Source organism: Gossypium hirsutum, chromosome A09, assembly GCF_007990345.1.
Source record: "Gossypium hirsutum isolate 1008001.06 chromosome A09, Gossypium_hirsutum_v2.1, whole genome shotgun sequence".
Lineage (NCBI taxonomy): Eukaryota > Viridiplantae > Streptophyta > Magnoliopsida > Malvales > Malvaceae > Gossypium > Gossypium hirsutum.
The window spans coordinates 78349099-78421187 of NC_053432.1; the positions used below are offsets into that span (position 1 = coordinate 78349099).

Below are 72089 nucleotides of genomic sequence, written 5' to 3' on the forward strand. Positions count from 1 at the left end.
AGCAGGTCACATTGTGTTTATTTATAGTATGACTTATTTTAGGTTTAATATATGAGAGAAGAAAGCACTTAACTTGCTCATTTAGGAACTGGTTTTTAGTATATATTTATGTAAGTAAATTGAACTATTCATTAGTTTACAACTAAACTTTTAGAGGGAAAGACTTAGTGAGAGAGCGATCTAGATCAAAGTATTAGAGTGAGGTTGCAACTTGATAAGTAAATTGAACTTAATCACAACTTTTACTTGTTCGTTTATAGTGAATTACTTGTTGAGCAATGCTATACAAACGTAGGAAGTTTTTGAATTACATAACCAGACTATTGTGTCCATCACTATTTTATAACTTGTAGTAACTTCGTCTAGTTGCAACAGAATGAAAATATAGTAAGAAAATTTAACAAATTTACAAAAACAAACTTTCAATGATATCGAAACTCGTATTCGCATCATGCCTAAGGCCACATATGATTACTTAGGCATCCATCATGCTTGGGTCCATCTGGCTTATTAGTCGTGACATTTATCCCCCTAAGACCAACCCATCACTATTGCACTCCACGTGCCAATGCCTCTAATTCTACCAAGATCATCAAGTGCATCATTAGGTGTAGCCTAGAGCACAATTCTTGGTCTTAGAGGAAAAAGTGGATTCCAAAATATTCATAAAATATAGTTTGGGGACTATTTGGGAACTAAATAGAATAATTCATAAAATTCTAGGTAAAACTATAAAATAGGGTCACATGATTGTGCGGTTAGGCCGTGTAAGAAGCTATAGGTCATGTGGAAGGGTTACATGGCTATGTGTGGTTCACGATTCAAAAGCACATGGTCGTGTGGTCGACCTAGGGGTGAGCAAAACTAGATTCGACTCGAAAAATCGAAAAAAATTCAAATTTCGAGTTAAACGAATCAAGTTATTCGAGTTAATAGAGTTATTTGAGTCAACTCAAAATTTTTTCAAATTTCGAGTTCGAATCGAGTTGAGCTTTCGAATTTGAATAACTCGAATAATTCGAATATCAAAATATAATATTTTACATTTTTACCCCAAACTTCGAAACTTTATTACTTTTCCCTCAAAACTTTTACTCCTTCCCATTTTCTCCTCAAAACTTTTACTCCTCTTCCATCCCAAACCCCCAATCTACCCAAAATCCATTTCCCACCAAAATTTTACTATCCCATTTACTTTTTCTCAAAATTTTACTCCCAAAAACCCTCAAAACTTTTTATTTTCCCCCAAAATTTTTACTCCCTCCCACTTTCCCCCTAAAATTTTTACTTCCTTCCCATCCCACCTCCCATCTACCCAAACCCATCCCCCTCCCCCCCCCAATTTTTTTTTAATATTTTCCGTCCAAAATTTTACTCCCCCCTATTTATTTACTTTCCCTCAAACTTTTAATCCCCAAAACTTTTTATTTTCCCCCTAAACTTTTACTTATTACTCTTTACTCTCAAATAAAAAAATTAAAATTATCCAAAAAAATCACTAAACATAAATAGTAATAATTTTATTTATATCTACTATTTATATTATTAAATTAAATTTCACATTTTATATTATTTATATTATTGAATTGTTTAGTCATATTGAATTTTATATTAAAATTGAATTATTAATTATGCCATTAAATATTCATGTTAAAGTTTTATATTGGTATCAATTTCACATTTTATCTTTAAAATAACTTTTATTAAAAAATCACATTTTTAAATTTAATATATTTTTTAATTCCAAAATACATGTGACAAGAATCTGAAGATAATTGAAACAACTAAGCAAGCAAAGAAGCTAACCCGTATATAAAAGTTTAATAAATAAATTATGAGGTGATGAAAGTTAATAAAAATTTTAATTAAGGTGGACAAATTTTATTACGATGGGTGACAATGGTTACAAGGACTCAAAATAATTTTTGAAAATTTAACTTGAACAAATATATTTGATTCGATTCGATTCGATTCAATTCGAATTTCATCTCACTCGACTCGATTTGAGAAAATTTCAAATCAAATTAGGATGATAAAATATGATTCGTCAACTCGATTAACTTAAAATTTTTCATTTGATTCGATTCTATTCGATCAAAAGCTCACCCCTAGGTCCACCTGTGTGTTCCACATGCTTGTGTGGGAGACTATGTGTCCATAATCCTACACATGGTTTGCCCTAATTCACTTGTAAAAAAATACACACCTTTCATAAAGGGACTGATCGACATTCCTCGCGATCAAATCTGATCCGATTCACCTAAATCAGGTCCTTCAAACGGCATTTACACATGAATTAATGGTTGATTTCAAGATTTGACAAGATTTTCGAAAGTTTTGGCAAGAACCGTAAAAGATTGATTAGATCACATGAAAGATTAGCATCGGATAATCAAGTTACGGGAATACAAAATCTAATCCTTAGAAAATGGTTGCTATTGGCAGAAATTATAAAACCGGTAGAAAAATGATTGAATCGAGAATGATTTAATCTGAGATAGCAATATAATCAACAACAAAAAGATGAAAAATATGATGCAAAAAAGAGGAAAGAAAAGAAAAAAGAGAAGAAATAGAGAGAAGAAGGTAAAATTCTAAAAGAAATTGAAAAGAAAATAAGATGCAAGTCTAATTGAAAAAGGATGGGCTAAATACCTAAGGTTTGGGAACCCTAGAGGGTGGCATAGCAATTTTTCCATTGCCGCTGAAAAATAAAATGAATGCCTTGAGGGAGGAGTGGCTCAAACCTAGAAACACAAGGGGAAAGACTTAACTCTTAACCATTAAGCTTGAAACCTATTTCTTACTTCGTTTTTAATCTTGATAGTATATATTTTTGTATGGCTTTTATTCTAAGTTACTAACAATAAAAGGAAAAGAAATAGGAGGAAGAGAATTCAAACTTGAGTCACTAGGGAAGACAATAAACACTTAATTGTTTGACCTTAATCATTTTCTTATCTATCCATTACGATTAACCCCTGTATTTTAGTATGTGAAAATGGAAATAAATTGATTAACTTTTCATTACTTCAAATTTCATTTTATTTTTTATTAAGATTTTTTATTTTTCATCGACCCAAAATTTATTTTATATCACGAAGCAACCATTAATGGAAATATATAAAAAAACATTTCGAAAAGTCAATTTTTGTAAAGCAAGCAATCTCTTAAAATCTCTACAAGAGCCCCATCAGACATCACCAATAGATTGAGTTGACTAATTAGCAATAATTCTGAAATGGAACTTTGCTTATTTTGAGTAATTTCCTAAATCCAAGCACTAAACAAAAAATTGAAACCCTATCTTGTCATAAAGTGGAGAGCAAAATGTGGCAATTATAGGTGTTTTGGACTATATATGATGGTGGTGGATTTTACACAATGTGAATGTCATTCGCAAACACTCCCAAGGCAATATATAAGTAAATTAAATTTGCCCAAAATTCGCTTCTAATTTTGAAAAAAAAAAAACAACTATTCGAAGACACAAATTTAGAGTAGTTGGAGTATAGAGCTATGTGCCCCTGTTAGAGGAAAATACAACTTGGAAACTCTCTGTATATCTAATAAAGGTTGGTGGGTTCACCAATAAATAATTTAGCGTAAAAATTAAATCTATTACACTTTTAAAATGAGAATATATATTCAAAATTTAAAAACAATATCATTGAAAGAAATAATTACAAATTTTAAATATGAATCATAAAATAAATATAAAATACCAAAAAGTTAATAACTCCAAAATAAAAATATACTATAATTTTTATTTAAGAAAATGAGCTCACACATGTACAATCCCATTTGATATGCTTCCAGAATTTAGGGTAAAAATAGATTAGGGTGGCCTTCAACTTTCAATCGCTTAAAGTTCGTCTAAACCCACTATGTTTGTTTAATTTTCGTTTTTTACCTAAAATTTTAGAATTTAATAAAGATGTAGGCAAGACGCATAATCATGTCTATATATAACAGAGGCGAGAAACTTTTTTCACAGTGAATCGTCTAGCATTTATTTGTTTGTTTCTTGCCTTGTCTCTCACTTACCCTTTTTTACCGTTTATTCTAAAATGAAAAATCAATTGACACCGAAAGTCATTTCTATACCTCAAAAATATGATTTTAAATCCTTTTCTAGTTAAAGTTTCAGAATACATAAACTAAAATAATTGATTTGGAATTTGAAATTTGAGTCAGTAGAATCCAAATTTTGTAACTAAAAACTAAAATCATAACCCTAAACCCTAAACTCGTGAACTTAATTAGGGATAAGAGTGTTGATACTGGTTGATAATCAAGGGGGAGATTGGAAGGAGATAGATGGTGATAAGTAGACTGATTTACTTGTGTTAGGTGGATAGTCAAAGTAGGTAAGGAGGACGAGGGAGGAGAAAGGAGATAAGAAGAAGGAGACGGTGTGCAAGAATATATTACTTAAGGTTGTTGAAAGGGAGAAGATCCCTTTTATATCGTGCCTAGGGGTATATATAGAGGGAGGTTCTCCTTGCCTGGTAGCACCTTGTCATTGTCAACATGGGTGGTCGGTCAGGTGATAGGTTCGTTATATGTTAGTTGCTGTCAATTTTAGTACTATGTGAGACTATTTTGACATTTCATTTGTTGAAATAATATGAGGCTTGTTGTAGGCCAATTTTAACCCATTTACATCAAAACTCAATTTAACCTTATCTAACCCACCAAAATTAAACCCAAAATCTAAAATCTTAACTACCTAAAGCCCAATTTATATCAAAACCCCAATAGCCCAAACCCTAAGCCCAAATCAAAATAAAAAAACCCTAGCCCACAACCTAAACTTTTCTCAACTAAATCCTAGCCTTTGCCACCACCAACTCCACTAGCCACACTTGCTCCCCCAACAACTCCACTAGCCACACTTGCTCCACTACCTACTCCACTAGCCACACTTGCTCCACCACCTACTCCATTAACCACACTTGCTCCACCATCACTTGCCTTTAAGCAACACGGACCATACGAGTACCCTACACACAAACACCTCCTACAATACACTATTCGTGAGGCACAATTGAATTGCAGGCAATGTCTTTACATCAAACTCTTCATATTCTGACTGATCTAGATTATCAGGCTTTTTTTAGGTAACGACCCTTTTCAGACCGTTCTAAACTAGAATTGACATCATTTGAACCTCCCACAAGTTGAAATTTGTGATGCCATCAAACTTCTCAATGTCGAATCTTGTTGCTACCATCTTTGAACAGGTTAAATGCGAAAATTGAGTCAAGCTCTAATACCAATTTGCTGGGGATAGACCTATGTAAGCAACGAACAAAAAAATAATAAAGAAATTGAAAAGATCAAACACACAAATATTTATGTGGAAAAATCCCTCTGAATAGGGTAAAAAACCACTAGTAAAGATAATTTCACTAAATTAACAAAGTTGAAGGCTACAAAGATAGAGATAAAAACTAAACCTCGAAACCCAAAAATAATAACCCCCAAAACTTAAACACAAAATTCCCTAAAAACTTGTAAAAGCTAATACTTAAATGTGTTATGGGGTAATCTTTCTAGGGTAGAAAATGACCAATTTATAGGCTAAATTCTTAGATCAAATAATCTTAAAATAATCTACACTAATCAGAGTTTGATTGGGACAAATAATCAAATTTTGACTAGAAGAAAATAGAGAAAATTGCATGGCACGTCGCCATGTCCCCTATCATGTCATCGCGACGTTGTTTCTGCTTCTCCCTTGTTTCGTTGTCGCATGACTCCTCAGCACGACGTCCTTCTCTGTTTGTGTCTTAATTTGACCGAAATGCGAGGCATACTCCACAAAACCAAAGTTTTCTTAATTGAATTAGTGGTTGAACTGATTAGATCACTAATTTTTTTTTAAGAGATTTGTCCAGTTCAATTGAATAAATTATTCAGAAAAACATAAAATTTTAAAAATATATTAAAAATAATATTGACCGATTCAACTGATTTTTTAGTTCGGTTCAATCGATCTAACCTTTATTCTGGACTAATACCCAAATCCATTTTCAATCCAACCGGTGTAGCCGATCAATTCAATCTGATTCTAAAAACAATAATGTAAACTATAATTTTATCCTACTTTATCTCTAAAAATAGTAAAACATCGAATAAAAATGTGCTACATTGTTTTTGGCTGGTGCTGTTTTTTAGTATTTCATGGCAAAATTAATAATTTAAGCGATATTTTTTAAAAAAAAACTTCAAATACCAACTGAAATTTGATAGAGAATTGATGGACGAGTTTATTAATAAAGCATTTAAAAATAATGGAAAACAAATTTGATATCAACTTGGTTGACTTTAAAATGATCTCCAAAGAACTAGTTTGTCCTCTCCCTCTTTGATAGGCATCGAAACCACCAAAAATAATTCCTACTAAAATAACTCTAAATAGTAGTAAGAGTGGTAGTAAGGTCGAGTCCACAGGGATTGGATGTCGTAATCAACTTTCGTGTTCACTTATAAACAGAATATTCGTCGTGTCAAGGGTCATGGCAAGAGTCGTGTCCACGAATCTAAACGTACCTGTAACAAAAATAAACAAGTAAATTGAGGGGAGTTTGAGAATGCTTAAGAAAGTAAAATAATCTAATCAGCTTAAATAAACAATTGAATACTATTGAAAATAAATGTAAACTGAAAATAAATTCAGATTTGTGTAAACAGATAAGATAAGCCTTAGCCTTAGACTCGGTAAATTTCGTATCAAGAATCGATCCTCGAAAATTAATCTTCTCCTCCAATTGATAAGCTAGTTATAGTAGTTAAGAATGTCCTAACCACCAATTCTTCCTCTAGTAGCTGGTTCCAGTACGACCTACAAACCAACCCTTACCGATTATCTAACAGAGATACACGTGTTCCTAATTCAAGATTCCGGCAGCCTTGCGTTCTGAAGAACCCAACTCGAATTAACAGCCTCAACCACGTGGGTCATTTAAACCCGATCACTTCTTCCTTGATTTATTCTTGGAAATCCGAATACAACACTGCCGACTCGAATCTCCAACTGTAAGCAAACATGACTCCAATCCAACGTGCACTTTAACTTGAAATCGAATTTAACTTTAAGGGATGATTGGTCTATCCGGATACTTAGGAAAAAAAAATGAATACCGATGGGACGGATTTTTAACACGAATTCATATCTCACGATTCCCGACCAGAAAGAACACTGGCCTAAAGCTAAGATAAAAATTAGTGAAGCATGAAATTATTCATGCTTGAAAGTTGTGAAAGATGATGGGATTTGTATAAAAGGTGATGAAAATTGGGAAGGAAAAGTACTTGGAAGGAAATTAGCCCAATTTTATAAAAGAAGCAAAAATTTGAAATAAAGCTACAGAATGTTAACATCTAAGTGAAAGAAAAAGAAAAGTAATTCTATTCCAAATTGGAGTAGAAATATAAAATAAAGGGATGATTTTCAAAGAACAAAATACTGCTATTTATATACATGGAGTTTATTAAAAATAGCCTAACTAATTTAATAAATTAAAATAAAATAAATAAAAATAAAATAATATCTTCCTATTTTTGACTTTTTAGAAAGTCAACAAAATTTGATAACTCTTTGGCTTTCTCCATCTTTTTGATTTGGCCCCAATTTAATTATTGTCTTTCAATTTGGCTCTTTTTAACTTATTTTCGACCGATTGCATCCCTGTCAAACTTAGATCATAAAAACACTTAATTAGCATGATGCAATTTAACAATAAACTAAATTAAACACAAAAAAATACAAATTAACATGTTTATCACTCTTTGTTTGTTTTCTTATATTAGTTTAATGATAGCATTATTTAGATTTGTCTTTTCTAATCTCCAACCTTTCCTGCTTAATATTTTACCATAACAACAATAATAATAATAATAAGTTGATGCTTGATGGCTCAAAGATGACGTCTTCTCAAGAGCTTACTCTTTTTATTTTCACTTTTAATTGTGTTTTTCTGGTTTAAATTTGTATTTTTCTTCAGTTTAGGTTTGGTTTCAGTGCTAATGTTGTTTATTCTCTACTGACCTTTTACTTAATTCTCTCATTAGGGACTTTAAGAAAAAATATATTTTGACTAAGAAAAAGAAAGTGCTTATCATAATAGAGGAAACTAATCTATAAAATAATAAAAATGTGAGTTTATGCATATTTTCCATTTAATATTTAAAGTGTTTAACATTATTATGAAAAATAAAATATTCATTTTAAGCATAATGTTGTAAAATAAATAATATAAATTATTTGTAAAATTTAATTTGAATACATAAATTATATTCTAGAGTTAAAATCATATACAAACACAACTCTTATAAAATAATAAAATTAGTTACTGCATGTAATTTTATAAGTTTATTTTTTAAATTCATTAATTATATGTAAAGTAGTATTCTTCTAATTGTTGAACATAATTAAAAAAAATAAGTATTTTGATAATTAAAATATTACAACAATAAAAGATTTCAAACCATAAAACTATGATTGAAAATAATAATGAAATTCTAACATTTGTAGAGATTTTTAGCTATTAATTAAATAAATGTTGAACGTTAATGTATTCTTAAGTCTTAGTTTTATTTTACTAAAATGTTTAAATAGTATAACTTTATATTTAATAAAATATTTTAAATATGTTTGATGTTAGCAATAAAATAAAATATTATTTTAATACCAATGCAATAATATAATAAGTAATCTAATATATTTTAATCGGTCGGAAAGTTTTTTCTAAACTCATTTTTTTTATGTTACTATTTTTTTTCTTTTTTGGGTATAAAGTAATTATATATAATTTAACATTTTTATTTATTATTATATAAATTCATTTTAGCAATAAAATGAGAATTTTTATTTATAAGTATGATAAATTTTCGTTAAGTAAACTAAATATATTAGTAAAAGTTAAAAAATTTATTCATGCATATGGTAAAATCTTATAAATAAATAAAAAAATTAAAATAACAAAATTAGTTATATAATGAACAACAAATGTTATACTAGTCAATTCAAAAGTTTCTCTAAACTCATAATTTTATATTTGCACGTAATTTACTCGTTTATTTTTTAATTATTTTTAAAAATAATTTATTTTAATTACTGTAATTAGTGGAAAGTAATGTTCATTATTTGAACTACTAAACATAATTAAAATATATTAATTTATTTAACTCTTTAAATAACATAATAATAAATTTTCTAATCATAATTAAAACATGTTTATCATATTCATTGTATAATATAGTTTTTCTTCATGTAATTAATGCAAAGAAACATTAATAATAAATAATAAAATAATTAACATATATAAACAATTTGATATTTTAAACATTTGAGAATAAATATTTTCTAATTATTATTAAACCATTTATACAAACTATTAGAAATGATATTTTGTAAATTAAGCTATTCATTGTAAAAAAAAATTTCTTAATAGTCAATAAATTCACTTTAATAGTTTATAGATAATATCTAATTAATAAATGTAATATATGAGATTAGATTATAAAAAATTGTTGTTTATAAAACTTTATATATGAATTATAAAGCTATTGTATAAATAATTAAAAAATCATTTAAAATTAAAATAATTTTTTTCTTTTTAATAAAATCAAAATTCTTATTTATAAATGTAACAAATTTTACAAATAATAAAAAATTTAAAATAACAAATTCACAAATATGATGAACAATAAACGATATATTCGTCAATTCAAAAGTTTCTCTAAACTCATTATATTATTGTTGTTGTTATGTCATATTCATATTATATTAGTATTAACAAATATTCAATTTAGAATAAAAAAAATTATGGTAAATTATTGTTATGATACTATGATTTATTAAATATAAATTTTAAATAATTTGAAACAATTAAAATAAAATATTTATAAAATTTAATTTGAACAGTTATAATAATACGATTTTTATTTATCAAGTATAATAATTTTAAAAAATATTTGTAATCCCCTTATTTAGAAGTATTAGTGGCAAAGGATATAGTGGAATACAACTATTCTCCTAAAGCAAGTGAAAAGTAAAAACCAAAGAGATCCTTGTATGGTACGAATGTGGGTGGTTCCACTTCTACTTGTTGAATGATTAATGGAAACCATAATGAAGTGATGACCCCTTCACATGAAACAATCTCCGCTTCGCTGCCTTTATAAGGATAGCCTTTGACTTCTCTTTTGTTTTTCTTTCCTCATAAAACTTCTTCACCCCTGCCTTCCTGTAATCGGATACTATGGGGCATGGCCGCAAAACACCTTTTATACCCAAATCAATTTTTAAATGAATTGACACAAATGATATTCATTATCCTAATTCTTAGATGATTACGCTCCACTGTCATGTTCATCTGCTTCAGGAATCAAGTTTGGATGCTTCATATCACCAAGAACCCCTCATGTGATTCAATTTTATCTATATCATAAAAAATCTTCAACTTGCCCCAACACAAACAGGTCCAAGCAAACGGCTGTTTGATCTTACTTTTATATAGAGTGGTGTCCCGAAATCCCAAACCAGAAAAACTAGAAGATAGAGGATAGGCAGGGAAGGAAGGTTCAGGTCTAAGGCAAGTAACATGAAGGTGGACTGGAGTTGTCACAATGTCAACGGAGGTGGGGGCAACATTTAGTTTTCTCTCTAAGGCCAAAAGCAAATCCCATAATGATAGACCCAGCAAGGTTGGATGTATAATATGCACAAACTATGGTTAAAAAAGAGGTGCATTTGATAGGGCCAGATATTATATTGTCCATGAAGAAAATATACAAACCCTTGGCGAAGTTCAAAGATTCGTCGTATTATGTTATTTACCGCTGTCAGCAATTCATTGAATTTGAAACTTGATGTCTTCAGAAAAATACAATTTTTTTGTAAGGATTTCTGAACCTTTAATGATGATGCAACCACCACCACGTACGAAAATCCTTTAAAGAGTTCGCTAAATTCAGAGTATGTTGTTAAAATATTTAAATTTAAAATCATATACTTATCGATAGCATGTTAAATACTTCAATATTTACAATAATGACACAATTCCATCCCCTGAAAATGTTACTTGCTTTTTCCCTTTGTCTCAACCATGATTTGTGTTGGTGGGTCTGGTGGTGGAATTCTAAATCACATTACAAAAATGGGGGGCAAACACAATCCAAATTGATTTTGGTTTTGGATTTTAGAAGAAAAAGATGGGGCTCAATGGCAATGATATTAAAAGTTGGTGTTTTCATGCCCATGATCCACAAGAAACAAAAATTATAAGCAAAATAATGAAGAGATAAAATATTTGTGTTTTTTTTTTTTTGTACAATGAGTATTTATGGAGACTACACCTCATGACTCAACAATTCTATTCCTAACAGTCTCCATACTTCTTTTCTAGAGCTTACTCAACAAAAAACTAATTGGTATATAGTTAACCAATAGCGTACCATCCAACACATTTTCTCTTACAAAATGCAACTCTAGATCAACATGCTTTGTGTGAGCATGACAAATTGAGTTGGCAGACATAGCAATTGTACTCGTCTTATCCCGCCAAATTTTTGGACTATCAACCAATTCAACTAAGGACCTGACAACAACACTCAACCAACTCTGCAATACTCCTCTACCTTAATGGTAGAATAAGAGATTGTTCCTTCCTTCTTAGGGCTCCAGAATATAAGACTATTATCATGATATTCTTAAAATATATATAGTGGTCCGACAGTTATAAATGAAAAGTTATTAGTAATTAAAACTTTATGTTTTTTGGTTATTAACCAAGAGTTATCACTATTAATAGTGATGAATTATGTCTCTTAAATTCAAAAGTTATGTCACTTGATTATTAACAAATAGTCATGATTATTCAAGTAAGCATCTATTAAATAATTATGTTTATTGTTAAAAGATATAATTATTCATTTAAATAGTTGTGCTTCTATGAACTGAGGGAGTATTTGATGTGATGCAATACATAATTTTCATACATTGTAAGTAAACAACAACATGATATTTCATCACTGATAAAATAAAAAATAGAAACCTGAAACTCAGGTATCGTTTGGTATGATGGGAAATAGTCACTTTTCTTGTATGTTAAAATTTACTTACTTTGCTTAGAATCTAACTCTCTTTAGAGTTAATTTCTCATGAATATGGTAATGTGATTTTCATGATAAAGTATGGGAAAGTTACTTGCCCATGTAGATTGAAAAGTTAATATATATATATATATTAAGACAAAATTAACCCTATTTTATATTGGTTTAGAGTGTTAGTCTATTAATAAACGTAAAAAAGAAGAAGCTATTGCTTTCTTCATTTGTCCTACTAATTAATTTTCTATATTATTTCAACGGATTTTTTACAAGTATTTTATATTCATCATTTTTAAATTAATTTTCTGTATTATTTCAACAGATTCTTCTCAAGTATTATATATACATAATTTTTAAAATTTATTCAAAAACAAGTTTTATATATACATTATTTTATATGTGCATTATTATATTTACAAAATATATGAAGGACAATTTTGAAACAATTTTGCTCACAATTATCATTATAAATAAAAAAAAATCTAAAAATCAATTAAAATTTATTATTAAATATTTAATCCAAATTGTTAATGTTAATTGATTATTATCATGTTTTAGCGTTTAGCCTAACTGTAACATCCCTTTTAATTAACTTTCTCAGCAATCATATTTTATTAGAATCATAACATGTGAAAGCATTAAATTTTACCTTAATTAAACCCTAAATCATAAACTCAACCTTTAAACTAGAAATCTGATATAAACCCTAAACATAAAACCTAATAATAATATAATAATCATAAGTATTATTAATTATGTTTACCTAAAGTCATTAGTATTTGTTTATACGTTCTCTACTATTTTTTGTTTTACTTAATTATGAGGTGTTGTGCTATTATTCGCTCATGGCATATTAAACTCATGCTTTAAGGATGCATCAAATATTATAACAAATAAGTTTTTAGTGTAATGATAAGACACATTACACTTCTAAAAAGAGAACATAAGTTCAAACATTAGGGACTACATTGTTTGGAAGGATAGCTACCATAAAAGCAAACAAAATTATACAGAGGAGGCCCCAGAAAATTGTTGGACTGGAATTGGGCTAGGGTTTGGGTTAGGATAATTGTTGGAAATGGATTGGGTTTAGTTTTGAGTAATTGTTGGTTAATGTTGGTTTGCCCATCCCAACTTGGGCTGCCGGGCAGATTGTACGTGCAGATTAAGGATTGCAAAAAGAAAAAGTGAAAAAAAAAACTCGGAAATGGATGGGTTTTGAGTCTATCTGACTTGATAGGATTGTATTTTTTTCTTGAAATCAAGTTTTGAAGTGGATCGGGTTAATTTTAGAGAATTAATTAATTTAAAAATTTCTTAAAACTTTATCATTATCAACCTCATTTTACTACCATTTTTTCTCATTTTACACTAGTTTCTTTCCTCCTTTTAATTTATTTTTTCAAGCCTACCTCTCATTTTCATTCCTTACTTTTTTTTCTTCCATAATGTAATATATATTTTCTCAAGCGGTCTTTTTAAAAAATATATAGATTTTTTAATTTATTAATCATAATTTAAAAAAAAATGAACTCGAATCAAGTTAGATTGGGGTCGACTATATAATTAATTTTTGGACTGGAGTTCGGGTGGGTCAAAATTTCTTTTAGAGTCGGATTGGGGTCAAAATATTACGGTAAAGTATCGGGTTGAGAAAAAATGGGTCCTGCGCCGTTGGAATGAAGGAAGAGTTAGGCAGAAAAGGTATAAACACCATTTTCAATAAAAAAAATTTTTTTGATTAATTAGTTTTGGTGGTTCATGGACTCAGTTTGTGTGGCTTGATGATTTGACTAGTTTTGGCATATTTCTACTGCAAATGAAAAACGGAAACTATCTCTTATTTATGAGGCTTATGAATTTTGAAGATGATAAGTCTGAGGTTTAGTCTCAAATGCGCATTTAACTTGTTTGGATATGATCCCCATCTTTGTTGTGGAATTTTCACCCCAAATTATATTAATTTCTTTTGTAGTTACTACTTAAAAAGATGATCGCAAATATTCAGCCACAATGTTTTCCATGTTTTGTAAAAAATTACTTACCTCTCTCTGCAGATATATCGTTAATTAACTGGCGGAGTGGAAAATCTTGTGTCTCCAAAATATTAGGAGTGTTTTTCTTTAACTAGGTGTCATGATTATGATCTTGAACCTCATATTGGCTTATAAAAAAAAATATGCCAAGGGTTGGTAAATGGAGGTATTGGGATTTAAAGAGTACAATATTTTATTTTATTTTAATATAAGTTTCAATTATTCATTCCTATCCTTTTGTATTAATTTAATAATTGAATTTTAGTCATAGCTATACAGTGTATATATTTTTATAAAAATAAAACATGGAATTCAATAAACTAAAATAAATAGAGTAATTTATAAAAATAGTTATTTTTGTTTGTCTCAAGTTACATTTTAGTCATTTATGTTTAAAATGTTACGTTTTAGTCACTTATGTTATTATTTTGTTACGAAGTGATCACTCTACTGTTAAATTCCGTTATCTCTCTAATTGTAATCCTAAGTGGAAGTCCAACTAGATTTTAGGTGCCAACTTGGATTTCTAAATGGGATGGAAATAAATTTTTAATTAAAAATTTTAATTAATTAATATTTTCAAACCTAAACCTTAACTAAAAAACCTATTCATCTATTTTTTTTAATTTTTTTCTGTCTCTTATTTTTTTCAATGGTTTTTTTTTCATTTGACTGAAAAAACTATTATTAAGATCAAAATAGTTGAAATTAGCAATAAGAAAGAATAATCTAGAATACCCACAAAGAGATTGTGAACATACAAGTTGATTCAGATCAGAAAAAATTTGATTGAAAAATCAATTATTCAAAAACTGTAAAAGAACTAGAAAACATAATAATTAGGAACAAGAACAGTGAAAGTAATAGCCTTTTTTCCGAAAATTTTAAAATTAGCTTGAATGAAACATGTTCATGAAAACATGTTTCTTGTTGCATTTTATGGGATGTCTACTGACGCAAAATAAAATACATGTTTACAAACAATTTCAAAAAGTAGAAGAAAATATCAAGAATTTTAATTTAGGGTTTTCATTAAACAATAAAAAATCTAATCTTTTGTTTTTTAGTATTGAATAAAAGAGATAGAGGAATACAAAGAAGACATACATGAACCCTCCATTGAATCCATCTTTATGAAGCAGTCAATTTGATTTTAACTATTTTGATCTTAATAATAATTTTTCCAATCAAATGAGAAAAAAAACCCATTGAAAAAAAGAAATGATGGAAGAAAAATTAAAAAGATGATATAAATAGTTTTTTTTAGTTAAGTTTTAGGTTTAAAAATTTTAATTAATTAAATTTTTAATTAAAAATCTATTTTCATCCCATTTAGAAATCCAAGTTGGCACTTAAAATCAAGTTGGACTGCCACGTAGGATTACCGTTAGAGAAATAACGGAACTTAATGGTAGAGTGATCACTTCGTAACAAAATAATAACATAAGTGGCTAAAATGTAATATTTTAAACATAAGTGACTAAAATGTAATCCAAGGCAAACAAAAGTGACTATTTTTGTAGATTACCCAAACAAATAATATATTTTCTCTTATTACAATTTAACCCATGTACTTTAATAAATCTTTCAATGTAATACTTGACTTTCAAAATGTTGATTTTGGTATTTAAACTTTAATTTCATTTATCAATTGATATTTTTCTCTAATAGTGTTAAATATTGATATCATTTGACACGAAATCCAATCATTGACTGTCATTAGGAAAAAAGTCAACCCTCGAAAGTAAAAAGAGACTTCAAAACAGTTATACCAAATTTTATATTAAAGTGAAAAAGGATTTTTTTTAAAAAAATTAATAATAAAAAATGAATCTGTTAACTCCATCCCCACCTTCTCTAAACCACCACTGGGATTTAAATTAGAAGCAGAAAAAAGAAGATAAAGATAAAGAAGACAAAGCATTTTAAATATTGTGAGGCAAATTAAATTCTTTTTGAAATATACAAACCCTACTGCTACAATGACTGGTCCCAGTATGTGATGGGCAAATAACCATTTGTGGGTTTTGACTTTTTAGCTTCAGCCCCTGTTTGTCAAATTTAGGTCTAAGCTTACATATTTTGGATATTAATAAAGCTAAACTAACTTTGGTCTAAGCCAGAATCGAGCTTTCATAAAACTGATTTTTGTAAAGTGATTTCAACATTTAAACTCTTAATGTTATATAAAATATAATAACAGTAAACCAAATTCATTTTTTACCTTATTATTAGCTATTTTATTATTTATTTTACATTAAATAAGTGGTCAACTATTTAAAAAAGCAACAAAATATTCAAAATGTTAATACTATGTTTGGATTAACAAGAAAGGAAATAAAAGGTTATGTATTATCTTGCTTGGGTTAAGTAGCTAGTACTACATTCTGGACGTATTATTTTTTTACCATCTATGTAATTTCACATTATGTCCAGTTGTTAGTACATATTGTTCCCACTGATGCAATCGTAATTGGATGAAATGAGTCAGTATGTTTGGTATAGATTGAAATTTTAGTTGGTGTTAAAAAAATTAGTCTATTTTATCCATCTAACCTAAAAAAATTTAATATTTATAAAAATGATCACATTGGTTCAAAAATATTTACTCAAATTACTTGAAATGAACAGTAAAATTGAGTTATGGGAACTAGATAGCCGGCACCACTATTTTTTCTATTTAAAAAAATAATTTTTGGGGTTTTGGACACTAAATGCCGGTACCCATATATTTAAAAAAAAAATTTTGGTGCTGGCACACTGATGGCCGATACCCCTTTATCTGATAAAAAAAATATTTTTAAGGGGTGTGTGGTGTCGGCCAACAAATGGCCAAAGTCACCCAACAAAAGGGATGGGCATATTGCAACATTAACCCCTCCTTATTTTCTCAATTTTTTATTTTTCAAGTTTAATTACATATTTTATATTTTAAAATAATATTGAACTACTTATCATGTTTTTTAATTATTATTACATCACTCGCATTATTATTACATTTAAAAATTAATTTAAATTTAATATGTATAATTAAATTAATTTTTTTGATAAAATTAGAACCTACTTTAATGATTTCCATCTTTTATAATAATTCAAATAAACATTGCTAAATTATTGTTTCTTTTATTTTAAAAAATAACTAGTAATATATTTATAAAGTTAGAAACATTTAAATGGTATCTAAAAAAATTAATTTTAAATAGACTTAAAAATTTTAAATTTAAAAACATGTAATATATTTATAAAAAAAATTACCTTATAGATTAAATTAATTTATAAAATTAAAATTTAAAATATAAAAATAACGTGTAGAAATTACGTCTATAAATTAAATTTATAAATATACTACTCGTTATTTACCTTATAGATTAAATTAATTTATAAAATTAAATTTTAAAATATAAAAATAATGTGTAGAAATAACATTTATAAATTAAATTTATAAATAATTTTTTTGGGTCAAATGGGTAAAATAGCTGAAAGTTTAATGTTCCAATTTACTATTGGAATAGGCCATATTAACTAATACGACTAGAAATGATGTGAAATTGATTACATTAAATTAAATAATTAAAATTAGCAAAAAATAAAGTAAACTTAACCAATTTTATTTAAATAAATAATGAAAAAGATTGATTATTATGATCTTAACTTTTTAATATAAATTAATTATGTAAAAAATAGGAGGAAAATAAAACATTTTACATTTTAAAATTGTATTTACTCTTGGCTTTCTCTTAATTTAAGTAAATAAAAAATTAAACATTTTGAGAGAAAATAAAAAGAACTAAGAATCTATGGAATTCAAAATAAACAATAATTAAACCTGGAATCCTTGTTTTTCAAAACTACCGGTATGCATCGTTTTCGTCCCATGATGTGACACTGCCCAACAATTCTTACCTAATATTCTTTCCTGTCTCTGCACCGAAAGAGATTATATCATAAAATTCACATCTACATTCTTCCTTTTTAGTTGGTATGATGCTTTTAAAGCTTGAAGTAGAAAAGGCTTGGGCACATACCTTTAGGAAATTTCTAAGACAAAGAATCGTCATTCCATTAAATTGAAATATTACTAAAGACACATATATTATAAAATTTAAAAACTTAAAACTCTCCAAATATAAATATAAATTCAACACACAAACTAGAAAAGCAATTTTCATTAAAATATTTTATTGTAATAAGTTAATCTCTTAATATTTTATTCTTTACTCAATCTAAGATCTTAAGGTATAAAGCAGTCACTCATACCTAAAATGTGCTAAGCTTTCCTATCACTCCTTTTTACCCGACATTAGATTTTACTTTATAATATATATTTTTTTTAATTTAACTAACTAAATTCAAATTAATTAACTAATTATCTTACGCATAACATTTTGAGAGAGTGAGAGTCAACCATGAACACTTAAGTCCCCAATCTTCAGTTTTTGTCAACCTAACTAAGAATTCATTAGCAATATTTAAATTCTTAAGTAAATGAAATTAGAGTTAAAATTGAACCAATATGTTAGATGAATTAGGACACAACCTGCACAACATTAAAACATTAAAACACAAAACAAAAGTAACATGTATACATATGAACATCTTAAAATCTATATTGAATGAATTACGTGGAAACAAGTAAAATAAAATTTAAGGATAAAAGCCACATTTATGTAACACCCATAAATATATAAGGTTAGATGAAATAAATAACTAAGAAATGACTTAGTCTTGATGATTATGTAGTTAGTGCACTCTTTAGAGGTCTTAGGTTTTTATTACCCTCAACAATCAAATGTATTATTACCATGTCAGGGTTTTGCCTGAACCTCTATAGGCGTGTCTCAGTTGATAGAGATATAACCTATAAGAGCTCAAGAAAAAAACATTAGAATCGTGTACAATAATAATCATGAAGAATGAGTTGATAGAAATACAACATATAAGAACATATATAGCATTTACCTTATAATCATACTTTCAAAGACTTCTCTCATAAAAGTTGATGTTATTTTACAACATTAAAGCTATAATGATTTTTGGGCAAGCTAAATTAGTTGACATTGTAATTGTAATTATCCTTAAATAGATTGAGTTATAATTAAGTGTTATACTAAAAAATTATTTTATTAGTAATACGTGTCTTATGAATTAAATGGTAATAACAATTTCTTTCAAATAATTCTTATATTTTCTCCAAAATATAGCATTTGTTTTCAATAATTAAGTACGGTTAAGACTATCAATCATTGGAGAATGATTCGTTGCAATAATTCCAATTAATTCACATCCAGTGGTTGAACTTAAGTCGCTTTCAACTGAAATTGTTGCCACGTAGGACACAACAATTCTTATTTTTTATGTTATTTTTTTTAGTGTTATCACAACACGACAATTTGTAAATTCTAAAAATAAATTAATCTCAACATAAATATAATCCTTGAATTTCTTCCATACCATTATGTAATTAGTTTCATTTGCGTAATTTAAAAAAAAACCCTTTGAAATAGCAAGATTATCCAAATTGTAAATAAGATAGTGTCGTTTTTTGAATCCAAAACAAAAACATGAATAAGATAAATGAAATTGAAATAATTGCTGTAAAAAAAAAACATATAAAACACAGATGACCAAAGTGTAACACTTGTCAACTTTTATATTAGCGAAGAATCCTTCAAGATTAGCCACCAACGTCCTCTCTTTACACTTCTTTCTTATTCTTAGGACCAGAAATACCCGATGCCGCATTCTTTATCTGCTGAAAACACCGGGATTTTGGCCATTCCATTGCTTTCTTTCTGATTCAATCTTCCTTAAGTTTCCAATATGGCTGGGAAATTAACTACAGGTTCCGCTCTTTTTCATGATTCAATATGTTCTTCTTTCAATGCTCTGCCATTTTCTTACTTTGGGTTTTAAGTTGGTTTTATGCATCCAAGATTATTTGTGTGAATCCCTTCACCTGTGATTGTTTGTTTTGTTGCTGTTGACGATTTTTGAAATCATACTTCTTTTTTCTTTCATCCCCCAAAACTTTTTGCTTTCTTTTGTTATCAAGTACTTCTTTTTTTGTATTTGGTACAACACATCTTTAACGAGTAATCTTAAAAATTCTTGCTTTTGAGGTTAGGTTTCTTTCAATTATAAAGATATATATTTCATCATGGTATTTTGATTACTGTCTAAAGTTTGTGATTTCAATCAAAATTACCCGAAATTTTCGTTTCTTGTTGCTTACATGTTGGCCAAATCACATGCTTTGTATGGTATACTGTGTACCGCAAGATCTTACACTAAAAGACATTACTTTTTCAATAAAGATGACGTGGGAAATGGATTTTATTTTTCCTTGTTAATCCCAGTGGCATGTTTTTAATTAGCTGTTTAGAGAAATCATTGATTGAATTTGTTACTCAAAATGGATTGGGTAATTTAGTGCTTTCAAGGTGAACAAATTGGCCTAGGCCTAGGCCTAGGAGTGGTTAGAGAGAGTTAACTCTTTTTTAAGTTTTTTATTTTTGGTTTAAACAATGTCAGGAAATATCACTGGTATTGAGAAACTGCATATTGTTGGTGGAGCTGAAGATCGTACTGCTATTACAAACGGCAACGCTGCAAAGAATAAACCTCTAGTTGTTTGCTTCGGTGAATTGTTGATCGACTTTGTACCGACGGTTGGAGGGGTTTCTCTGGCTGAAGCACCTGCTTTCAAGAAGGCTCCTGGTGGTGCTCCTGCAAATGTGGCTGTTGGGGTATCACGATTAGGAGGATCATCCGCTTTCGTAGGAAAGGTAAATTCAAACATCACTGCAATAATTCTATGAAATATACTTCATTTAAGAACTTTGGCTGAAGGATACATTCTCACAAATGATATTGTGATCATTGTGTACCTCTAATCCTTCTTTCTTCTTGTTGCAAATTTGCTTTTTTACTTTTGATACACTTCAAGTTCCAAACACTATTTCAATTCCATATCAGGTAGGCGATGATGAATTTGGCTACATGTTAGCTGACATTTTAAAACAAAACAATGTTGACAACTCTGGCATGCGATTTGATCGAACTGCAAGAACTGCGCTTGCATTTGTTACTCTCAAAGCTGATGGTGAACGTGAGTTCATGTTTTTCCGTCATCCAAGTGCTGATATGCGTCTTCATGAGTCGGAACTCAATACAAACCTCATTAAGCAGGTTTTCTTTCTGGCTTATTCTTCTTTGTTTCAAATAGTCGATGTGAAGGGGATTGGTTTTAGTAGGATTTGGAAATTTCTGACCTCCAAACAATATTGACTGTGTAGGCAAACATCTTTCACTATGGTTCTATTAGTTTGATCGAGGAACCATGCAAGTCAGCTCACTTGGCAGCAATGAACATTGCCAGGAAGTCTGGAAGCATGCTCTCTTATGATCCAAATTTAAGATTGCCACTATGGCCATCACCAGAGGCTGCTCGAAAAGGAATAATGAGTATATGGGATCAATCGGACATTATTAAGGTTCTTTTTATCATGAGACTCATTTATGAAATGTCGTGCTACTGCATTCATTTGCTGCTAACCTAAGAAAATGCAGGTAAGCGAGGATGAAATTACATTCTTAACCGGAGGTGATGACCCTTATGATGATAACGTGGTTATGAAGAAGCTTTTTCATCCTAATCTTAAGCTTTTGGTTGTAACCGAGGGATCAGAGGGTTGTAGATATTACACCAAGGTATGATTACCTCTTCTTTGCTTTTCCTTGAAAAAAGATTGGATGTTATGAATTTCACTAATATTTCTCACAATCCAAGTGGACTTTTTGTGGACCTATAAAATCCTTTATAGAGCCTAGGGGTGTTCAATCGGTTAACCAACCAGAACTATCATTAATCGAATTAACCGATCCTTTTAAACCCTTAATCGTTAATCGAATCGAAATTTTTTCAAAAAATTTAATCGAACCGAACTTTTTCGGTTAATCCGGTCGATTAACAGAATTAATTGAAAGTTATATATTTTTTTTTATTTTTGGTTAAAACAAATATAAAACATATAAAAAATTAACCGACTTAACCGACCGATTAATTTATATTTCCAAAAAATTTACCGAACTGACCGAATACTTATATATTATAGTATTATTTATTAGATTTGGTTAATTCGGTTAACTGACCAATTTTGAACCGAATTAACCGTTAATCGAACTTCTAAGATATTATTAACCGATCCCCGATTGAATTAATTCGGTTAACCGACCGATTAACCGAATTCGATCAGTTAACTAAATTAATTTAGTTTCACCCGAAATTTGCACATCCCTAATGGAGCCAATGCCCTCAACTAAAGATTATCCGAGTTCTAATGATGCACTGATTAAATAAGTGATATCAACCTATATATCCTCTGCAGGCATTTAAGGGCAGGGTTCCTGGCATTAAAGTTAAACCTGTAGACACGACAGGGGCTGGCGATGCGTTTGTCAGTGGCTTATTGAATAGCCTAGCTTCTGATTCAAAGTTATTTCAGGTAGTTTCAGTTGTTACATTGGTTAAGATACATCATTTACAGTATCTTCTTTCCTAATGGTTACTGATAAATTCCATATAACTAAACTTACCCCTGGAACATTGTTAGTGCAATTTAAATGAACATGAAGAGTCGAAGTTCAGACTGTGAATTTGCATTTTTAACAGGACGAGAAGCGGTTAAGAGATGCCTTACTTTTTGCAAATGTCTGTGGAGCTCTCACAGTAATGGAGAGAGGTGCAATGCCGTCGCTGCCAACAAAAACAGCCGTGCTTGATGCTTTGAACAAACATTCTGCATCAAAGAAATGAAAGAGATCCTCCTAACAGGTATACTTTTGTTTTATTATAGCTTCCTTGCTGAGTTTCAGAGCATTACTTGCTCCTCGTACAACTACATAAAAGTTCCCCTTACACTGGTTGAGCCGGTTTCAGTGGTTTAAGCGTCATAGAGTTTCGATATATGAATAAAACAAGCGATCCCATGTTAATCTCTAGAAAAGAAAACGCGCTGCGGGATGTTCTTGTATGAGATAAACATATGAAATTAGCTGAAAGCTGAGGTTTTAAAGTGGAATACACAAATTAACTTCTACCCTACTGTAAAATTTTGGCTTTTTCGTTTGGGTTTCAACATTACAGTATATATTATATTCGCAATTTCCATAAATACAGCACAATCGATTATGTATTCATAATTTGGAGATTAAATTAAAAAGCAGAGACTGGCATCTAATGGAAAATTGAACCGAATGACTTGATTGAAACTATATTCATAATTTGAGGAGTAAATTAAAATGTTTAAAAGGTTAAGGACGAATTTAGGATTTAACTTTTTGATGTGTCCTTAACCTGTAAATCAGGTAAACATAGAAAACATGGTAATACCCGTAATTAATCCGTTTTTGTTCACAAACCATCATCATCTGTTCAAGATGATGCATTTCAACATCCTTGAGATGAAGTGACTATAGGGAGATCAATAAGAGAAAGGAAAGACAATTTTAGATGACTACGCCATTTATCTAACATGAATTTGATATAGGAATAGAAGATAATTCATTCTCTTTTAATTAAGTTAAATCAATTCGTAAGATAAATAGATTGAAGTCATTAAACAGTCATATTATATAGGCTGAAATCGATTGACTGTAAATTGATTTTCAAAACTAAACGAAATTCAAATGATAACACTAAAAGATATAAAATATATTGTCAAGGGATTCACTCAAAATGAGGACATCGACTTTAAAGAATTTTTTTCACCAATTTTGACAAAAGACTCGTTTAGAATCATTATAACATGTATGACGCATTGTGAGTTAGAGCTACATCGAATTATACATAGTCTTTTAAATTCAAGCAATCTTCTCAATTTTAAAATAGAAGTAAAGGAAAAACTATCTCGAGGGAGAGACAAGAAAAGAAGTATTCCTCCCTCGATTCTGAATCAAGATTAATAATTGTTTTTTTATTAAATCAAGTTCACATAATGTAGATGTAATTTCAAGACTAGCTCATTTGTTGCACTTCAAAACTTGTGTACGTGATCAAGTCTCGAGGGACATTTGTAGACGAAGAAAATTTACAAGCCAATTATAAAATGACACTTGTCAAACTAAAATTACTGTGGGTCAAAGTTACCACAATGAAAATGATAACATCATATTTGTGTCATAATTATTTTTATTAAGGGATAAATAATAAATTTTTATATTATCACTAATTGAAAATAAAATAATTAAGTGATAATATTAAATAATTATTTTATCTTTAATTAATTATATTATAATAGATAAATGATAAATAAAAGAGATTAAACTCTTGTAGAACAATCAAATGGAACAGTTAAAATTCTACAATAACTCTCTTTTATTTAAGTAATTGACATTATAAAAAGGGTAATCCCAAGTTATTCTATAAGAACACAAGTTCAAGAAACTCAAAAGATCTTTTCAAAATTCTCTAAAGAAGCCGAATAACTTGAATGCCGCATTAGTTCAATAGAAAAGCCGCCTTCCAATCCAATTCAATTGTGGAGAAAAAGTTAAAAGTTGTTTCTAAAAAAAGTCCGTCTTTTGATTCAAATCATTTAAAGGATGGAGGTTCAAACCCAGTCTCAAGAGCAAGTCGTCAGTAGACTTAAAGCAATCCACATCCATCTAATATCAAGCCAAACGACCCTTGAAGAAGAATCAAATTATACTTTTTTTTATATTCAAAAAATTTCTAGAAATTTTAACTTTCTTAAAAATTCATCAATAAATTTTAACTCAAAATTTACAATTCAAACCTTAGACTTCAATTTTGTGTTTACTAACAAGTAAAAGTTAAAATATCTCTTTCACTGTGTATTGATTTATTAAAGATATGGGTTTATTGTTTGTTAAATTTATATGGTTAAAACTCCATGAAAGGAGTTTATCCATCACGTTCTAACATTTTTCAGCAAAACAGATAAAAGCCTTAAACAAATTCCACTTTTCAGTAGTATAATAATAGGGGTGGCGACGCTTTCATCTTACAGATGTGGTGACCTTTATTACTTTGATTAATAAGGTATGACGGTAGGAGCTTTGGAGAAGCAAAATTTGGAAGTCCTGTTTAGATTCAAATATTTAGTGGTCTAGGTTCATGTAAGTTGGTGATAACACTAAAAACATGTTGTGGAATACTAGTGGTCATCTTTTATGAAACCAATTTCTGTGAAATGCAGAAGGTTGCGTCTTCACTGTAAGTTGTGGTTTGAGTATAGAGGGATGACATTAACTGATATGTTGGGTTGATTTATATGCCGGGCAGGGAGTGTCTCTTCCTCCCAAGGCGCCTTGCTGCACTGCATATAATAATTTGGTACAGTTCTTGGAAGATAATAAAAGTACTTCACAATAACTTAGAAAGGGAAAAGGTTGCTCAAAACTTAAAAAAAAGAAGATATATTTAAGTGTGCAAAAATTTTAATAATAGGGATCAGATCAGACATCTGAACCACATTAATAAGGTTGTTGAATGCATTTATGTAATGAAAGAGGGTTTAGACTTGGTTATTTGAAAGACTAGCGTCAGACAGACTAAGCACTGTTTGAATGTTGATGCCATACGAAAGGTTCAATAAATATACAAGGGTAAGATAGGGTTGCCCTTATTGAAAAGACTCTTGAGATGAGATGGAGAGGAAGAGTGAGATGATGACGGTGGCGCAAGGGAAGCAGAAATGTTTTGTAATTTTTAGGCAAGCAAGGGATGAACAAGCCATTGATGGACTATCATTTTTTGCTATTTATGGCCATTTATTACCTTTTGGCAGCGTCTTCCATGCGGCCATTATAAGGAATTCCCAACAATTTCACGAGAACTGCCACTGTAGCTTTAAATGTTATGGTGCTAACTTTTCTTTCTTATACGTTACAAACTATGGTGATTATTATTTAATTGAATTTAAGAAATAATCAACTTGTAAATTTTATTCTGAAATCAAATTTAATTTTAAATTTTATCGACTAAGAGTTAGAGTAAATTTTATTTTATTTGAAATGAGTGAGTAATTTATTCAAGTTAAAATAAATATTTAAATCTAATGAACTTTATATCATATGGTAGTTTACTTAAAAATCACAAATCATTTATAACATGCTACTCTTAGTTTTAAGAGAAAATTTGTTTAATAAAAGGTAAAAAAAAAACACATTATTTGAGAGTTAAATGTTCAGAGTTGAGTTGTGAAAAAAATTTAATCTAATTGATAATTATTATTTTATTAATTAAAATTAATTTGAATTGTTACTAAATTTTGTCGGATAAATCTATTCCATTAAAAATAAATATTCATTTGTATTTAAACCAGGTAAAATAAATCTTATAAAATTTTACGAGATTTAAGTTGTCTTAGCAATAACTAATTACAGGACAATTTTTTTTTAAAACATAATACACAACCTTAAGCGGAATGCCATTTAATAGAAGGACAAAAACCACGGACTTGAGAGTCAACTTAAAAGATTATCTTGAGCAATATCACCTTTATTTTAGCTATCATAATAAGTAGATTGCTCTTAGCTATCAACAATTGACTTAAAAAGAAGATATAATGAACTTTTTGATCCTCTAACTTTACAAGAAAAATTATTTGTTATTTATTTAATTTTTTGTGTCTTTTATTTTTTGTCAAATCACCATAAATTGAATGAAAAAGTTAATATTTATTAACTTTGTTGACATGGTATATAAGTAGATTCCTATATGGATGATATATCAATATTTAATTAATCCAAAAAATATTAAAAATACTTTATATAATTTTTAATAGTTTTAATTATTTTTAACTTTTAAAAATAAATTTTAAATTTTTTTAAAAATTAATTAAATGCTAATGTGTCATACACATGAGAATCCATATATATGTCACATGGACAAATTTAAAAACATTGATGTTTCTTTTTATTTTGGAATGGCTTAACAAAAGAAAGAGAGTAAATTTAAAAGCTAAATGAAGAATGAAAATGATTCTTTTATAAAACTAAAGGTTAAAAAAATTCATTACGGTGAAAAGTTTAAATGGCTGACTCGAAAATCAATATCTATTCATTATTAAAAATCTGCTTGACCAAATTTCAGATGAATTGTTCCTTATTAACTTCATCAAAACTTAAAAAAGAGAAAACCAAAGTTGAATTAAAATTAATTATTCATTTTATATAAAAAGAATATCCAATTTGGGGGTGAGATAGATGAAGCTTATGGTCAAATGGGTGGCAGTGAAGATAAGCAAAACATAGATTAATCCCGTCCCATTGTCATTCTTAGCTACGAATAGTAGAGTGGGAAGGCCTTTGGATTGAGCCCCAAAAAGGAATAGGACCACCACTACCACCACCTCCTCCACCTGAGCTAATATTAAAAAAATAACAGCTTTCCCTCGGCGCGGTGGTCCCTGAGCGTTGAGAAAGACTTGAAAGGTGCATGGGAATCAACAAACAGGCCTCAATCTCAGTCCCAAGTGGGATTTTATTATCAGTTTAAAGGAGGCTCCCGACACAGTTCAAACTTGTATTAATGGCCTACCTTTGTCGGAATTCCTGCACACTCTGCTACTCCACCACACCTTCCATCACATGCCGCGCATCCTGCCATGGCTTTGGGGTCCCCTCCCCTCCCTTTCCTATAAACGATACATAATATTAATGTTGCTTCCTCCATTAATCCCCACTCCCATTTTCTTTTGCCTTTTTCTTCCCATCCTTAACAACACAACAAAACGACTATATGATGGATTAGATGCGAGGAATGGTCCTTCCCGATTCGCCCATTTTGTTGCCACCTAAACTGATATACTTACATTTCTATTTCTTTGTGTTCGAATTTTGAATTAAATCTATCTCCTTCTACTACTCTATGTATCAAATCTTAGAAATTTAATGAAATGGAAGAATGAGGTTAAAAAAGCACAACCCCAAGCATTTAATATCCTTAATTCAATTTTTTCTTTTGTCTTTTTTAATAAAAAAAAGTAATTGGCTTTTTAGAGTAGAAATTTCAATGCAACAAACATCTAAATAAAATCTCTCCTATGTTCTTTAAACATTTGTTCTATTACTTGCTTTGAAAAATGTCTATAAATTTAAAAACCTTAATTCGTAGCATCTTAATCAATATTTTGTAATTTTGCTTTTGAGGGTATGAATGCTTTCACAGGGTGGAAAGTAAAGGTGGAAAATGGATTGTGATTCTTTTTTCCTTTTTTGGTACATGGTTTATGAAATTTTGATTTTAAGTCAATATTTTTCGTTTTTAAGATAGAAAAAAAAAGTAAAAATACTTCTCCAATTCTTCTTAATTTAAAATTGACTAAATTAGTTCCTCTTAAAAAAATTAGAGTAATTTAATTATTTTTAATTTTAAAAATGAGCAATTAAAAATAATTAATTTCGGTGTTAATATTTTTCATAATTGTACATAATTTTAATTGGTATAATAACAAACTTTTAAAAACTCTAAATCAAAAAGTTCTTATTAAGAGATGAAAAAAAAATATAATTATGTTTAAATAAAATTTTAAGTATTTATTAAAATTCTCTCTAACTTTTTTTATTATGCTCATTAAAAATGTGGCCAAATATGATACAATCCATTTTAAATAAAACAAAAAAACAAGAAACTAAATAATGGTAGAGGAAGAGGAAAAAGAAAGTGTAATAAATTATATTTTTAAAAAAATATTTTAAAAGTGTATATATATTTTCTGATGAGAGTAATAAATTGTAATGACAGAAAAAGAGATGACATAATAATGAAATTCCAGTTTTAAAATGAAAAAGAGTGGGGAAGGTAGTACTATCTATTGTTGCTAGAAGGGGTGAGGGAGGACGATGGTACTGATAGATGCGAGTGGGCCGCTGCTTAACACATTTCCGGGAAAGTAAAGATCAAAGGATAAAAAGTGTTGGTATCTGGCTGACATTGCTGATGGAAGAATCACATTGTACATCGAGCTTCCCTGTGGGAGATTGTTTATCTCCGCAATGCGCGTATTCAGATGGTCGTATATCCTCCTCATCACTTTCCAATATTATAGTAATATATGCTAGTTTAGTTTAGTAGTAGTACCACAACAGCCTTCTAACCAATTCCATCTGAAAACTCTTGTTTCATGCAAACCCGAATATGTGTCTCATTTATGTCCCATGCTTCACTTTTCATGCTTTTCTCCACTAATCTTTATTCTCAGCTTTTCGTCCTCAAACATCGTCCTTGTTTTCATTACTAGGAATCCCCTCGTCCTTTTTCTTATTGGGGTTCCGGAGATGGGAAGGGATTGGTATTGGAGTAGTGGGGGGCCAATGGCTAAACCTTCCTCCACCTCCAACAGAACAACATCAGAGAGAGACTCTGCTCAAACTACTCTCTCTGGTTGCATCACTGCCGTCTTTCACTTGTTTGGTTCCCATCGTTTCCGTTGCCATTTAAAACACCACAACAGTCGTAGCAAGCTTCCCTCTCTTCTCTCTCGAGACTCCACCATTAAAGGTTCCTTCTTTCACTCACTCACTCACTCTCTTCTTTTTTCTTTTTCTTTTTCCTTTTTCTAGTTTCGAAATTATAGGAGGAGTAACGTGTCCCGATGCAATGCAGGTACAGACACAGAGGAGGAAGCCTCAACGTTAACTTCAGCTTCATTCACATCGACCACTAAAGAAGAAGAATTTTTAAATATCCCTGTAACTTTTCTCCTTGGCTTCCTGCCTTTATTTATTATCATTTTCAAAAGTATCACAATTTTATTCTTGGAAAGTGAGTGATTAATGCCCCTTTTTTTCAATGAAAATGCAGACGGGAATTCAAATCAAAACACGTTTAGACATAAGGTCAAAAGCTGGTGCCCCAAATAATGAGACCCCAGGGACCAGGACTCCTACTTTGGTTGCTCGACTGATGGGTCTTGATCTTCTTCCTGAAAGCCACTCGCCATCGTTTCAAGCTAAGTCACGTTTAAGCCACCATATTCAATCCTCAAAGTCTGGTCACAAAAGTTCATTGCATGGTGATATGAGGGGCGGCACTCGCTCATTGCCGGAAACTCCAAGACCATCGTCTGCAAGGAGGTCAGATGTGGATTATCATCATCATCGCCTTTCGCTTCAAATCAACAAAGAAAACATGAGCGCTTGTGAAGAGTTGGTTATGTCTCGTCTCTCATCACTGAAAATGAAAAAGCTCAAAAATGAATATGAAATAGTGGAGCAGGTTAAAGAGAGGCTTAAAAGGAAAGTTGGTATGAATATAACCAACGCAGTTCGCAACAGACAGCGAGACAGAGAAGAGCTTGTTAGCAAATTTAAGTTCAAGAGAATTTCCAGAGCTTTAACCAAAGTTGCTGATGATTCAAGCATTGTCAACCACTCGAAACATTCCAGTTCAATAGAGTTTAGATTCTTGGAATCCAAAGGCAAACCAGACAAAAATTCATCCACTAATTATCATAATCTTCAACCACCAAAATTATCATTTTCATCATCTCCTGATATTGATATCCAGCTTCAGCCCATCAGAGTGTTACCAAAGCCCAAGTTGCAGGCTGTTGAAGAGGAACAAGAAGAGCAACTCAAGCTGCAGCAGCAGCAGCCAAGAGCCGTTAGCAAATGCAAGAAAGGGCCCAATCAAAAGTTCATTTCACGACTGAAAAAACCTCAACAAGCATCGGAAATCATCCGAAACAAGAAAGAAGAGCCTTTCGTTCGTCCTTCCAGACTTGACATTCCCGACAAGAAATGCAGGAAAACCCATCTCCTCAACACCACGGTCCCCACCCTTCTTCCGGCTCCGGCCGCAAAAATCCCACAAAAAAAGGTACCGTACTAGCAAAAACGATGTCAACATGTATATTTTCCTATTAATATTGCAAAGGAAATGTGCCTTTTTTGTTATCAGCTTATAGTTTGGATGCGTTTCAGGTCTTAGATGCTCAAAGACCGAAATATAGCTCACAGTTATCTAGTTCGACCCAAACGTATGTCAAACAAGAACCGAGGCAGGCACAGGTTTCCACCATCTCCACCGCTAGCAATGAAGCTGAATATGAGTACATCGCAAGAATACTAAGACGTAGTGGCATAGACAAAGATACCCCAGTGTCCTTCTCATCCTGGTTCTCTCCTTCCCATCCTCTTGATCCGTCCATTTTTAACTATGTCGAACGTTTCACTACTTGTTCTGCTAATGATAATGGTAAATTGAGTCAGCGGTGCAATAGAAAGCTACTGTTTCATCTGGTGGATGAACTGTTGAGTGGAATTTTGAAGCCTTATTTTAATATGAAGCCTTGGGTCATTAGGGTCGGCCCTGGTTTTAGTTACATGGATGGGTCTCAACTAATAGACACCTTGTGCTCGAAAATCAGAAGGTTTCCTCAATCTGATTGTCGAGTTCTTGAAGACATTGATGCCTTAATTGATAAAGATTTGCCAGACATTAAACTCCAGAGTGCAATGGCGTACGAGGAAGAAGGGGAAGCGATTGTGGCGGAGTTAGAGAAGGGCATCTTAGAGGCGCTGCTACATGAAATGGCAGTTGAGTTTGGTGTACGGCTTTGAACTTGCCATGGCGGTTTCCAAAACTGATACGGCAGCATTTAGTTTGTGTGAGAGAGAGGGGAATGGGCGCGATTCATGTTATGACTTATGAGATGCTATTTCGTGGAGGTCCATACGGAAATGAAAAGATTGTAAAATTCTTTTATTGACAAGTACAAAATTGTAATTCAGTAACTATCATCAATGTATTTTTTATTTTAGTATGTATAACAAAGTGTTTACAGTATTGTAAACTTAAAATGATTTCATACCAATTATTTATTTATAGTTGCAATTTATATATATATATATATTAGTAATAAAATCTTTGATTCTATTATTTAACAAAATTTTGATCCAAAAACATTCGTCTATTTTGAAAAGGGTAATTGATAATTATTTCTAAAAAATTTCACCCTTAATAAATTTTGTTTCAAATATAAGTTATTTAAAATTGACTTGCTGCTTAACGCGTTTGAACTCCTTACATCATAATAACAAATTTGAATATATTTTTGCAGGTTTCAAGTTTTTACACACTAATTTTGTATCAATTCTGTTGTTCTGCACTTAACGCCTAGCTTCGGGGAGTTTTGGAGTAACTTCAAATTACTTGGTGTCTTAGCCTTCAATAGGTTGTGCTCGACATGAATAATATGACTACAATTCAATTGATTCAAGATGAGTCAGTTGAGTTCTACCATTCAGTCGTGTTATGAGCTATTAAAAAAAATTATTCAACATTCTTAAATAATTAGGGTGACATATGTGTTTAAAAAGGATAACCGAATCGCTGATGGATTAACAGTAATACCATTTTCAAGGCTTTTGGCTATATGCAACCCCTAGATGAAAATTTTTAAAATCTAATTAAAATAACTTGACCCCATCTAGTCTAATTATAATTTTATCTTTCTTCGTGTACCAAAAAGAAATTCATATCAAAATTTTTTTTATTCAATTTTCAAGCTTTGGAAATTGATTGGAGTTTTTGTTAAATATGTTGATAATAAAGACTTAAAATTTATAAAATTTTATCCTTTTCCTCAAACTGTATCAATAAAAAGATTGAATCAAAAATTAAAAATTTAAGTGAATGTAAGGAACGGAGAATAGCCGGCAATAATGAGTTGAGTTGGATTTTATTTGTGATTGAATTATGGAAATTGTTGGGTTGATTAGATTGGGCCAAGTAGATCTAGGATTTTAACTTGGTCCATTATCGTAATGGGATTCTAACCAATATACAATACAAATCATCATCTTGTTCTTGAATTGAATTGAATTGAATGAAGAAGGGCAGGGGCAGCGACAAAGAATTGCAAAATGGGGGAGAGAAGAGCAGCTTATAACAAGAAAGCACCACCAAAGGCGAAATGGCCTGTTCTTCAACCCAAATTGAACCTTCAGATTACACGCCTTAAGGACAACGATCTCTTCACCGTACGTTTCTCTTCAATTTGTCCGTTCTCTAAAAAAAAATTCCCATTTTAATCTTAAATTTCACTCTTCTTTAATGAAATCATGAGATTATGCTTTTGTATATAGTTTAACTGTAGTTTATTTAATACGTTTTAGTTTTTATCAAAAGAAAATTTACTGATTGCAATTGTGGCCCCCCTTCATTTTTGTTCAAATCATAGTGTAATCATCTGTTAAAAGGTTCATATTTTCAAGCTTTTTGGATTCAAATCTGGGTTGTTAAAAGGGTTGAAGTTAGTTTGAAAAGTGAATAGAAATGACCCTGGTTTAGATGTTTTAGCAGCTTGTTCATTGTTCTAATGAAAAACAAAAGCATTTTTGTTTTCTAAATTCTAAAATTGAGATTGGATGTGGATCGAGTTTAAGATGAATTTGGTTATTACCTGTATTTGTAATTGAATCTTTATTTTGGAATTCCTTTGTGCGGACTTTTCTTTAAATTGGATAGGATTTGACTTTGGCATATTCAGTTACAAGGCTCAAGACTTCAACTTTTTCAGTATAAAATGTAGAAATCACACAATGGTTTGTGTCTATATCAGCAATAAGGTTTCACTCCCAAATTCTGGTGCATATAAGTTTTGGTGTGAAATTGCTTTTGTGGTGGAATATGATCTGAAATCCTTGGATGTTAATGATGATTCTATTGTTTTCAACATATGCAGGTGCAGAATTTCTTCACGCCTGCTGAATCGAAGGCATTTATTAAAGCTGCCGAGTCTGCTGGTTTTGAACACCAAGGAAGTCTTGGTCCAGCAAAAGGTGAAGCCTACCGAGACAATGACCGAATAGCTGTTAATGATCCTGCTCTTGCAGATATGGTATGGCAGTCTGGACTTAGCAAACTACTCTCTGATATTAAAATTAGGGGGAAAGTTGCTGTTGGCTTGAATCCGAATATTAGGTTTTACAGGTATGTTTGATTTCTTCCCATAAACTCATACTTACTTTTACTTTGAATAACTTGCATAACTTTTTGCCAATTGATACTAGATTATCTCGCTCTGAAATGCTTCTCGAAAATTAAAGAACAATTTGGCCATGCCTATTGCCTAGCTGACTTAGAAACCACATATGCAACTTTATGAATTAAGTATACCTGAGTTGGATTACATTTATGAATTAAGTATACCTGAGTTGGATTACAAAATGTTATGATGTATGCCGGCGGTTTTTCAATCATTTAACTGTTTAATTTGCTTCTCTAGTCAATTATGATGCTCGGTTTTAGTATTTACCATGCAATCAATATTATACTTCTAGATACAAGGTTGGTCAGCACTTTGGACGGCATATTGATGAAAGTGTTGATCTTGGAGAGGGAAAGCACACTGTTTATACTTTGTTAGTATATTTAAGTGGTGCTGCCAAAACCAAAGACAAAAGTGATTCAAGCAACACGAAGGATTCTGCATCAGAGCCAATAGTTGGAGGGGAGACCGTCTTCTATGGTTCAAGGAATCGTGTTGTAGCAGAGGCAAGTTCTCTTTACGTCTTTTTTATATTATTTTAGTGGCACCCCTCCCCAAACAACAATTTCCTTTTTCACTTTGTTTTAACTTTTTCAAATTCATATTCAGTTATCTGTATGTATGGCTTACTTTGGATATCCTTTAGTGATGTAATAGTAACTATGCAGGTAGCTCCTGCCGAGGGAATGGCTCTCCTGCACATTCATGGTGACAAATGTATGCTACATGAAGCTCGAAACGTCTCCAAGGGTATCAAGTATGTTTTCCGATCAGATGTGGTTTTTGCTTGAGGAGGAGCCATAGTTTTTTGACTTCAGAGGGCTTGGTAAGTTTTTCAACACAAAAGAACCAATACATGTAAGATGTAGTATATGGATGTATTATTCTAGACCCCTTTAGTAATTGCAGCTATACTATAATCCTTTTCAAGTTGCATTTTTTTTCCTTGGTTTATCCCTTTCCCATAATATACACTTACTGGAATAGTTTCTGGTTCTTTCGGAATCATATTAAATTTTTATGTGCATCTTTTTCTAATTGTAATGCATCCTGGTCAGGTTGAATGGCAGGCATTTTTCAGAACATACAACTCAACAAGCAAAGTGGACATCGTCCATAAATACTTCATCTTATATTAGAAACTTACTGTCACCATTAGAGGCGAGCAGTTGCTTTATCTACTAAGAATCTAAACATTCAACTTCAGTTTTGAGAGCTTCGTCGACATCAGGTAACTATCATTGTTGCCTCCTTGGAGAAATTAGAAACTGTCTTATTAGTGAGTCCTGTTTGTATGTGACTTGCATGAATATTCCAATGCATCTCTTTATCAGATATTTGTTAATGCAGAAACCAAGCCTGAAACATTCATTTAGAGGATACTTGTATACTTGTATGACCCTTTTGTTCCGCTCTTTTTGTTTTCTATACTATTAATTGAGATGAATATGAGTATTCTAATACTTACTCATCTCTTCATTTATTTTTCAATTAGCATTATTATTATTTTAATTTAAACTTGGAGTTTGAGCAGAAATAATCGAGTTTGAAGTTGAGCATAAGAATCAAATTCATTTTTATGAAGTAATCAATTCGACTTCTATTTTAAATATAAAAATCGATTGAACTCGAACCTTCAGGTTGAACTATGCACAACTTGACTCAAATAGATCAGCTTCCTGTTGATTTCGAAGTAGTGTCTGATCCTCCAGAATTCTGACTCAAGGCCCTTTTGTGTTGTGAAAGATAAATGGTGTTGATTTTGACAATATCCATTCTAAATTGTTTTTGAGTGGGTGTCTATATACGTGCCCGATAATTAATATAAAAATATTTTAATACACAATTAACAAAGATTTTTTTTAGAGTACAAGAAATACCAAATATAGGTGATAAGGTGATCAATCAAAATTAAGACACGTGTTTAGTATTAGCAGGCACGAAACAGACACTGTCAGCAGGGGCCCAATCTGGTCTGCCTAAATAAAATTAGGGTTTGAGGAAGGGAATCAAACCCTAATCCAACCCAATCCCATAAAGATCGGCACTAGAGATTTTTGTGGTTCGGTTGGATCCGCACCCCTAAGTACACGTGTCTCCGCACGTGCCCTACATTGAGCCGCTCGACCTGATCCGCGGGTCTCCCCCACGCGTCCCCAAAAGATGTGATCCCACTTTCCACGTGGGTATCCAAATGAACGTGACCCCACCATCAGTCGGACCAGAAAGATTTAACAGAGAAAAAAAAAAAAGAAAAAGAAAGAAAAAAAAAGAAGCTTTCTTCCCATAAACATTTCCAAGGAGAATAGCAATGGAAATGGAACCGGAAGATGATGATGATAGATAAGGAAAATAAATAATAAAGTGGCCAAAAAATTCTCTTTTGATAAACTTTTTTTGTTAGGAACTTTTTTCCCAATTTTTTTTACTACAAATATATATATAAAAAAAGAGAAAATTCCTGAGCCTAACAACTCTACTCCGTATCATCGAAATCAAAGAAACTTAACCTAGTGTTTGTGATCAGGCTTCGAACATGGGGCTTGCTGGTTTGCAGGACGACCCAAGAATTGAAGCTCTCTCTTATCGAGAATCTCCAAAGAAAATTCCCTAAGCATCTGCGTAGTACTATGGTTTGAACTATTATTACCGTTACTAACACTAGTAGCACCTGAACTAGAAGTGGGCAAAACACTTGAGCCCATCGACCCAACACTGGAATCCTGCACCTCTGGTTGCATAGCAGACACAAAGCTAGATATTGGTCGACCTGTGACGTTAAAAAACGGCGGTGCAGTTGCTGGAATCGCCCACAACTGTGCCTGGTTTGAACCAGGTGCAGCAGGGAGTACGCCAAAAGTACCCATAGGCCATATAGGAACCAACCCTTGTGAATTCAAATTGAAACTGTTACAGGTCATGGGAGCAATGGGTGCCAATCCTGAAGACACCGAACTTTGATGCTCATTAACGTCAATGAACTCACTGTTGGAAGGTCTTCTCCTACGTTTTTTTGGCAACTCGCCTTCTTGTTTCCCTGAAGAAGTTGGTATCTTGAGAGTTCCATTAACGGAAACAGCAATAGCAGGGACCGTACCAGTGCCTGTAGCTTCAATAATAGCTGGTTCGGCATGCTCTAATAACCACCTAATCGTTTCGCCATCGGACTTGTGACCCAGTTCTCTAGTGAGCTGAAAAATCCTGGCAGCACAAGCGGCGGGCATGCGGATCCTACGGCCACGGCCTTCGACTTTTGTGTGACGGTCTTTTGATGGGCGTTTGGGGGCCAAAGACTGTTGGGTTCGAGCAGCAGGCACGACTTGAACCAGGGTTGGGTTAGCCAATTCTTGCGGCTCCGTATCTGTTAAATCCTCTTCTTTCATGGGTTGGTTGGGGTCCATTAAGGTGGCGTCAGAAGCTGAGAAAGTGGGTGTTGTATTGTTGGATTGATGGCGTTCTTCATTGATGATGACGGCGGTGTTGTTGTTGATGCTTTCGTCGATTTCCTCGATCGTTTGATTTCGATTGCACTCCATCTTTTACACAACAAACAAGATATGTTTAACCTATCAAAACAAGCCACAAAAACATAAATATTAACAGGATTAGCTTAAAAAGATAAGAGATTTTATGGAAAAGTTGTGTTAAAAAAAAGAGCCATAATATCTTATAGTTAAGAGAAGTAGTTGACTGGGTGGGATTTGAAATTTAGCCTTTGATTTGATGATCTTAGAAAAGGGTGGGACATGGAACAGAGATGGTATTAAAAGGAAAAGGGGAAAGTGGGGGGGAATAGAGAAGAGAAAGGCACAAACCCTAAGGAAGCAGCCAGGCAGCCCCACCTTCTTGAGAAACGGAGGGACCCAAAAGGAGGCGTATTTCTCTTCTCTCTAAGGACCCCAGATGGTGACACCTGGTGGGCTTCTTTTTTTTTTAATATGATTCTCTCTCTCTTTTCTATTTTGTATAAATAAATGTTATCATTCGATTTTTACTTTCTTAAAAGTTAATTATATAAAAGGAAATGTATTAATCCTCCAAATCTTGATTTTATGCTTTCCATTCAGTCACCCCAACTGATTTTGATTTCTGTGGCTGGGGAGGACTCGGCCCAACTTAAAATGGGTTTGGATAAATATTTTCACACCAATATCTCTTCACATAAGCCCTTAAAATAAAAATTGATTAAATTATCACAAAAATAAAATTTAAACATATGAATATATCATATTAAAAATATTAAACAAATACAATTATTTATCATGGTGCAGTCATTGAACTTAAGTTAATATCGAATTAATTTGTGATACCATCTCAATCAAAAATATTATTTTACATATATAGTTCATGGGTGTAATAAAATGTATAAAAAATTAAAATAAAGTTTAGTTTAGTGATAAATTTAATGTTTTACGCATTGGCGCTGGTTCAAATCCCACAATAAATATAAGTATTTTTTTCTAAAAATAAAAGTACTAAAGTACCGTCAAATGATATAACTTATTTTAAATGCAAAAGGATAATTTTGTGATCTCCTTAATCGAGTTGTGCCCAATTGACTCGTAACGCTAACTCAGTCAAGTGCTTAAATAATAGTAGAGATATACAATTTATGCAAATATTAAATTGTGCATATTAAAATAAAGCTTGATTTAGTAGTAAATTTAAGGTTTGACCAATTTAATTGACATGAGTTTTAATTTCACCATGTTTTCATTTGTTTTTGTTAAAATAAGAAGACTAAAGTACCCTCAAATAATATAACTTAATTTAATTAAGAAAGAACATTTCTATAATTTCTTTAATCGAAATAATATTTAGTTGACTCGTGACACCAACTCAATTAGTGGCTTAAATAATAATATAGATTTGAAACAAATATTATCATTATCAATAGTTTTTATTTATTCAAATAATATTAGATATAAAAATAATTTAATATTTTATAATTATTAAATTTAAAATATGAAATATTGTTAAAAAATTTATTATATACCAATTTTAAATAATATCTTTAATGTTCATTATCTCATTATTTCATCTTACTCCTACTTCTACAATGAAATTTAATTAAACATATGTTCCATCACTAATTTCATCAATCTCATCGCTACATAAATTAGTGTCACTGAAAATCAATTTTACCATTGACCCAAATGAATGAACTCTTCTATTAATGAGTTAAATTGATGTAAATATTCAAAATTCATTGTATACAAGGAAATAAAAGGAAGAGAGTGAGAAGTATAAGGGAGATGGTGGGATAATAGATAACATTCGAGTTTAATTAGCAAAATAATGAACTTTTCAATAAGCATCGTTTTACCCCATATATATGTCATGTGTGTGCATGGAATTTGGATAAGAGAGAAGTAGAGAGGATCCACCATCCCCACCAATTTACCAACTGGGGCTTTGATAAGCGACGAATGGCTACCTCTAGAGTTTCCCAGCAGTAGAAGGGATGATCTTGATAACAAGGCCGGGGAAAACGTCGTCAGGATCATGGATGTGAGGGTTGCGCTCCACGATAAAAGGATCGTCGCACTTGTCGCTGATGGTGTGAAGTGTCTCCCCTTCTCCTACCACATAGATTTCATCACAGGGTGGCTTCAGAAGCTGCTTCCCTCTCGCGGCTTCATCTGATGATACGGAACTTGTCTTGATGCAACCCATCAGTATTAAGGTCAATAAGGCAAGGGCACAGTACCAAGAGGCTGAATCAACTATCTCCATGGATTTCTTCATGGTTTTGCTCCATGATTTACAAGAAAAAGAGAAGATGGGGATTTTGAGTGTTTGGAGAAATAAATTTAGTGCTTTATATAAAAACTAGTAATTTGGTAGAAAGTTTGGTTGTTAGAGAGTAGGAGAAGGGGTATTTTCAATATTTTTACTGTTTTTTAAGACATGAATCACCTTCCTAATTTCTACTCACCAAATTGCCGAAATGGATTTGGTGTTAAATAAGTGTAATCTTTAATTTCTAATGTTAAATAATTTATGGTTTGAACTTATGCATTCTTTAGTATTATATTGAGATGATGACTGGAAGCGAAATCTTTGACGTGTTGAAATCGGTAACCCAGGAAGAAGTAACTTCTTTTGAGTAAACCACATCATCATGTTTTCGTAATTTGTGTATCATATTTTTCTGTCAATTTTATGAATTACAATTACTTCATGCCACTTGGGTAAAATGTATATTTACTCAAATTTTATGTAAGAGAAAAATCCAGAAATGATAGCATAAAAATTTTAAATATGAAGTTGTTGATTTTGGTTTGATTATTTGTATTTTGAAACTATTTCTTTTTTTATAAATTTTTATTGGTTTTATATAAAAATATGAATATAATTGATTTTTTAATATATATATAGTTTATAAAAAATTATGAGTTTTAATAATATCTAAATAATAATATAAATTTTTAATAATATAATTCGGTCGATATAGATAATATCAATTCAATTAAATATTTAAATAATATAACAAAATATTTAATAATCATATATGGTTTGAACCTTTGACCTCAAGACAACTGATTAAGCAATAAAAATATGATGCAATTGATTTACAAACAATTTCAAACCGAGATCATATGCAAACGTTTATCTATGAAAAGCCCAGCTATATAATGTGAAAATTAGTCGCCATTTATGAAGTTTTAAGTCTCCAAAACAGCTCTTCCGATTAACACCATGTCGGGGAAGTAGGAAAGAATCCAATTAATTGATTGCAATCTATTTCAATATTGTTTTAATGACCTTATGAGTTATTGTATAACTATCGTCCATATTATTCACTATGATATTGTAATTAATCGATCCAATTTATCAAATTCTTCTTGTCCAAAGTTATTTTTCGGTATATAAGTTACTCATACAGCAATTATTATTTGCTTTTTTTTAAAGTTGTGCATAAATATAAGATGAGATTATAAAATAGTAAAGAATTTGATATTAAATCTTTAGTTGATACATTTCTAAATTTAATTGCTGGATAATTTTTATCTCTTTTATATATATATACACCCACTTTTGTTACTTTTGTTATACTCTTTTATCACAGTACCCGCATGTCTTATGGATAGAGCTCACACCATTATAAATTTTTGAAACGTATTTTTACAAGTTATTTAAGATAATTGTCACATCAATTCTTAATAAATTTACATTTATCTCTTATTTTACAATGAAATAATCATGATATAAAGATTCACTCTAACCCTTTCTTTATCTATAAAGACCTCTTCCTCTAAAAAGAAAGACATAAGCAAGAATTAAGTACCGAAACTTTACTCTAGTATTTCCTCAATCTTCTCTGACAATCAAACCTAACGACTCTTCGCACCATTCACTATGAAAATCACTCTTATTCTAATGGCTTTTCACACCCTATCATATGATTTGTTCTTAATGTATTATTCAAAATCTTATGTTCATTTTATTTGTTACTTCAACGAAAAGAGCACATATAGGAGATTATGTGTAAGAAATAAATATTTTTCTTCCTCTTTAATATTTATTTCTACAAACCGTTACAAAGGCTTTTACCCTGGGAAGGGTAGTAACATAGAGCAATCACTCGAATTCATGAAAACTGGAAAAATATGTATATATAGTTGGTATATGTTTTATTTCATTTTAATTTTCTTTTCATTGGTATTTTGTACAACTAATGATTAAGAAAATAAATAATAAATAATTGATATAATGATAGGACATATTACATTTTTAATAAAAAAATTTGTATTCAAATTTTAGAAATAATATTATTCGATGGGACAATCACAGATTTAAAAAAAAATCATCTATATAAACCTTAAATTAGACATAAAAATATCTTAATTTCAAAATTAAAATAAAAAGGAGTTTTTTTGTACATATATCAATGAATTATGTCCACCATTTCCCAAAAAAAAATCCATTCATAAGAGTATCTATGAAAATCCTATTTATACAAAATAAAAATAAAAATGAAATGCAATTTTTTCGAAGGTATTGGGAAAATGTTTGAGAGAGCTGGCGGTTGCCAATATTGTGTGGGCTTGGTGATTTGGTTATCATGTATACACATTCAGAATATTTTTGTTTTTCCTTTTAATTATTGCTCTACTTATATCTGCGTAGACTTGTTGAAGGCAGGGTCTACCTTGAAACTCGAATAGATAAGCCTTTTGTGGTTTGAATTATTGTTATCATAATAAAATTTTCTTAACATTATTTTAAATAATAATATGAAATTTTTAGCTGTTCCAGTAAACCCATCCAACCTTATGTTGCATAAAAAAGATGAGTTCATGATCCAGCCTGATACATAACACTTTAATATCTCAGTGGCTGGGAAAGTCTTGGGACCAAAATGGAATTTTGGAGTTATGCCGGAGTCTTAGGCGTGCAAACCATCCAAGCTGACCTGTTTAAGAAGTGTTTAGTGTTTGGGAGGTCCAATTACAAGAGCTATCATTCCCACCCATAATTCATAGGATGTAGTACTCTTGGTTCATGATTATTATTGACCAATGTCTTGGGGATTTGGTATACATAATTGAAGCCACCCAGACAATACCATCCACTGAACTTTCGAACTTTTTTTGAGGTGGGCGTAAATGAAGTATCAGCATTCAGCGGGCAAGTTGAGTTAGAAACCCTTACTAGGGTAGTGTTTTAACTGGGAAAGGCTAAAATGTTTAACTAATAAAATCTTATAATTTTTTGTTATAATAATATAGTTGGGTCCGGTTTTATCAATTTAAATTTTCAAAATAATTGATCTTACATTACATGATCCTCGATGGCTTAAGTTTCAATGTTGAATTACTTTTTTTTAGATTATGTGAGTTGTTTGTGATTCTACATATTTTATTATTTAATGAAAATTTTACGATCGATTTTTTTCATAAAATAAATTATTAGAATATTTTAATTTATATTAAATTTAATTTGTATGATTTATATGAATAAAAATATTAAATTTAATAGTTGAATAATTAAATATTAATTGTACAAAAATTTAAAAAAAATATTAATTTTACATATATATAGGTGGATTCTCCCATATTAAAAATAATTAAAACATATATAATATATTAATAAAAAATCAAATTATAATTAAAGTAATTGTAGAATATTTAAAATATGATTACAAATATATATATATATATTCTATTCTTCAATCTTCATCATTTTTGCTGGGGCAAGTTTATGAAGTAGTATGTTAAGTACAAGTTAAAAGTGGTCCTACAATAGCCTATTACTTGTCAAATTTGGTATTGATAATTTATTGAAATAAAAATTTCAAATTTTAAATTGTATTAATATTGTGGTCATATGGAAGTCCAACCTTAGAGATTAATCCATTTTAAAATTGAACCCTTTGGATTATAGAGAAAATGATCAGGATTGCATTGAAGATTTCTTTGAAGCGTATGTTCAATAATTCACTTTACATTGGTTTTTATTAGTAAATTGTTTTTACTATTTTGTAGTTGCTATTATTAAAGGATTGGATTGTTGCCAAAAATAATCAAAGATATGCTTTTAAAGAACAATAATTTTGGTTAAAAGATGACAATCAAATACAACAAATTACATTGAAATACGAGAAAGGCTCAATTTCAAGTGGAGATTTGCAACTTCATCAAGGAAAAGATAAGAGAAAGGAATTGTTAGACTAGTTTACACACTTACATATTAACAGACTGTGAGCATTCTTAGAGGCATTACCTTGAAATACTTTAGAGAAGTTGGAAGTCCAAGCTAGGCATGTTAGATATTCATAGGGAAGTGAGGAAATGAGAGGATGTTACTAGTATTTGGTAAAAATATTTTAAAAAGTAATTATGTTGATTAAGGTTTGGTAAAGATATTTAGTAATAATTTATAGACCAATTGTAACGACCCGAATTTTACCGTTACCAAAAAAGTATATTTTCGGGTCTCCGTTTTTGAAAAACGGATTCGTAAATATTTATTATAAATATTTACGAAGTAAAATGAGTGGTTAATTAGAGTTTAATTAAGTGAATTTAATTTAATTAAGAGTAATTAAGAAAAAGGACTAAATTGAATAAGGGATAAAAGTTGAATTATAGATTAAAAAATAAAAAGGACTAAAAAGGAAATTATACAAAAAGTATAAATTGAGGCAGTTTTCCGTGAAAAAAATCTAAGATTTTTTTTATGTTTAGTATATTATTATATTATTATATTATTATATAATAAAGATACTTTATGTTTTAATTATATTATATTATATTATACTATATTATATATATAAACTAAAGAAGCAAATGAAAGGAAATAGAAACAGTATGAAACGAAACAGAGAGCAGGGGAGAAAAAGAAAGAAAGAAGGGGAGAAAAGGGAAAATTTAAGGTTTGAAGCTTTAAGCTCTAATAGGCAAGTCAATCAAGCCCTTTTTACTTAATTTTGATGTTTTAGAAGTTTTAGAATAAAGTTTTGATGAAATTAAGTTGATATTTTGATAGTTATTAGATTTCTAGATATTGTCCATGTTAAATAAAATGATGAATTAATGGCTAAATTGATAGAAATTCAAGTTAAAAATGATACAAGGATTGAATTGTAAAGTGATTCATAAGTTTTATGCTTTAAGGACTAAATTGAAAGAATTTTGAAATTATGGTTTTATGATGAAAAATAGATAATTATGTCTAAGTTTGGTTAAAAATTGAGTAGAAATAAAGTATGAATTAAGATAGAAAAGTAAGTGAATTTAGTTAGAATTAAATTGAAATTAAAGTAAATCAACATTTTGTACTAAGACTATTTTGGACAGCAGCAGTAATCTAAGTTTGAAAAATCACCAAAAATTGTAGAAATTGAATTAGAGGATGAATAAAATATGTAATTAAATATTATTGAGTCTAGTTTCTTATAGAAGAAACAATATAAGCAATTGAATTGTAAATTATGAGATATAATGAATTTTGTGAGACAAGGTCAGAATGAATTCGGGTTCCCCTGTTCTGACTTTGGAAAATCACCAAATATTTAAGAAAAATAATTATAGGCTTAAAGTTATATGTTTAGAATCCCTAATGAGTCTATTTTCAGGACAAATCAACGGGAATATTATCCGAGTTCTGTACTGTGAGGTAATTAATTTTTAGTGAAGAAGGGACGAAACTGTCAGACAGCAGAATAGGGGTGAATTTAAAGAATAAACTGTACTTAATGGCTAAACCAAAAATTCTGAAATTTTTATTGTAAGAAGATTTGTGAGTCTAGTTTCAGGAAAAATTAGCGGATCTTAATTTAGAATTCTGTAACTCAAGATATGAATTAGTAATGTATTAATGATTATGAATTGTATTAATTTCATAGTCAATGTGGTACCGGAAATCTCGGCTAAGAAAGGACAAGACAAAGTCAACGGGAGTTAGCTCGAAAATTACGGTTTGTATTTCTATAATCCGAACTTAGTCATTATTTATTATATTTATATACATATGGAAAATGTTAGTGATTGAATTATGATGTTTTACAATTGAAATAGATTGATTTTAGTATGCGATGAATTTATTGAATTTATATTGATTGAAATTATTTTGATTGAATTTATATTGATTGAATTATATAATATATATGATTTATGTAGAAATTTGAATATTGAATGAATATTATATTGAAAAATATATTGATTGGAAATATGAGGAAATTGATATGAATATATGAGATTGTGATAATTGAATATTTGATATTGAAAAGTGAATTGAATTGTATTGAATTATGAATTAATGTGAATAATTGAAATATATTGTTGAATTGAATGAAATTGTATGAATTGTGAAAATGGGTGAATATATGTGATTATCAGAATGGTATATTGATGAAAGAATTATTAAATTGAGAAAGTGAATGAAATACCCTATTAACTAGTCGGGCTGAGTCGGATATAATTGGCATGCCATAGGATCTGGAAGTGTACGGGATTTGCCGGCTTTATCGATCAGGCACTTTATGTGTCATATTTCAGGCACCTCGTGTGTCGTATCAGGCACCTCGTGTGTCGTTTTAGGCACTTTATGTGTCGTATACTGATCAGGTACTATGTACCGTTTTAGGCACAATGTGCTGTACTGGTGTGTTTGGGTTGGAATCCGTGTATCCGTCAAAGTCTGGATTTGTTAATAGGGGTAAATAAGTGAAAGATAAATCGAATAAATTTGATTGATCAAGCTATTGAAATGAAACGAGAAATTGAATTGAGAATTGAAAATTTAGATATGAAATTGAAAATATGAACCAAAGGTTCATGAAATGATTGGAGTTCGAATTGATGATATATGATGCCACTTGATGAATTGAAATGTGATTTGAGATATATGAATCGTATGTATATACTGAAAACTACCAGGGATAGTAAGTTGATATGATATAAATGAAATTGACAGTTATTGAAATGAATTAAAATGGAATATGATTGATAAGTGTATAGTTGAATATAGTTTAATGATATTGAATTGTGAGTAAATTAAGGAAAGCTATATCGAGTAGTAAGTGAAAGAATGGAGTAAATAATAATGGATTTAGTTAAGAATTGAACAATTATGTTATTGTGTTTATTATATGATTTGTATAAAATTTATATGGTAAGTAGTTGAAATTTATCTATGAATAAATAATTGCATAATTGTAATTGTTATTATGATCTTAAGTATTTGTTATATTATTAAATGTTCGGATTATAGAAATGCCACTGAGTATACCATACTCAGCGTACGGTTTGTTTCCGTGCGCAGGTTAAGTAAAGATAGTACGTTGAATCAGTATCCCAAGACGATCCCGAATTCATTAAGGTAAAGTATGTTGAGTATTGATAATGGCATGTACCCAGGATGTTTAATGAGAGTCACTTAGGTTGTAAAAGTATTGATGAAATAAGTAAATTATGGTTGGTAACGGTATATAGTATGAATTTTGAAATTTACTAAAAATTCGTAGTGATTCTAAATTAGTCCCGAATTGAATTTACTGTTCATATTAGACCGCGAGGGCCCATTAAAGGACGACATCTTAAAACTAGGATGTGTGTGAATATTTATTTTAATTAATGACCGAAATTGGACTGTACTGACTGGTAATGTCTCGTAACCCTATTCCGGTGACGGTATAGGGTTAGGGGACGTTACACCAATGGTTGGTAAAGATAATTTAAAAGTAGTTGTTACATTTTGTAATAATGCCTTTATTAAGCTTAATATCATGCTTTGTGATAGTTTGTTGTTTTTAGAATCTTAGGCTGCTATTTTTCAACAAACTCTTCTTCCTAATACCCTACACATAAGATTATAAAAATTATGTAATATAAGTTAATCCATTATAAATATATATTGATCATAGCTCACACCAGTTGATTATGATGTATTAACCTTTTGTTTGAAAATTAGACAAAAGCAATTGATGAATTAAAACAAAATTACTCAAAATTCAGTTCAATGGGAGGTATTATGCCTGTTCTTGTTGGACTGAACTGATGCAATAATTGACTCACAACAATCATCCCTCATTCAAGTTGAGAGGCTTTCAACCACATTGTTATTATTATGTAGGCACATAATTTCATTCTATATTCCAACTTCTTCTGCTTAAACGCAAAAAACCAATCTATCTAGAGAAATTGATGAGAGATGGAATCTAAAAGTTCATACCAATTAAAGATTTAATATCAATTTTTGTACTATTCTATTTATGATTCAATCCACAATAATATTATTCGTTTACATCTTAAAATGAATAAAGTGATGAATAATATACTTCCCATGTTTTCTGGCTTGCTAGTTTGAGGAAGAACCACTTGTAGGGCACCCATGAATATTTAGTTTCGACGCCTAATAATATCAAAAGCAAAAAGAACATTATTTCAATATAATTACTAAATGATAGAAGGTGATTTGACCACTTAGCAAATCTAGTGCATAATTAGCCTCGTGAACTATATACTTCGCAGCGTCAATATTCAAAAGTTGGCTAAACTTGGCTTTACACGAAAGTGGCTACCAGAAAAATTGTAGGCAACAATTTCGTATTCAAAAGCTACAAGCTAAATATCAAATTTCCGAGCTCAAATAGATGGAGATGCTGCTATGAAAATGAGAGAATTGATGGAGGGGAACAATAAGTATATGCCAACTATTTGAAGTTCTATTATAGGAAATAGGTAACAACAATTGTGATACATTTTTTCTTTATCTTGAAAGTACATTTATCTAATACTCAGGTCATCTATTCGATATAATAAATCTAGCTCAAATTGGATACAATTTAGAACAAATTCTTAATTATTACAATCATATCCTTCTATTTTAAATTACTATTTAAATAATAATTTTCTACTTAAACATATTCACTTAAAGATATTAGTTTTGAAGAATTCGTTTAATGGCGTATAAGTTGTTATAGTAAATAGTCAAAACATTTAAGTTATACAAAATTTTAGCGTGCACAAATATTATAATTCACACCATAGATAATGCAAAGTGCCATTAACAATGGAAGTTTAAGGTGACTAAAAGTGGCTGTATAGTGCTTATATTGTGAGCAGATAGTCTTCTCTCTTATGGATCTTCCCATTGTTTTGGTGCAAAGATGAGGTATTTATAGAAGGAGATTAGTTGGTCATCAACCCCAACCATCAAGCATCTTACTCCACATGTGCAGGGGGTAGAGTGGCTAGTTGCTAGCTAAGGGCATTGTTGGAGTCAATGCAAGGTGGCTAGGTGAAGTGTCATCAAGTTTGAGTAGGTGACAAATTGATGGGTGTTGTCAAGAGTTCTTCTCTATACAGTACAAATCCTTATCAAAATAGTCACAAAATAGAACTAAAATTCTCCTAATAAAGTCTAGAATAAATAAGATACATTTAGGATATTCTTCAAATCATTCAATCCAATCTCTAAAAAATAGAAAATCTTATTTATATGATCAAGTTCAATCCAATTCTCTTACGATTTGTTTCTCCATTAGAACAACCTTCAGAAATGGGCCAACACATTTAGATGTGATGCAACACCCTCTAACCCTGTCCCGTTGCTGGAACAGGATTATAGAGTATTGCCGATCATTACAGTACATTTGCACATAAAATAAGAATAAATGTAATGCTATACATCTAAACATAGCTTTAATGGGCCCACAGTAGTTATTAAGTATAATTAAATCAAACCGGAGCTCAATCAAAACCATAGAAAATTTTTTGTGCAACTTTAAAATTTCTTCTTTTGAATAGTACCACACGCCCGTGTGGCTAATGTGACACGCCTGTGTGATTTTTATGACACACCCGTGGAGGCCAAACGTGTGGTTCACACGGCCGGGACACTCCCGTGTCCTCTACCCGTGGAGTATTCTGACTTAGAGCTTATAAATTCACTAATTTCACACGGCCAAGGCACACGTCTGTGTGCTTAGCCCGTGTGCAAACCTATTTGTAGCATTTTAGGTGCAGGAGACACAGGGCCTAGCAACATGCCCGTGTACAAGCCGTGTGTCTCACACGGTCTGGTCACACGCTCGTGTGACAAACCATGTGGACTCAAAACAAACCTTATATTTTAAAATTACCAACCTTGCAAATTGTAGACAACAAGCATTTCAATATTTCTCCATTCAACTAGTCCAAACATGATTAAACACACTTAATACTCATTAAACCATCATATCATAATCTAATACATATATTTAATAATGCCTTAAACTAAACCATTTCAAAAGTTGCATCTAAATTCCATTATATTCAATTCAAAGGATTATACATCATAACATTCTCATTATATCCATTAATTATCTATTAACATTCTTCACTAACATCACTTACAACCTGATATCATTTAGATAACCTGGTACATGCCATTCTTCAAAGATAGATACACCACTAAGTTTTTGAGTGTGGGAACTGACTTGGATGCTGAGTTGTTACTTACTTTATACCTAAGCTGTGCACGGAAACAAACCGTATGCTGAGTATGCACTCAGTGGTATTTCTATAAACTAATACTTAAAACAATAATAAGCTATGTATATACATTATAACTTAAACTTTTTACTTTCATAATCTTAATAGTTTCACCCCTTACATTCATTTTACATCTCTTCCCTGTAGTTAAGCAATTCATATATATTTCTATCTTCATATTATTCGATAACTTAAACATTCGTAAATCAGTCACAGTTACTTAATCGATATCAGACAATCTTCAGTACTTTCATTTACCCCTATTAACATAACTCGGACCTAAACGGATATGCGGATCCAACCCACACACCGGGGATAATATACAATGTTTCATCGGCTGAAACCGAAATACACCGTAGGGTAACAGTAACAGTAACAGTAACAGTCATAGTCAGGTACGAAGTAACTCTTCGAAACGAATCCGGAACAGTCATAGTAGTCGACACATATAGTGTCTCATCGGCACACAGTCGAAATATCCCTAAACACTTCCAATCCTATGGCATGCCAATTGTATCCAACTAGCACGACACTGTTAATAGGGTATTCAAATCATTTCATTTCAATACAGAAGTAGTAACAGTTTCCATCATATCATTCATTATACATTCTAACTATTAAAAATGACAATTACATTGTATTAAATCATTAAGCATAGTTTATAGAAATACAAACCGAAATTCTCGGGTTTATTCGATATCCTCGTTCACTTTCTCCTTTCCTTTTTTCGATGACATTTCCGGTGCTACGTTGGCTACATAAAATTTAACATTTAAAATTATCAAAATTTGTTATTTAATAACACGCTCTTTTATTTTCATATAACTTTTACTATATTTCCAATTAGGTCCTTCCACCATAACTATTTTTTTTCTTCAAATAAACCTTAAAATTTTCATTATATCCTTACTTTAAACAAGTTTCAACTCTTAATATTCAATATAAAACATAAATTCTACAATTTAAACAATTTAATCCCTACTATAACAAAACTTATATCTCTCTTTATAATTTAATCCATCTCTCACTTCTAACTTGAATTTCTATCACTTAATATCATAATTCATCAATTTATTCAACTTAATCAACATTTAAAAAAATTCATTAACTTCCTTATTTTTAACATAATTCAAGTAGTATTTGTAATGGCCTCAATTCAAGGTTATCGAAACAGTGGTTTCGTAACCACAAATCCGATTTAAAAAGAAATTTATTTTAATATTTTTGCATAAATATTTATATAATAGGAAAATCGTATGAAAATACCGATAAAATTTTTTTACCGATTTAGTGGTTAGTTAGAAAAAGAAATTATTGAAGAAATTGGGTAAAAACAAAGTATCGAGATCTCTATCTCATAAAACCGAGTCAGAAATATTTTTATAAATATTTATAAAATGTTAGCGATGTGGTATTAAAATTTCGTTAGGAAATTTTAATGTTTGGGTAGTCAATTAAATGAAAAGGACTAAATTGTAAAAGGTGTAAAAATTGCTAAAATGATTAAATAGCTTAAGAGTCTAATGAGAAAGGATTTAAAAGAAAATTAGAACCAAATAAAATGATTTAAAAGAAAATTAGACCCAAAATTTATTTGGGCTGGACGGCAAGGCATGAAATCAGCAGGAAAATTGATGATTTAAGGGTAAAATTGGAATCTTGCATAATTAACTAAATAAAGATAGGACTAAATAGAAAATATCTAGATTTCTCTTCATTTTTCTTTATTATCATCAACCAAAACACCACAGGAGGGGTTATCTAAGCTGGTATTTCATAATTTTTGCACCAAATGAGTTAATCCATGCCTATTTCTTATAATTTTTGTGTTTCTAAGACTTTTACAACTAGGTCCTACTTTTAAATTCATTAGTTTTTTATTTCATGGATGAAATTAAAAGTCACCATGGTTTATTTCTGTAAGTTTATTATGAAATAGAATGAAATTGAAGCTTTAATTTGTTTATGAGATGATTTTATTAGGCAATTTCAATGGAAATTGATTTTTAGGACCTAATTGTGAAAATGTGTGGAATTAAAGTCTAGTGTTGAAATTATGATTTCCAAAGGTTGTAAAATAGTTTAAGGTGATAGAATAAAGTGTTAATTGAGAACAATCAGCTCAATTGAGAGGCTAACTGAGTAGGGACGAAATTATCATTTATTAAAAGCCTAGGGGGAAAATAGTAATAAACAGCTTGCACTAAAACAGTTTTAGATAGCAGCAATAGACTAACTTTGAAAAATCACCATAAATTCTATAAATAGAATTAGAAGATGAAAAAAATATGGAATTAAATCTTATTGAGTCTAGTTTCTCATAGAAGAAACGGTGTAAGCAATAGATTTGTAAATCTTGAGATATAATGAATTGTGTGAGACAAGGTCAGAATGAATTCGGGTTCCCCTGTTCTTACTTTGAAAAATCATTAAAAATTGAATAAAAATAAATAGGAGTTTAAATTTATATTTCTAGAATCCTGAATAAGTCTATTTTTAAGAGAAACAAACAAGAACATCATTTGAATCCTGTATAAAGAGACAATTAATTTTCAGTAAAGAAGGGTCAGAACTATCAGACAGCAGAACAGGGGTGAATTTAAAGAATAAACTGTACTTATTGACTAAACCAAAAATTCTGAAAATTTTATGGTAATAATATATGTGAGTCTAGTTTCAGGGAAAATTAGCGGATCCTAATTTAGAGTTATGTATCTCAAGATAAAAATAATTTAATGATTATGACTCAAGTAGACAGCTTTGAATGAACTATAAATAATAATGAAATTATAGAGAATGTTACATATGAACATGAAATGTATTAAATTGATAATTAAATTTATTTATTTAGATCCAGAATATTCAAATATGAAGCTAGATCGAGGAAAGGAAAAAGTTCGGGATTAGTAGATTTTTGTTTACAAACAAGTCTCGAGGTAAGTTCATGTAACTTGAATTATATTCTTAAATACTTGAAATGTATGTTATTGATGTGAATATGATTTGAATGTTCATTGTATGAAAATTGATAAAACATTGATATATTTGATAAAAAGGGGAAGAAATCCCAGTTGAATGAAAGGAAATTTCGATGGATCTCTGAAAAGGAATTGACGGTAAAAAGGATCTAGCCCGGACGGGTGACCCCATCCTGATATAGCCCTCCCGAAGAATATGTGTAAAATGGATTTAGCCCGGACAGGTAATTCGAATCAGGGTCTGAATTTAGCCTGGACTAGTAATTCAGATCCAAGCTCATTAAAGTAATTGTCGTTGTAGGGGATTTAGCCTAGACTGGTAATCCCGACAATGCTCTGAGTTTATATTATAGGGGATTTAGCCTAGACTGGTAATCTCGCTGTAAAGATGAGGTTTGCGGGAGTGTGCTCTCTGAAATGGAAATGTGCGCACATGAATATGAATTGACAGACCCGGAAATGTACACTAAAAGTGTACCTCTGAAAATCCATCGAAAATTCCAAGAAATTCAACGGGATAAATATGAAAAAAAATATAAGGGAATGAAAATCATGTTATTGATGAGTTCATCAATCATGATATATATATTATTGACACATGAAAATTATTGTACTAACTTGAATGTTGAGTTTGTGCATGTTAGGGTAATAATGCATTGAATGAATATTTGAATGTTTATTGCATTGTATTGAAAATATTAGGTAAGTATAATTCTAGTTACATGAGCTTACTAAGCACAAAGTGCTTACCTTGTTTCCTTTTTTCCTGTTTTGTAGTGTTAAGAGCTCGGAGGTCGGATTTGGTCGGAGACACATCACACTATCAACTTCAAGATTTCGGTATATCAAGAAACTTTATTTTGAAAATCAATGGCATGTATAAGCTAATAAAGTAAATGTTAACGTGAAATGAATGTAAAGTTAGTCATTGGTATGGTTAACAAACCTGATTTTGGTATGTGATGATGTTATCTTATAAATATGCGTGAATCTATATGCGTTAATCTATCTTGAAAATATGTTGAATTGGATTAGTTGATGTGGATTGTTTTTGGTTTAAAATTGTAGGGAATGTTAGATATCTATAAATGGGTAATATTGAGTTAAAAAAATTTAATTCGTAAACTCCGGTAATACCTCGTACCCTATTCCGGCAATGAATGCGGGTAGAGGGTATTACAGTATTTCTTCCTAAGATTCAAAAAACATCAAAATTACAAAAAAAAAAACTAAATTGACTTATCAAATAACCTTCAAACTTCAAAACCCTAATTTTCCTTTTTCTTTTTCTTTCCTTTCTATTTCATTCCACCTTCCCTGTTCTTTCTTTTTTTTTTCTATTTTATTTATTTATTCTTTTATTATTATATTATATCATTATTATTATGTTTTAAATTATAAATATAATTTCTTATTTAATAAGTAAATACATATTTATACATACATTTGTATCAATCAAAATAATGCAAATGTACTTATATATACCACACACTTGTCACATAAGGCTTATTTGCTAATTTAATCCTTTGACTTTTCTATAGTTTTTAATTAAACCTTTACATTTTATTCAATTTAGTCTTTTCACTAAATTAACCTTAATTAAGCTAAACTTACTTAACTAAAATCTAATTAGTCTCTCACCTAACTTCGTGAATATTTCTAATAAATATTTACGAATCTAATTTTCAAAATCGAAGACCCGAAAATTCACTTTTCCGATGACCTAAAAATTTGGGTCATTACATGTGATCAACTTAGTCATAGCTCTATTGTTTTGGTTCAAAAGATTATTAACAACAAATAGAATAAACTATTGTTTCTGAGTAGTTATAGGCATAGTTGTAATTGTTTTTGTAACTAATTTATTTGATTCAGTCTCTTGACATAATTTTTTATTGATTTAATCTAATCCCTAAATTTAGTGTTGATTTATTCAATTTAGTTATTAAATTATTTTATATGATTTTTCTAGTGATTATAAATATACTTCAAATTAGAATTGAAAAGTTTATTTTAAAGTTGACCTATAATAGTACCTTGCAAATGGTTGGGGACAATTTCTCTTAAAATTATATTTTCCCTTGATTTTTCAAATGCTGAGTCGCAAACATTTGGTTCATGTTAATCGTACCCCGAAAAGGGTGGGAGTCTATTTATCTTAAAATGAATAATGTAGAAGCCCAAATTAGCCCGGGCCTTTTACAAAAAAATAAACCCAAACCAAATCAATTACAACAGCCCAATATAGGCCCAAAATCATTAAAACCCTAAAGACCCAATTGGCCCATAACTTTAACTAATTTTTAGCAAAAACAAAGAAGAGCAAAACCCTAGCCGCATGCCTTCAGCCACCAGCCTCTTCACGCGCGCCACCACCCCTCGGGGCGCCAATCACCTGCCTTCCACGCGTCTGACACCACCTGCAACAAGAACAAACACAACAGCAAAAGAAAGCATGCGAATCATGGGGGAAGTAATAAACAAAAGGAACGAAAAAAACATTGGCTTTAAAAGCCGAAATCTATCATTTGTAAAAAGGGGGGGAATTTTTTCTATGAATACAAAGGATTTTTCTTTGTTTTAAATACTAGCAGAGCAAATACAAGAATGATTCAAAACATCAAAGCAGTAGAATAGCATCAAATCAAACTAAAACTAAGGTGAATCTTCTATTTTTTATTTTTTATTTTTTTTTCATTTTATTTTCGAAATCAGTTCTTCTATATCTGTAAATACATAAAAATAAATAAAGGAATAATATTATAAAACGTAAAAAACAAATTACGGTCGGCAGCCCCCCTTTCTCTCTTCCTTCTCTCTTTTTTTTCTTTCTCCCTCACCAAATGATTTTTTTTTTGTTAATTTTAGGCCTTATATAGCCCGCCAAAACGACGTCGTTTTGGGGGCTGCTCTTTAGCCCCAAAACGGCGTCGTTTTGGCCTAACCCGTTTGTTGACCCGACCCGTTCCAAGGATCCGCGTGTTTTTCATTGGAGGGGCTAATTGCACTTTTAGCCCCTCCGCTTTTTCAAGCCTTTGCAATCAAGTTTTTTTATTTAAAAATTTGCCCCAAGAAGTTGTCGCGCTTTTCAATTTAGTCCCCACTGATATGTTGTGTTTTAATGGGAAGCAATATTTGCTATTTTAGTCCTCCTAGGTTATGCGCGTATGACATTTTGATCCTTTTTCTTTATTTCTCTTTAAAATTGCCCCAAAACTTTGTTTTTTTTCAAAATTTAGTCCTTTTTTAGATTTTAGTTTATTTTCGTAGTATTTTCGTTATTTTATTTCACTTTAAATATTATTTTATTATCATTTACAAATATTAGTGTATATTTTATTATATATGTATATATATACTCCTTATGTATGGTATTTTTTTAACATTATTATATTTACCATTATACTTATTATATTTAATATATTATATTTTACTTTCCTTACCTTATTATTATGTCATATTTTCTTTTGTATTTTTATTATTATTGCTATTATTGTTATTATTATTATTTATTATTATATTTATATAATATTATTAATAGGTACTTTTAACATTATTATTTCTAATATGTAAATGCTATGTAAATATTTTAATACTATATTATGTATGTATTTTTCATTGCCATATTATGTATATATTTTTAATGCTATGTGTACACTTTGTAATACTATTATTATGTATATATTTCAATACCATTAGTTATACATTTTTGTACTATTTCATATATATATTTTTCTATATTATCCTTATTATTAGTATTAATATTAGTGTGTTTTATTATATGTATATATACTCTCAATATTATATTCTTATACTCTTAATACCATATTATTCTTATTATTTTCACTATTATTACTTACTTTTAATATTATTGTTATTATTTACATATATGTATAAATATTTTCATGTACTTATTATAAATGTATCATTTTCTTATTTTGTTATGTACATACATTTTTTTATTATATATGTATATGTCTATACTCTATTAATTAGTTTTATATGCTAATTTATGTGTACATTTCTCATGCTATCTCATGTATATATATTTTATATAATCCTTATTATTGTTATTAATACTATTATTATATACGTGTATATGTATATATAGTAGTTTTCATCATTTCATTCCAATATTTTGTATTATTTGTTTCCTTTTTTATATTATTATATATTGGTGTATATATTTCTTATGTGCATACATTTTTTAATATTTATTTTATATATATGTAAATATTATGTATACATTTTTAAATACTATATTGTATATGTATATATATATTCTTAGTACTATATTACGTATATATTGTATATATTTATTTTTACCCCTATTATATTTATTATTGATATTAATACATTTATTTTATCATACGTATATATATACCTTTTTAAATATTGTTTTATATATATATGTATATATTATGTAAATATTTTATTATTACTAGTTATATTTTTACTATCTTAGGTATATACTCCGAACATTATATATAGTTTACATACATACTCTTAATATCATGTGTATACATTCATTATTTCTATTTCATGTTTTATTCTAGTATTACATGTATCTTCATTGTTTGTAATATTATTGTCACACTTATATTTGCTTCAATATGCTTCTAGATCTGTCTTTTTGCTTATTTTTATTTATTAATTTGCTTTACATAGTTTCGAACATATTTATTCGTGTTTTTATTTATTTCAATAAGCAAGGCAACGTGCCGATTTAAACACTATGTCCTCGATTTCATCGCTATGTTGGGTGAATATCAATCGACTCGTGTTAAAATGGTATATCATTCTCAAAAAAAAAATCAAAAAGATTGAAAATTCTTGTCTTTTCAAACGGATCACGATTTAATCTTATATTGAACTCGTATTTTTGAAAATCAAGACAACACGTGTTTATAAGATACCAATTTTGGGCGTCGCGAGTGTGCTAATACCTTCCTCGCGCGTAACCGACTCTCGAACCCTAAATTTTCTCTGGATTTTAACGTAGACCTAAACTCAGCCTTTTATTTGTTTTAATAAGAGATCTAATAGGTGTCCGATCACACCTAGAAAAAAGGATCGGTGGCGACTCCCTGTTTATTTCAAAATCAAACGTCAAATTTTAAACTTTTTTCCATAAATCGCCACAATTAGCGACCAAACTACGCTAAAATTTTTACGTCGCTACAAATAATAAAATAATAAAAATAAGTTTTATTAAATATTTTAAGAATCACAAATGGTTAATTCATCAAATCCTCGGGGTTTATTTTTCTTTAAAAAATAGCAGTAAATTCAAGTTTTGTTATTCCTCAAATTATACCTCGTAGATGGTTGAGGTCTATTTTTATTAAAATAAAATTGTTTTAAAATACGATTTTGGGTAAAATATAAATTGGTAAATTATGGTTTAGGATAGTTTAATCAAAATTTTAAGAGACGAATATAGTACTATTCTTCAATACTAATATGGTATTATTCTTTAGGATAGACATTGTAGTGGTGTTAATCCATTCGTCTGGACTCAAATCTGGTATAACATAGCTAGATTCGACTTTTTTTTAAAAAGATTTTTTTAACTTTAAATTCATTCAGCAAATATTATTAACAAATGGTTAAGTGTAATTGTAAGACACATTAAACTTTTAACAAGAGAACACAAATTCGAACATTGAAGTCAACATTGTTGAGAGGAACAATCTTAAACCTCGAACATAGACTGTAAATTACAGAAATACAGAATACTAAAAAAAATTTTGAACTTAAAATAAATCATAGTTGAATAGACTTAAGGTCAGTTTAAATACAAAAAAAATTATTTAATATTTTTTGTCTCCAAAAACAATTTTGAAAATTTTAAAAACACCCTATTTTAATCATATTTAATAGGTGACTAGTCACACTAACTTAAAAATAATTAGTGACATCTCTACTTAGAATATTTTTGTGCCTAGCATGTCTGAAATTATTTTTCGAGAAATTATAGGCTGCCTAAATACACGGACTATTATCGAGCATAGATTTTTTTATTTTTATTTTAAATTGTTTTATTAGATTTAAAATTTATATTTAAGAGTTTGAAGTTTTTGGGACTAAATTAATATTTTAGATTTTTTTACATATTAAAAAAATTTTAAAAATTAAAATAGTTATTATAGTAATAATGAACGGCTCACATTTATCCGTAAGTCTACGGACTCTGAGCTAAGTCCATCCCTTATTTTTCAGCACGTCATGGCAAGTGGTACTCAGTTACGTGGGGCATATAGGATCTACATAACTACATGTAAAAGGAAGTCCACCTACTTCCTATTGACACGTGGACATCTATAAATTTTCTCTTCTTCCCCTTTTTTGCTTTTTAAAAAATGATTTAATTTCATTTTTAGTCCTTCTATTATGCTTAAATTTGAAATTTAATCCTAGCTCTTTAATTTCTAATATAATCCAATCCTATATATTTTTCATAATTTTATTAGTTAGCCCAAATAGCTAATATAGTTAAATTTTTTATTAAAATATTATTTAGTTATATATAATTTGAATATTTTAAGGGTCATTTTTTGGGTTTGCCTTACCTTTTTTACATTATGAGACAATGGTCAAATCTCAATTTTGGCCCTTATACCATGCTAAAAGTAGGATATAATCCAAATACTTTATTTTTGACATAATTTGGTACTTCTACTTTTATAATTTCATTAATTAGTCTAAAAGTTAATATTGTTAACTATTTCAATTACAATGTTGTCATTTTTTTAAGAAAACTATTCCAATAAAAAATTATTCTATCATGACAAGTTCGAATGCTTATTTTTAAGAAAAAAAATTCACATAAAGCATTTTCAACGTATTTTTTATTACATCATTACTAAGTAATTTTTGTTTAATTTTAAAATTTCACACCATTGAATTTAGCTAAATAATTTAAGGGGGTTAATAACTTACCTAAATTCTTAATATTGAAAAGTAGAGAAATTAAATTTCTAGAAAAATTGTGACTAAATTTCAAATGTACAAAGTGTATAGGGACTTAAATTATATTTTAACCTTCAAATATTTACTTCATAATTTAATACAAATAAATAATCAACTCATTTCAAAATGTCACACCAGTGGAATTTTAACAGTGACAACAAGACTTAAATTTTTAAATCTAAAAGTAGAGAGTCTAAATCTTTAAAAATAAAAATAGCAGTAGAGTATATTTTAACCTTAAAATATTTATTCCAAAATTTTTACACAAATAAATAATCAACCTAACGTAAAGCGTGAAAATCATACTAATTAAGATTAAAAGTTAGGACCATAATGAAAGCTCGGGTTCTTGTGAATGAAACATAATGGAGATTAAAGCTTCCTAATAAAATTTTAAATTTTGGATGGAGACTTTATAATAATTTACTTCCTACTAAGGCTAACTCATAGGGGTGTTCTTTTGAATGGGACGTCCAGGTTATGTTTTCAAATGGTTGAGAGTGATGTACAGGGTTTGCCCAAGTGATCGAGAGGCTGTTCATGATAATTGCTTTACTACTTTCTCTAGCTTCCAGCTCTTGCCGTTAACTTAATTCGTAATATTATTCTAGATGGGGATTGTGACACTCTAGGATGTATGTAATGATTTGTTGGAGAATTTGGTACATTCGGACCTTTTTTACAATGCTAATAGGTTACCAGAGTTTACTTTATGTGCAGCGTTGGTGCAGGGACTTTTTAGATGATTGACTTTCTGTCAATGAGCTAACCACATTCGGCATTGAACAACATGCCTTTGGCAGCTCGCTGGACACGACCTTCAACTGAGGCTATGAATATGCGTGTTGATGCGACATTGGATAGGCTAATAATGCTGCTGGTTTTGGGGCTATATTACAGGATGGTGGTGGTAATTTTTTGGCTGCTAGGACGTGGAGATCTGATGAGGTAATTTTTAGTTCTCATAAATATACATAACTTAATTTTGACCCTCCCAAAAATAATTTCTAGCTTCAACCCTGGCCCTAGGAGGGTGCCGTTGACCTTAGAGTAGTTACTGCTTCATTTTCCATCTCCCCATCTCCCTCCCTCTCTTTTCCTCTCGTTTTTCTTTTTCTTCTGTTTTCCTTTTATGTTTGCTCCGACCTTGAGATGGGGTTTCTTGCGGATGTTGGCCTGAGTGGCGGCTCCTCTTGTGAGTGTGTGTCTTCCCAAATATCCTCCAGCAGTTGACCATTGCTCTTTTGTTGGTGGGCCTCTCCTTGCCCCCAATGGTCTCATGGGTATCTCCTTTGGTTGCTTTGGAGCTTTCCTCCTTTTTTGCTCTTGGGTCTCGAGTTTTCTTCCAACAAGATCTTCTCATGTACTTTGTTGTACTCCATTAATGTGCCCCTTTTGAACTTGTTGTCTTTAGTGTTAAATCTCCAAATCTTGGGGTTGAAGGTCGCTGCATCTTGTGTTTAGTTTTGGTCTTGCTCTAATCTTTATTCAATTGCATGGTGATGTCCGTATCACTTTTTGGATCTCAACTCGGCTATGTCTACTTCCTTTGAGATGTTTGGGTTGTGGGTGATACAGTGTTCTCCGGTTGCTTAGGGCTTGGAGGCCATCCCTCTTCCTCCCTATAGTGTGGTAGGTTGTCTTTGTCATCAAGGTCAAGGCTCGTTTGGCCCTTGTGTTGATTGTCCACGTCAGAAATCTGGAGACTGATTATTACTTTTCATTTGTCGTTAGTGATTTTGTCGTTATCCTTAGCCTTGTTATTTTTGTGGCAACCAAACACCTCCCCCTGGGATTGAGTCAGACATCAGCACGTGTATTATTATAAACCCAAAGATCTGAACCTGGACCATCGACTTCCCTTTGACGTAATCTTCAATCGACACTTGGCTTTTCTTTTATATTTTTATTACTTTTAATTAATTTATAACCATATTCTTCAATGGTATATTTTATATTGCGTAAACGTCTCTTCAAAGATATTATTGGAAATAGACTTTGGTTAACATGATGATTAAGGTGTTAATTACTTAATTATTTATTTCAAGTGTAAATACTTAATTATTTAAAGTCTAACTTAAATTAGAATTGTATTGTTGTTAGATATTATTAGAAATGCACATAGATGCTCCCATACTATGCTTTTATGTAATTCGTAAAATACAAAATATGTTATTTATACTTTAAAACTTTAAATCCATTAATATTCTTTTATTTTATAAATAACTTTAAAAAATTATCATGTATCTATTTTATTTAAATATTTATTTTTTTAAAATTATACAACACCCCTATATAATATTTATTATTAATATATTTATTAAAAGTCCACATAAAAATTAATTAATTTTTTGATTGCAATGGTAAAATTAATTGTTTATGATGAATAGTGTTTTGGGTTCAAATATTATTATGATCAATTTTTTATTTATTATATAAAAAGAAAAAAATACTCTCATAAAATATAACTTAATTTGTATATGAGTGAGTATTTTAGTAATTTCAATTGGTGTTTAGTTGACTTATGACACCAACTCAGTGAATTAAAACAAGTATACTAAACTATGACACACCCATGATGTTGTGAAAAAATTATTTAACAAATATAATTATAAAAAAGGATGAGTATTTGATATACTAGTAGTGCATTTTTTTTTATTCCACAAATAGCTTTAAAAATTGGCATGTGTCTCTCTTTTTTTAAATATTTTACTATACCCTATAGGACATTTGTCAACCCATTGACATTACTTGTGAAGTTTAAAAATTCCACATGTAGTGTACTAAATAATATCCCTATAAAAAGTTGATATTAATATTGAGGTTTTAGTTCAATAGTAAAATAAAAATGTGAAAATTAAAAAAAAGGCGTAAGTTCAAATCTTCTTTATGTATGTATATGTTTTTATATAAAAGACATTAAATGACAAAAACACTCTCAAAATAAAATAACTTATCTTGTAAAGTGTAGATATTTTCATCTTTTTCTAATTGGATTAATATTTATTTAACTATAGTGACACCAACTCAATCAATGTTAGTATATATTAACTTTGCAACAATATAATTTTCCTTTTGAATTACTTTTAAGAAATGAGATTTTTTTTAATAATTATAGAAAAGTAAATGTTACTTTTGAGACTAAATTACTTTTTTTTCTTATATATTTTCATTATTTTTATATAATACTTTTTTTACTTATCAAAATTTTAAAAAAAATATTTAATTTTAAATTTATTTTAGGTACTATCAGATTAAATTTTAATTTACATACTAATTAAAATACATATTAAATTTTTTAAAAATTTATTTTGTTTAATTATATATATTGTTTTTAAGAGAAATTCATTATTTATTTTTATAAAAATAAGTAAATAAATATTATTTTTTAAAAAATTGATTGAATTAGATATTTGTTAATTTCATAGGGACTTTTACTAAAAATAGATATCATTGAAAATTTTAAAGTTCATAAAATTTGGATTTTATGTAATGGGGAATATCACATTTTTAGTGAAGCAAACGTATTAATGTATTTTTGAATGCATGTTAAATGTTGTAAAACAGGAAGAAGAGAAACTAAAAGAGAGGACCCAAATCTTATTCATTAGTAATACATTTGTATCCTACTTCAAGAAGCGTTTTTAGGTAAGATCATACTTAAATCATCATTCTCTATCCCTCAATTAAATAAACAAATTGCAAGAAAATGAGCTCCCCTTCTTTATAGTTTATCATCCAAAATTCATTTGTGAGAAATATATTTTACCACATCAGCTTAAAAAGAAGAAAAAAAACAATCTTCCTTAATCCTATTAAGCAAGAATTTTGACATTATGTAGCCATGCCCTTCAAGACTCAACTTTCTTTCTAAGCTAATAAGATATTTTCCTGATCTGCCCTAAATCGTTTTTCAATTACAGGGATTAATCTTTTTTTAAGGTGAAGTCGATCGTTTTGTGGGTTTGTAGTCGAACGCTACAATCTATACCAAGCAAAGGATGAAGTTGCATTAAAGTTGAAAAAAATGAGGGAAGTTAAATTAGCATACATCCCACCAGGACACTGATTTTGAATGAAGAAAGATTTCACCGTTAAAAGGATCAAAGCATCTTATATATTTCCGATTTTTTCATTCTTTACCGAAAGGCTGGAATCGAGCATCAAATCCCAGTCTCACAACTTTTTTCTCCAATACGCTATGAACCCAGTTATTCAACTATCAAGTAGGACTGATAGTGTTCCCAAAATTTCCCAATTTTCTTTTGTCATCTCATGACTTTAGCTTAGAAAATTAGGCTTTTTTCAGGGCATTAGGCATATAATATAAAAGGTGAAGGCTTTCAAAAATTGGAAATTGGCTGCGAAATTAAGTTAGTCTCTCTTTAGTTTAATTTACCTCAAGCAAACTTTAACTAGCAATACTCAGGAATGAATACAGATACAGGGCATGACAGAAACACCCCAAAAGAGATCAAAAAGGACAAATACCTTCACATTTGTGATCGTCTCATCTACTTTTTCAATCACATTTCTTATTTTGTACTTTCTGCTATCCATTTCTTAGTAAATTTAGAGACCCTTTAAGGGTAAGTCCATAGGCTTTCTATATCTGAAATCTCTGGTGAATCATCTGAAGCGAGTGAGTTGATCCTGGGAGGGGTTACGAGCATTCCTCCTGCCATGTCCACCATCAAATTGGGAAAGTTTAAAAGCTCTTCCTCGTCAATATATTCCTGACCTGAACCAGACTCCATGCAAGTGCTAAACGTCGAAGCGGTACCCTCATTTTGAAGGTTGCCTTGATCCTGTTTTGATGACCCCGTATCTGGCATGGGTAGCCTGGAAGCGGCAGCACTAGCAGCAGCCGCTCGAATATCGGCTGCGGATGCAGAAGCCACTTTTGGATACGAAAGAATCATATCCGGAAAGTTCAAATCCGTGTCAGGACCTTTTAGAGCAATAGCAGCCACGTCATACGCGGTGGCTGCCATTTCAGGAGTGGGGTACGTTCCGAGCCATATACGCGTGGTTTTACGAGGCTCTCGTATTTCAGATACCCATTTGCCGCTCCTGCTTCGTATTCCCCGATAACTAGAATGCCTTCCGGAACCAGGCCAGCTATATTGAACAGGGCTTGGCGTCGGGATGGAAGGTAGGCTGCTGCGATTTGGCAACTGCACAAGATAGAGCGTAGAGTCGGGGATTTGAGGGGTTGGTGGGTTCTCGTCGGGGGACAAATTGGCCATATTTGTGATTCTACGTATGCGTGCATGTATGTATGCGTAGTAGGTAGAGTGAGTGAAAGAAGGGTTAAGGGTTTGGAAGCAGATGGGTTGGATTTTATAGGGGGTGGGGAAGCTTATAAGGCGTGGAGAAATCGCGGTCACTTTTTGGATGAGATGGTGAGACCGAGATAGAGGTTTAACAGCCTACACGTATTGTGCGCAAAAACTTTGAAAAATGAATTAGCTAACTTACCTGTTCGTCCTCTCCATGTCCCCTCTAATTATATATGACTAGATTTTGGAGAATTTTTCTTTTGAATTTACAATTATAATTATAATCCTAATCCTACTCATTTTATCTAATAATTCACAAAACCAGTTATAAACTATTTCACAATACATATTTTTTAAAAATTGTAATTAAATAATTATTTTATCTATTTCAAAATTTTCATTTATTACTAACTCAACACGACAATTTTCATATAAGTGTTTTTTTTTTGTTACTTTTTCAAAAGTTTTTTGGAACCCAAACAGTTTTTACGTGTGGAAAAGCACTCTTGCAATTAAATAATATTTTTAGCCCTTATTCTTAATCCAATTATTTTACCTAATATTTATATTTATTATACAATTATTTTTTTATTAAAATTTATTTCAAATATATAACATTACATATTTAAATTTGTAATGACTATATTATAATATTTAAAATATAATTTATATATTAAATTAAGCTTTAAATTAATTACTTGAAAATATTTAAAAATTATATTTACTATATCAAAATATTATTATTTTTATGTTGTTACTAAATTATCATATTAATAATGAATTTGAACATTATTTAAATATAAAAATATATTTTTTTTATTTCATAATATGTCTAGAATAAATATTTTATCTTAAATCAAAATTTTTAAAATCAATAAAAAAAACTAACATTTAGTAGGTTACTTGTATCATTAATAATTCTAGATGAAAACAATTGGGACTATGATATACTCCTATTTTAAAAGTAAATATGGAAGTTTGGTTTACATGACACAAAAGCACATTATGTAAGACACATTTTTAAAAATCATGTTCAAATCATGATGGTTGGATCCAAACAACAATAAACATAAAAATTGTTGGAATTCATTGTAAAAAAAATATTTTTAAAATTTATTAATTAAAAAAACTTGCAAAATTTTTGTTACCATTCTCACTTTTTTTTTCTCACATTCACAAGATATTTGTGTTCTCTCAATTTCATTAATTAATTTAAGGAATTTCTTTTCATTGTTTATATTAGATTAATTCAATTTAAGTTAATTTCATAAATTACTTAAGGTATATTAAATTAAGTGAAACCCCAAGCTCAAACGGGCTGAACTGACGTTCTAAAGGAGTAAGAGTAAATGCGAGCAGTTGGGTTGCAAAATCAACAATGTGAATTGATGGACTAAAGCCAGTATGGGGATGGCAAAAACAACCCAGACCCCATCGGTCCAATTCTAAGGTCCTTTTTTTTCTTCCTCAAATCCTGTTTTGGATTGTGTCGGGGTTAATTTTAAAGAAAATTCACTTGTTTTGATATAATTATTAGTTTAAAATATATGATTATAAAAATTGTATTAATATTTATTCTAACTTAAAAGCAATTGATAGTGCCATTAATAATAATTTGAAAATAGTGTCATAATTTGTGAAATCTTTCTTGCTTCGACTTTTACATATTTGTGTATATATATATTAATTCCCGACAAATTTTCTACTTGACCTTTGGTGTTTAGGCCATTGGGCAAGAGAAATTCATGTTAATGTGATCATTTGTGAAGTATATACAATTTGATTGACATCTAGAGAAATTGAATGTCATCATAGATGAAGACCTGTTATCACTAACGAACAAAGTACAGTCTCCTGTGCTTTTCTTCTCCCTCCAGCCCCATGTCTCACAATTCATTTTCATATTCCAAACTTTGGCTCCAATCATATCCCAGATTCTCCTACCAAAGCCACCTCATTATTTTTTCAACCAACAATTGTGCCCTTATAGGTGACTCTACAATATGTTTCTATACAAAATTTACTAGTTCTATATGTTATGGTCTAAGGGCAAATATGTAAAACGTGATTTATCAGCCAGATTAAAACAAACTCTACCCTTGCAATCAATTGAAAAAAGTGATGTTGACAGTATATAACATCATGAAGCATGCCCCAGTCATGGTAAATGTAAGTCCATTCTCTGATTGGTCTAATATAAGCTAGATGATCATAGGAACCAAACATAACCATGATTGTTTAATCGTCAGGACTCGATGTTGGGTTGGCAATAAGTACAACCTTGCAAATGTGATAATCATAGTTTGGAACCAAGAAACTATAGGGGATTGGAAGTTTTAGTAAAGAAAGAATAATGTAAGTATTTAGATTGGAACTGATTTGTTTGTTGGAGACCAAAACAGTGGATTGAGTAAATGAAGAGCTAAATCCTCATCCACAATGACCAACTATCCGTGGAAAGAGCCAACAAATCGATCGGCATGAGATATTTGGAATCGGAGTGGAAGAAACTTGTTATCTTTGATGCAATATAGTTAGGGAGCTTTGGAGACAACATGTAGTCGATGTTCTCCATTGCAGCACTATGCCACGCCACCAAATGGTAAATTGTCCGACATTGAAACTTACTTTTATAATATCAAATCAACAAACTTCCTAAGCAGAATTGCCTAATTTGCATCCAAATTACAAAACCAGTAGCTACAAATTTAAGAATATTTGTATTAAATATTGCAACTCACCTGAATCCATATTTAGTTATTGTAGAGAGAATTTGGTATTGTGTTAACAATTTAAATTATTAATTATGAGTTATAAATATGTATATATATAAATTGGAAACGCTATAATAATTAGATTTGAACCCAATATTCTATTAAATTAAAATTCCCTAAAACCCAACCCTGAAACCCAAAATCCAATTAGATCTAAAACCCTATTGCATCACGTATGAATATTTTAAATTTAAAAACATTTTTTCCCTTTGGATCTAATATTTAATAAATAACTTTTTAAAGTTTTGAAATAGAATTTTGTTTAGAACTCCACGCAGACACCGTATTGGTGGGGTAATTCACCAAAAATCGTGTTTCGCATTTAAAATTAAATGGCGACCACCACCGAAACAGCGACATCTCCCTCGTCTTTTTGCTAATCCTGTTCTGGTTTTGGTTATCATCCTAACGAACCTTAATCTAATTTTTCTATTTTTACTTTTCTCTTTCCTCATCATAATACCTAAATTCATCCCTCTTAACCCTCTTAACTTTTTTTAATGTCTTATCCGATTTGTAATCATTCATTTGATTTTTTGCTAATATTTTTTAAACTATAATTAATATTGTTAATATTTGTACTTAATAAAATAACATTATTTACCTAAATACTGTGTTAATTTTGTTAACTGTCTTTTACCTTTGTAGTCCTTTTATGTATTAATTAGATATAAAAGTGATATTTCGCCCTTAAATTTGATTATTTTTTCATTTCCATTTCTGAATTTTTTCTTTTGTACACTTGACGGTTTTCTACCATTTTAATCCTAAACATGGATTCTCTTAAAATACGATGGTGTAGTATTTTAAGATTATATTATGTAATTTTTTTTAATTTTTAATAAAATTTATTTTTTAAAATTATATATATAATTTTTTTAAATAATTTCATTATAAGTATCTATTCTTTTTAACACAATACTTATAATTATTTATAACCCCTTTTCAACTCATAATTAGGAGGATAATACGCTTCATCACAATTTAACCCATATATTCCTGTATTGAAAACGCTTCAGCACAGTCTAACCCATATCTTCTTATATTGACATTTGACAACAATAACCATGCCAATCATCTAAGACTTAATCAACTATAAATTTTAAGTGAAGACTATAAATTTTAAGTGAAGACATGACATAATTTTAAAGTATGGTGTTATCACACTTTAATAAACTTTAATGTGAGGACCAAATTAAAAAAAAACTAAATTTCGAAATTAACGTGAAGGAAAAAAATTTTAGAAATCAAATTAAAATAAATTAGGCTAAAATTTATTTTATCTCAATTAATTAACATTAAAAATTGGTCTCAGAAACAAGCGAACAGTACAGAACCCGAATTAAATTTAAAATTTTAATTTTTGGCTGAGTCAATGCTTCGTCCAAAGGAATGGAAGAATAAGGATGGTGAAAATATAGTTAAAATATGGAAAAGGCGCGTGTCTTACAGATCCCTGGAGGAGCGTATGGTTAGTGTATTTTAGAAATGTGGATCATTTTGTACAAAATCCAAGTCTCTCCTTCACCTCCCTCACTCGTTTCCCATACACTTTTAACGCTCAACCATCTCCTGCCTCCTTTTACTCAAAGAAAAAAAAAAAAAAAACATCCCCATAATCCATGGCTTAAGTGCACGTGTAGTATACAGGCAATGAACCATGGGTCTTTTCCGGCGACTCTTTGGAGCCAAAAAGTCCGACAAAACCCGATCCGATAAAGAACGGAGGCGTTGGAGCTTTGCTAGATCTTCCAATCCCACGTCTTCAACTTCCCATATAGATCATGCTCTTACTACTGCTCCATGCGGTGACACCTTGGATGCCAGCAAGCACGCAATAGCAGTAGCAGCCGCCACTGCTGCTGTAGCTGAGGCTGCTCTCGCAGCTGCGCATGCGGCTGCTGAGGTTGTTAGACTGACAAGTGGTGGTGGTGGCCCCGCTGGGAACAACCGACGACTCGTACAGGAGGTAGCGGCTGTTAGGATACAGACCGCTTTTCGAGGTTATCTGGTTAGTATTTTCTTCCTTTTTACCTTCACATCATTTCTTCCTAGCCATTTCCCATTTTCTACGTTAGTCAATAGTTTTGACTTTTTCTCTGCTTTCTTTCCGCTTATTCAATTCAACAATGCAAACTGGAAACAAAAATTAAAATACCCTTTCATGGTTAAGAAGATTGAATAAGAGACTTAGAGATTGAGAGTGTGATTTGTTTGTTAAATTCAAAGAAAGAGTGTTGTTTAAAATTATATTAGTATATAGTGTTGAAGCTTTTAACCGTGAATGGTCCCAGAAGCAGAAAGAAAGGTGCGCCGACACCGAAAGATAAGTCATTTCGCCATCAGGATTTCACTAGCGACCGTTTATCTTTTATCTTCTACTTCCCATCTTCACTGTCTAATTTTGTCTTCTACTTCACACTCCGACGAAACAAAACTCACGACCCTTCCACGCGCGTGCTTTCTAGTATTGTTTTGGGGGGTATGGCCTATGGGGGGCAGCTGAATGGGGTGTCATCAATGCCTCAAATGGCTTTAGCTTCTTCTTCTCTCTTACCTACCAGAAATACAAAAAATAGAAAGTGGGTTTTCTTTCATTTATTTTTTAAGCAAAGGAATGAACCCATGAAGTGATGGGATATAAAGAGGCTGAGTTGTAGAATGTGTGACTTGTTTGGCAAAATTCACATTCCTTTTTCTTTGTCTCTAACCCTGTTAAAATGAAGTTGCAATCAAGACTTAATAGTTCAGTAGAGTGAAACATAAACAAATTTTTTTAAGGAGAGAAATAGGTTAACTAATTATGGTGAACATTTGCCATATCTGCAGCAAAGAAAGCTAGAATCTGAAAATAAAAACCATAATGATGCATTAACGCATCCTCTGTTTAAAATATCTGATTTGTATACAAAATTATTTCTACCCAAACGTTGTGTAGAAAATTGTGTCAAAATTGGTTTCTTGCTTTATGGGGCCTCTTTTGAAGGTAACATGCAAGTTTTACCTCATTTTAGTAAGGTAGCATGTTACAGCCAAGCTGCTGGGCCAACTTTATTCTTTCCATGGGACACTTAGATCATATTCTACCAGAACTGAATTGATTGTTCCAACTGGGAATCAGTATGACTTTATGACTGATTATTAGTTTTCTCCTGAAAGTTGTTTGATTTATTCCTCTCCTTTAATTTTATTTTACCAAGTTACCACGCTTTATTCTGATTTGAACAATAAATAAAAGAGAACAGCATTGTTTTTATGCATTTCCCCGTTTGTCATGTAGGCTACATTTTGCTTGAAAAGCATATGTATGCATTCCCCAGTTGGTAGCATTTGTTATAAAAACTATTGTAACAGTTGATGCAAAGGTAAGTTGTTCTTTCAGGAAGTAGTGTAAAATTTCTGCAGTTTTGTGAACTTAGACACAATTGGTCAAACCATATATATTCTTGTGTCTTGATTTTCTTTCCTATTTGTACTGTTTCTTTACAATCTGTCCATCGAATTTGCCCGCCTTCCAGTTTGCTGGAGGATATTTTTAATTTGCGAAGGAGATGAGATGGGCACGCTACCAATGATTAATGGGCAAAGTTACTTGTGGAGATGGCTATTCATTAAACAATTTAATTAAACTTTTGTAAAGCTGAAGTCTTGATTAAAAATTTGGTATCTTTTAGTGTTATCTGTAGGTGGGGGAGATTGTTCTTTCTTTTGCCAGTTCCTCTTTTCTGTTGGGTTGTATGGTAGGTAATGATTGCATCTATGGGCCTCCCGCTTTTTGACTTCGTTGTCTATCTGTTACAAATCATTGTTTGCTGGAGCCTTTAACTTCTAAAAGGACTAAAGAAATGTCAGTGGATTTATTTTTCTTCTGTTAATTTCTAACAAGGATTACTATACAGTTAATTGGATAGGTATTGGATGGT

The 72089-nt window shown here is 30.3% G+C and overlaps 7 protein-coding genes across 8 annotated transcripts in view; 4 read left to right on the forward strand and 3 right to left on the reverse strand.

Moving 5' to 3' along the window:
* Nucleotides 1–19801: 19801 nt before the first annotated feature.
* On the forward strand, nucleotides 19802–23259 carry LOC107930188 (probable fructokinase-7). The gene is made up of 7 exons (XM_016861774.2): nucleotides 19802–19998; nucleotides 20688–20941; nucleotides 21132–21344; nucleotides 21452–21649; nucleotides 21726–21866; nucleotides 22544–22660; nucleotides 22828–23259. The coding sequence occupies exons 1-7, from the start codon at nucleotides 19977–19979 to the stop codon at nucleotides 22969–22971; spliced, it is 1089 nt and encodes a 362-aa protein (XP_016717263.2). The 5' UTR covers nucleotides 19802–19976; the 3' UTR covers nucleotides 22972–23259.
* A 5657-nt stretch (nucleotides 23260–28916) lies between these two features.
* On the forward strand, nucleotides 28917–31993 carry LOC107930189 (uncharacterized). Its single transcript, XM_016861775.2, has 4 exons — nucleotides 28917–29682; nucleotides 29788–29873; nucleotides 29986–31002; nucleotides 31107–31993. The coding sequence occupies exons 1-4, from the start codon at nucleotides 29340–29342 to the stop codon at nucleotides 31743–31745; spliced, it is 2085 nt and encodes a 694-aa protein (XP_016717264.2). The 5' UTR covers nucleotides 28917–29339; the 3' UTR covers nucleotides 31746–31993.
* An 826-nt stretch (nucleotides 31994–32819) lies between these two features.
* On the forward strand, nucleotides 32820–35640 carry LOC107930272 (uncharacterized). The gene is made up of 5 exons (XM_016861884.2): nucleotides 32820–33167; nucleotides 33872–34119; nucleotides 34470–34683; nucleotides 34846–35003; nucleotides 35236–35640. Exons 1-4 carry the CDS (start codon nucleotides 33051–33053, stop codon nucleotides 34966–34968), a joined length of 702 nt encoding a protein of 233 aa, XP_016717373.2. The 5' UTR covers nucleotides 32820–33050; the 3' UTR covers nucleotides 34969–35003; nucleotides 35236–35640.
* Nucleotides 35641–36558: 918 nt separating this feature from the next.
* On the reverse strand, nucleotides 36559–38997 carry LOC107930271 (transcription factor TCP19). The gene is made up of 2 exons (XM_016861883.2): nucleotides 37993–38997; nucleotides 36559–37743 (listed from the first exon to the last, which is right to left on the reverse strand). Exon 2 carries the CDS (start codon nucleotides 37711–37713, stop codon nucleotides 36688–36690), a length of 1026 nt encoding a protein of 341 aa, XP_016717372.1. The 5' UTR covers nucleotides 37714–37743; nucleotides 37993–38997; the 3' UTR covers nucleotides 36559–36687.
* Nucleotides 38998–39324: 327 nt separating this feature from the next.
* LOC107930230 (uncharacterized) lies at nucleotides 39325–40188 on the reverse strand. The gene has a single exon (XM_016861819.2). It carries the CDS (start codon nucleotides 39923–39925, stop codon nucleotides 39617–39619), a length of 309 nt encoding a protein of 102 aa, XP_016717308.1. The 5' UTR covers nucleotides 39926–40188; the 3' UTR covers nucleotides 39325–39616.
* A 24316-nt stretch (nucleotides 40189–64504) lies between these two features.
* Nucleotides 64505–65446, reverse strand: LOC107930244 (ethylene-responsive transcription factor ERF027). The gene has a single exon (XM_016861836.2). The coding sequence runs from the start codon at nucleotides 65357–65359 to the stop codon at nucleotides 64694–64696; it is 666 nt and encodes a 221-aa protein (XP_016717325.2). The 5' UTR covers nucleotides 65360–65446; the 3' UTR covers nucleotides 64505–64693.
* Nucleotides 65447–69627: 4181 nt separating this feature from the next.
* Nucleotides 69628–72089, forward strand: part of LOC107930243 (protein IQ-DOMAIN 14) — a 4385-nt gene continuing 1923 nt past the window's right edge. The window contains exon 1 of one of the 2 annotated variants that reach the window (XM_016861834.2): nucleotides 69628–70177. In XM_016861834.2, coding sequence (XP_016717323.2) covers nucleotides 69827–70177 — 351 coding nt within the window. In that variant the 5' untranslated portion in view covers nucleotides 69628–69826. The remainder of the gene's footprint in view (nucleotides 70178–72089) is intronic. The other variant, XM_016861835.2, reaches the window with a different exon arrangement.

What these genes read in the sequence shown, in the direction of transcription:
- LOC107930244 (XM_016861836.2), bottom strand. Translation starts at nt 65,359, where the DNA reads ATGGCCAATTTGTCCCCCGACGAGAACCCACCAACCCCTCAAATCCCC.
- LOC107930272 (XM_016861884.2), top strand. Translation starts at nt 33,051, where the DNA reads ATGGGGGAGAGAAGAGCAGCTTATAACAAGAAAGCACCACCAAAGGCG. An exon ending in CCGAATATTAGGTTTTACAG is followed by an intron (nt 34,120 to 34,469) that starts GTATGTTTGATT and finishes TTATACTTCTAG; the next exon opens with ATACAAGGTTGGTCAGCACT. An exon ending in GGAATCGTGTTGTAGCAGAG is followed by an intron (nt 34,684 to 34,845) that starts GCAAGTTCTCTT and finishes GTAACTATGCAG; the next exon opens with GTAGCTCCTGCCGAGGGAAT.
- LOC107930189 (XM_016861775.2), top strand. Translation starts at nt 29,340, where the DNA reads ATGCTTCACTTTTCATGCTTTTCTCCACTAATCTTTATTCTCAGCTTT. An exon ending in AAGAATTTTTAAATATCCCT is followed by an intron (nt 29,874 to 29,985) that starts GTAACTTTTCTC and finishes ATGAAAATGCAG; the next exon opens with ACGGGAATTCAAATCAAAAC. An exon ending in CAAAAATCCCACAAAAAAAG is followed by an intron (nt 31,003 to 31,106) that starts GTACCGTACTAG and finishes GATGCGTTTCAG; the next exon opens with GTCTTAGATGCTCAAAGACC.
- LOC107930230 (XM_016861819.2), bottom strand. Translation starts at nt 39,925, where the DNA reads ATGAAGAAATCCATGGAGATAGTTGATTCAGCCTCTTGGTACTGTGCC.
- LOC107930271 (XM_016861883.2), bottom strand. Translation starts at nt 37,713, where the DNA reads ATGGAGTGCAATCGAAATCAAACGATCGAGGAAATCGACGAAAGCATC.
- LOC107930188 (XM_016861774.2), top strand. Translation starts at nt 19,977, where the DNA reads ATGGCTGGGAAATTAACTACAG. An exon ending in CATCCGCTTTCGTAGGAAAG is followed by an intron (nt 20,942 to 21,131) that starts GTAAATTCAAAC and finishes ATTCCATATCAG; the next exon opens with GTAGGCGATGATGAATTTGG. An exon ending in ATACAAACCTCATTAAGCAG is followed by an intron (nt 21,345 to 21,451) that starts GTTTTCTTTCTG and finishes TTGACTGTGTAG; the next exon opens with GCAAACATCTTTCACTATGG.